This window comes from Schistocerca nitens, chromosome 8 (assembly GCF_023898315.1).
Source record: "Schistocerca nitens isolate TAMUIC-IGC-003100 chromosome 8, iqSchNite1.1, whole genome shotgun sequence".
NCBI classification, from domain to species: Eukaryota; Metazoa; Arthropoda; class Insecta; order Orthoptera; family Acrididae; genus Schistocerca; species Schistocerca nitens.
In genome coordinates this window covers 399,061,086-399,133,174 of record NC_064621.1, presented here as the reverse complement: position 1 = coordinate 399,133,174, position 72,089 = coordinate 399,061,086, and positions in this window count along the sequence as shown.

The following is a 72,089-nucleotide window of genomic DNA, read 5'->3' as shown; positions in this document are numbered from 1 at the left end:
GTGTGTGTGTGTGTGTGTGTGTGTGTGTGTATGTGTGTGTGTGTGTGTGTTTACGTATTGTCTGGTTCACCACGATCAATAAAGTGCAGTGGAAAAAGAAAGAATCTGGAATTTACAAACGAATACGCTTCTGGACGCTACAATTGCAGCAACTAGAAGGAGAGCAAATAAAGAAATTTTACTCACTGTGCGTTTTCAGTATAGTAGTAAGAATGCTTAGTACACATAACTTCCACCTATGGCAGCAAGAATGGCTCTAACCTCGCAGGGTATGGAGTCGCACTGATCTTGGATGAGAAATGTTGTTCATGTTGCTAGAATTTATCACTCGCAGTGGATAGTTAGTCGGGGAGTGACTGTCTCCGGCAAACTACAGTATGTGATCAAAAGTATCCGAACACCCCCAAAAACACAGTTTTTTTCATATTAGGTCCATTGTGCTGCTACCTACTGCCATGTACCCCATATCAGCGACCTCAGTAGTCATTACACATCGTGAGAGAGCAGAATGGGGTGCTCCGCGGAACTCACGGACTTCGAACGTGGTCAGGTGATTGGGTGTCACTTGTGTCATACGTCTGTACGCGAGATTTCCACACTCCTAAAAATTCCTAGGTCCACTGTTTCCGAAGTGATGGTGAAGCGGGAACGTGAAGGGACACATACAGCAGAGTGTCGTAATGAGTAATAGACAGACGTGTATCTAGACCATCACACAGGAGTTTCAAACTGCATCACGATCCACTGCAAGTAATAAGACAGACAGGAGGTGAGAAAACCTGGATTTCATGGTCGAGCGGCTGCTCATAAGCCCCACATCACGCCGGTAAATTCCAAAGGACGCCTCGCATGGTGTAAGGAACGTAAACACTGTACAACTGAAAACTATTGTGTGGAGTGACGAATCACGGTACACAATTTGGCGATCAGATGGCGGGGTGTGGGTGTGGCGAATGCCCGGTGAACGTCATCTGCCAGTGTGTGTAGTGCCAACAGTGAAATTCAGAGGCGGTGGTGTTATAGTGTGGTCGTGCTTTGCGTGGCACTATCACAGCTGAGCCCGCATCCCGTGGTCGTGCGGTAGCGTTCTCGCTTCCCACGCCCGGGTTCCCGGGTTCGATTCCCGGCGGGGTCAGGGATTTCCTCTGCCTCGTGATGGCTGGGTGTTGTGTGCTGTCCTTAGGTTAGTTAGGTTTAAGTAGTTCTAAGTTCTAGGGGACTTATGACCACAGCAGTTGAGTCCCATAGTGCTCAGAGCCATTTGAACTATCACAGCTGAGGCCTACATTGATGCTTTAAGCACCTCCTTGCATCCCACAGTTGAAGAGCAATTCGGGAATGGTGACTGCATCTTTCAACATGATCGAGCACCTGTTCATAATGCACGGCCTGTGGCGGAATGGTTACACGACAACAACATCCCTGTATTGTACTGGCCTGCACACTCCTGACCTGAATGCTGTAGAACACCTTTGGGATGTTTTGGAACGCCGACTTCGTGCCAGGCCTCATCGACCGACATCTATACCTCTCCTTAGTGCAGCAATCCGTGAAGAATGGGTAGCCATTCCCCAAGAATCCTTTCAGCAACTGATTCAACGTATGCGTGCGAGAGTGGAAGCTGTTATCAATACTAAGGGTGGGCCAACACCATATTGAATTCCAGCATTACCGATGGAGGGCGCCACGAACATGTACGTCATTTTCGGCCAGGTGTCCGGATACTTTTGATCACATAGTGTATGACCAAGAGTTTTCAGCTTCCAGTGCAAAAGTAGAACACCCTCTGTACCGAGGTACATCAGCAAGGGCAACATGCGATTTTGTGCTGATCATTGAATGGAACGATTGAATTCAGGATATCCAGAGATTTATACTAAAAATGAAGAAATTCCTCCAGCTGTATTTAAGGTATCGATTTTTTTTTGGCTACTAGTATCAACGTTGTAACAACGTCATCTTCAGGCCCTATAAAATATACCATACATACAACAGCTAATGTGACATCAGTAATCTATGAGGTATTAAGTAAACAAATATATTATAGACCTATTACATAATGGACGAATTCAATAAATTTGATTACGTTTTGGCCGTTTTCATTAAATGCAATTATTCTGGAAATTAACAATTTACATGGTACCAATAAGTACAAATGAAATTATATATACATGATCTTTTATTACAGATCAATGTCAAGCATTAAATGAAATGGGAGTATATATAAAAAAATCTGGATGACAAGCCGTTACGCTCACGGATAATAAACAAAAAATGGTTCAAATGGCTCTGAGCACTATGGGGCTTAACTTCTGAGGTCACCAGTCCCCTAGAACTTAGAACTACTTAAACCTAACTAACCTAAGGACATCACACACATCCATGCCCGAGGCAGGATTCGAACCTGCGACCGTAGTTGTCGCGCGATTCCAGACTGTAGCGCCTAGAACCGCTCGGCCACGATAATAAACAGTGCTAAAAAGAATATGCAGTGCTAATCAGACATGTATAGGGTAAGATCCATTATTAAAGAATAGTTAAGGGTGGGAAAGGTAGAAATAGAGTTATGTTTGCATAACACTGCATTATACTAAAGTGACAGCGAAGCAAGTTACTGAAGCCACGTCAATCATAACGTCGCCAAACGAGTAATAAGAAAACGGAAAACGAGTATGGAACCCAGTTAATGAAAGGTAGTCTGTGGTGTAAAATACATACTAATCCATCTAAAACCTACCCATTCGAATAAAAACGTAAGTTAACATGCCGTTGAAAAATCTTTTTTCAACGTCTTTGTCTCATCTACAGCAGTAACCTTGATCACAAGTAGTGTAATTCTAGTATGGTTACATAGCAATACTCCAAACGAAAAACTAGGTACTGACAGTCGAAACAATTCGTCACACCTGTAAAATATTTGCTGTTCCTCTAATAAACACCAGAACGAAGACATACAGCAAAGTATACAGGGTATAACACTCGTATTGTAAATGTGATCTAGTCAAAGGTTGACTAGGTTAATTACACTCAATGACATGCTTAATCACTACTTATTAGGATGGCAGAAAGTCTAACAACCAATATCACCATTACACCATGGGTACCCATTCGTTTCGCTTATCCATATACATCAGTTCTTGTATAAGATTAATAGTTGAAATATAAGCTGTCCACTGCTTATGGCGCTATACGACAAGTTCGTTTATTTGGATAGATGCGTCTGGGCCCTGAAAATGCCATAGTGAAATGCCCAAACTGGTTGCCTCCACAATAAAATGAAATAATATCTTAAAGTACACAGCTGTTGGTGAATTTTATTGACATTGAAAATTACTTAACCAGCCGATGTCCCCTGGCCGTGGTGGACCAACAGAGATTTTATATTGAAAGTCTGACCTGAATCAAACATGAACGTATTTCTGTTACGTTGCTTTCGCAAGTGTTTTTCGTTATACCACACCAACCCTCTGTTATGTCATCCATAACTGCCTATGATTATCGCTGTCCAGCAATGTCTCTGTTCCTTACCAACTGTCAAGCAGTCTAATTGAACTCCTGAGGACATAAAATGCGTTTGTTAATGTTATCTAAAATGTGATGTCGAGTACATCATTGGACGAAAACGACTCTATAGTGAAGTAGATTTTCAGTTTCGAAGTGATACAGATTGGTGAAATGCGGATCTATTCCATCAGATGGGCTGTTGACTTTAGCTAATAAACTGAGCTTTTTGAGAACATTATGTCCCACCATGAGATGTCCGAGGAAAAGTCCTATGTGCTTCACAATGAATGTTTGCTGCTTGGTAATTATTTTTGACTATGCCTAATCGCATATTAATTTTAAGGTATGTACTATTGCAGAGCAATATAGACGATTTACATTACATGTGTGTTTGTGAATTGGAAATTTGTTGTAATGACTAAGGAACCAAACTGCTGTGGTCATCTAACTTAAACTAACTTACGCTAAAGACAACAAACACACCCATGCCCGACGGGGAAGCCGCGCGAACCGCGACAAGACGCCTTAGACCGCACGGCTACCCCGCGCGGCTGTGTGTTTGCATACATAGCAAAGTGTAGCAATGAGTTGTGTTTCTTTGTTTTCTAGCAGTTGACGATGACATAATGTAGCTCGGAAACAAGGTGTGTCAATTAAATCACACATTTTTCGCCAGCTGGTGTGTAATGATCTCCGCACTGATTCGTGACACAGTTGGACGATGGTTTCGCAACAGATAACCTTGAATCGAGTTGCAGTTTTAATGGCTAGCAGCGTACCGATATAAACTCTGTGTCTTCTATAGACAGTTTACTGTAGCAGCCTAATCTAGGTGACGAGTAATCGGCGATCATTGGGCGCGCCGCCGCTTCCGCCTGGGAGCTAGGCAGCCCCGGAGAGCACGGAAGGTGATGGCATCTCGGCCAGGGAGGCGGCGGACTTGTTGGCGGGGGGCGGCGGAGGCGGCGGATGGGCGGAGGAAGCTCGCCGTGGCGTGTCCTCTCGACGGAGAGGAAGGGCACGCCGCGGCTACGCAAGACGCGCAGCGTTGCGTTGCGTGGCGTGCTCCGAGGGCAACGACCTCGTCAAACAGGCCTCGCCTGTGGTTAGGATCAAACTCTCGGCCGCCCCCCACCCCCCACCACCGCCACCACCGCCGGCGCGGGCAGCCCGGGCGAGGCGCACGCCAACAAAAATAAAATAAACCCCGCCGTGGCCGGCGCGCCGAAAGCTACAGCGTACAGCGCTCCGGAAGAAACAACGCGCAGTGCGCAGTGCACGTCGAACCGGGAAGAGGAGGAGAAAGAGGAGGAGAGAAGGAGAAGCGCGGGGAGACTCGAAAATAGCTAAGCGACACGACACGTCCGCGGCCATGTTGCCACGTCACGGCCCGGGCTGCCCTGGCGATAGGTCGCTTTTCGCGGGAAGCCACTGTGGGGATCGGTTAACTTGCCAGACGCTGTGGAATCACACGCATTTTTAGAGAACGACCCTGGATGACCTTGGAGTGTTGTTCCTTACCAGTAACCACGTGTGAACATAGTAGTATGGCTCGGTGGCGAAGTGCGTGAGAAGCAGACCACAAGTTCAGAGCTCAGAGGTTCAATCCCATCTCGGTCCTACCACTCACACTTTTTGATTGTTTCACTTTTGCAATGGCTCCTGTTGTGAATAATACCAAGTCGCAGCGACGTTCATACTGTTCGTATAATTTCTAGGCTAGTAAACTAACGAATCAACTTCCCAACATACACTGACTAAAAAGTGAAGCACCAGGAGGAAACCTAAATAAACTTTGCGAGTTATGTGGGTATGTGATGTCATTCAAGAGATTAAAAATCGAGTCAAATTTACAAAGAACTTGGTAGTATCAGTACATTTATCGGCATGACGGCGCACCCTTCTGCCCTGGATACAAGCACTGATTCGGTTGTAAAGGGTATCCGATCGGTTTCGAAATGAAAACCACAGTTCAAATCAAAAAGTTTTTATTCGCAACAGTTGGCCACACCTTCCAGCTACCTCTCTAAATAGTCGCCGCTCTGACTTAGGCGTTTGTCGTGGCGTTGTACAAACTTTGCAGTACCCTCCTCACGGAAAGCAGCCGTCTGTGCTTTCTGCCAATTCTCTACGCGGTCTGCCTTTCGTTATTTGTGCCAAAATGTCGTCTCCATAGCTAGTGGTTCATGTGAGCAGAGATGAACAATGGAGGGAGCCAATTAAGGGCTGTACTGTGGGTGATCAGATATTTCCCATCGAAAACGCTGCAGCAGCGTCTTCATTGCCCTGCAGAACGCAGCTGAAAATTATCTTGAAGATAGTAACGCATGCCGGCCGTTGTGGCCGAACGATTCTAGGCGCTTCAGTCTGGAGCCGCGCGACCACTACAGTCGCAGTTTAGAATCCCGCCTCAGGCATGGATGTGTGTGATGTCCTTTGGTTAGTTAAGTTTAAGTACTTCTAAGTTCTAGGGGACTGATGACCTCAGATGTTAAGTCCCTTAGTGCTCAGAGCCATTTGAACCATTTGAAAGAAACGCATGACATTTATGTTATGTGGGTTGCACAGCTTCAGGTGAAATCTCTCACCAGATCCACTTACTTGGCGGGAGGCACTTGGCTCTCTGAACTGAAAAGAGCGATGTGACGCAATGGAAAGCTAAACTAAAGACACTGCCCAACACTTCTGTGCAAAGTTCCATCGGATTTTCACAGTGCTTTCCATTTCGAGCCTAATCTGACCCTACTTTCCGAATACACCTCGTACAAACAGCAATTATTGTTTTCAGCCTTTACAATGGGAGTAATAATAAATTAAAAGTACATGAGAAATTGAAAAAAAACACATAAATATTCAGATTTTTGAGAAGATGTGATGATAGGAAAGACTTGGGTAGTAAGAGAGAGGGAGATAAATGTTAACCCTATCTGAGCCAGCTTAGTCTGAAAGCCTCAGAACTACTTCGAGCCATGCAGTACCAGTTCGCTACAGTTTAATTTACGGATTAATATTTCTAAACACTATTTACGAAAACACTATAACTATTATGGACATTGTGGAAAGCGCAGTGGTGTGTGAGACTAACGTGTGTTATTTGTTGGGGTTATTAATTAACCTTCAGTTCCTATGTTATGTGTCTTGAATTTTACCTTTTGCTTATATACAAAGTGTTAAGTTACAAGTGTTACATCCCAACAGTGGTATAATGACTGCGGGATGAACATGTCTCCTGTTTATACACTATCTGGAACAAGTTTACAGGGTTGACTGCATACACTGTTTATTCCGATACATTTTAATTATTCTAGATGTTGTGTAAGGTTATGTGTGGTACACGTTGGTGAAAGCGTTCGCTATCTGAGTGAACGTATGTTTCGGTCCTGCTGTCTATGTCGGTGTATAAATTGGAACTTCTGTCCTATGCGCTTCGTGAGTGTTGCAGTGTTCTGTTATACGGCCGTGTCTGTCTGTGATCGTCAAGCAATGTCCTTGAGACATCATCAGCGATTTTATTTATCATCTCCCACGCGTCTTTGCCTCTTATTGTCGTTAATATGCCATTGTCGCACTGCGTTGGTGTTTGGTGTGCTGCTCTGTATGTCTTCTGGGGATCCATGTTCTCCACATGGACAAGTGGCACTCTCACATGGACAAGTAGCACTCTGGCTGCGGCCTATGCGATGTAAGTGGGCGGCTCAAGGGCCGTAACCTGTCAGAAAGTGAACCATACCCCGGCTGGGATTGATATGGCTCAGTGTCATACGTTTCCTGGTAGTCGGGAAGAAATGATATACCCTACGGCCCTTATCGCTTGACTCCCATTCCCTTTGCCAGGGATCCACCCGCCTTTTAACGAGGTGGCGTTTCTTGGTGATGTCCTGTCCGGTAATCTCGATTACCTTGTCCTGTCTACCCCTCCTCAGCCAGTACGTTGCGGCCCGATACCGAATGGTTAGGTCCATAAGAAAGGTTCCAAGCACCATGCAGAGTGATTACACTGACGTGGTGTTGAAAGCTTCTGACGCCTCACTTGAGGACACATGATGTGCTGACGTACCACTGTGCAGTCAGAATTCCCTCAAACACAACTAGCCATGACCTCGGGTCATAATCGATGGCTCCCCACACCATGACACCGTAAGTAAAACGCTGTGCCCATCCAAAACGTTGGATGAACTCTCTCCAAGATGTCGACCATGGTCATACGGGGTAGTACGCAACCGAAATTCATCACTGAAAACAATGGGATCTTATTCATCAACAGTCCTTTCTTTCCAGTCGCACCATCACTCCAAACGCAGCCTACGAATGAGATTCTAATTTCCTTATATACCTGTTGCTAGTTTAAGACCAACTACATTGGATAACAGAGAATCTTATCGGATTGTAGGCCTCCGCCTGGGTGAAGGAGTTCACAACACGGTGATCCTTCCTTATGGTGATCAGAACCTCCACGACGAGTGTGCCTGCTCTCACCTTCCCACGTAGTCCAGCATCGCGCTACACTCATAACCGACTGCCCCGCAAATCTCGGCAATGTGCCATTTGAACATCCGGTCAAATGGAGACACACAATGAGGCCCCTTCCAACCATGTCAGGTGATGGCAATTCTGTCTGACATCTCCATGTCCTTCACTGTCATCACGCTACTCACGTACCTTATACTCGTTTCGTTTACGAGACCCAGCAACTACACTAAACACGTTAACATACTCTAACGGCCATTTTGTTTCAGAAAATTGCAATTCTTAACGTGTTGCGAGTACATAGAAAGAAGGATCCTTTATTGTATGATTATATGATAGCGGAACAAACACTGGTAGCAGTTACTTCTGTAAAATATCTGGGAGTATGCGTGCGGAAGATTTGAAGTGGAATGATCATATAAAATTAATTGTTGGTAAGGCGGGTACCAGGTTGAGATTCATTGGGAGAGTGCTTAGAAAATGTAGTCCATCAACAAAGGAGGTGGCTTACAAAACACTCGTTCGACCTATACTTGAGTATTGTTCATCAGTGTGGGATCCGTACCAGATCGGGTTGACGGAGGAGATAGAGAAGATCCAAAGAAGAGCGGCGCGTTTCGTCACAGGGTTATTTGGTAACCGTGATAGCGTTACGGAGATGTTTAATACACTCAAGTGGCAGACTCTGCAAGAGAGGCGCTCTGCATCGCGGTGTAGCTTGCTCGCCAGGTTTCGAGAGGAGATCACGAATGTAAAATTAGAGACATTAGAGCGCGCACGGAGGCTTTCAGACAGTCGTTCTTCCCGCGAACCATACGCGACTGGAACAGGAAAGGGAGGTAATGACAGTGGCACGTAAAGTGCCCTCCGCCACACACCGTTGGGTGGCTTGCGGAGTATAAATGTAGATGTAGATGTAGATTTACATACCCGCCGTTTGTGTGGACACTTACGAAGGCACATTGACATCCTACTACAGGGGATAGGCAACATAATGTGAATAGCTGGTACCTACTTGGGAATGGTTTATTAATAAGGGGTTCGACACCCATTATCCCATAATAAAGTTGCGACACTTCTTGGAATACTGGCATAGAATGATTGTATAGTCTCCAGTGGAATTTTATGCCGCTCTTCGTTCAGAACCTCCTCTAACTCCTGTAGTGACGAGAGAGGTGGAAATTTTCTCCGTAGTCTGTGCTCCAATACCGCCCACAAGGGACTGTGCTGGCCAGGGAAGACGCTGCAGTTCAGTTGCATGCTCCTCATATAACGATTGTACTGTCCTGGCTGTGTGAATGGGTGCATTATCGTCCTGAAATATGGCATCATTGATGCGAATAACATTTAAATAATAGGTTGCACCTGATCAACTAAAATGTTCATATAATCTTTGGTTGTAACACTGTCTTTGAGAGTAACGATGGGACCAGCAGAATACCATAATATGGTTGCCCACACCATCACATTTCCACCTCCATTAACCGTTGGAATCAAGCAGTCAGGATTGTAGGCTTCTTTTGGCGTTCTCCAGACATAGACCCGGCCTGATGTTGGAAATAACGAAAACGTTGACGCAGCGGACCATATGACGTGTTTCCACTGATCAGCCTTCCAGGATTTATGCTGCTGACACCATGTTTTACGCTTCTTGGCGCTGTTTGTCGTCACTAATGGTTTCGGTACAGCAACTCGTCCGTGAATATTCGCTTTAGTGAGTTCTCTGCGGACTGTGGGGATAGATAGGGGTCTCGAAGCCATTTAAGCCACCGTAGTTTTGTGATGTTTCCACACAATTAGAGTTAGCGCACGACGATCTCTGTCATTTAGATTTGATTTGCGCCCACTATTACGGTTACACGACGATATCTTTCCATTTTTTGTGTAGGTTGTCATGACTTGAAGCAATTGCTCTTGAAACATTCAGTAAGTTGACTGTCTTGGTTACTGATGCTCCAGCTAATCGGGCCCCCATAATCTGCCCTCCTTGTAACTCTGTTAGACCTTTCACTGAACGTCGACCTCAGCCTCTGCATGCAAATACGCAGTGTGTACTACTTGCACTAATGCCTAGTCCGTACTGAACACGCACAGTCCAGCACAACACGTGCCTTACCTGCATTGTTGACCGTCAAACACAACCATCCCACTACCACCACTGTTTACATTTTTTGCTTTTTTTAAATAAGCAATATAGATGTTGTTCACCTGTAGCAGTCTTCAGGCACCTCTTTCAAGTAGTTGGCTACTAGGATAAATGATCTTTATTAAATTTAATTAAAGCTACCAATCGATCAGAGAGGATATCAGTATTCATCAACAAAACATTCTGCTCATTTGCACCATAACATCAAATGCCTGACAGGTAGCAACGCAAATTTTAAATCTAATCTAAAATCATTTCTTCCGGGCAACTCCTACCATTTCAGAAAAAAATTTTATTTGAAAAGTAGTAGCCCGATTAAAAAGAAATGAAAAAAGTTACACACACAACCCCAGTTTTAAGTGCGGTTCGGCCTTCACGTCCAGGCCATTATGAAGTGAATCTGAAAATTGTACTGTGTGGACTAGCCTATTATTAGCTAATAAGCATCTCAGTCAAGACTAAGCTATCCAGGCACGACTCTTAATTCGTCCTCAGAATTTCAGTTGTCAGGAACGGAGTTGCTGCTACGGTCAAACGTTCGAATCCTGCCTCGGGCATGGATGTGTATGATGTCCTCAGATTAGTTCAGTTTAATTAGTTCTAAGTCTAGGGGACTGGTGACCTCAGATGTTAAGTCCCATAACCCTTAGAGCCATTTTGAACTTCACTTCTGCCGCCACACGCTTTTAACCTGTCAGGAAATTTCAAAACAGCGCCCACATCGCCGCAGAGTGAAAGATTCGTCTTTAAAGTTATGCAGCGTACACTATCTGGTCAGAAGGATGCGGACACCAGTCGACATTAATGTACCTTTGTGACTGCTTGAACTCTATTGGGAAAACGTTCAATTTCTGTGGAAAAATGGCAGCCCATTTTTCTTAAAGGAACCGAAACGAAAGAAGGCAGTGAGCTGGACACTGAGGTCTGCAGCAGAGTCGACGTTTTATCTCATCCCAAAGCTGCACCATTGGTTTCAGGTCGGAACTCTGGTCAGGCCGGTCCATTTCACTTCACTGTTGGCACCTCCACGACGGCAGGTAACGTTATCCTGGAATTCCCCAAACCCTAAGGCCTCCATCGGGGTGTAGCGTGATTTATCACTCCAAATCACTCGTTTCTAGTCACCCGCTGTCCAGTGATGTGGCTCCTTACATCAGCTCAAGTTTGGAAATTTGTGGTAAGGTCTTATGGAGCCAAACTGCTGAAGTCATCGGTCCCTAAGCCTACACACTACTTTATCTAACTTAAACTAACTTACGCTGTGGACAACACACACACCCATCCCCGAGGGAGGACTCGAAATGACGGGGGAAGCCGCACCGACCGTGACAAGGCGCCTAAGACAGCGCGACTACCCCGCGCGGCATCATCAGCTCAAGTGCGGCTTAGGACGGACTGCAGAAATTGTGGCTTATAAAGAGCTGCTCGACCAGTGTGCCGCCATTATTTTTAACTCCCTACGCATAATAATTGTGCTACTTGGACTGCTGGTAGCACTTTGGAGATCACGAGTGATTCCTTCCATCGATTTCAAGCGGGTATTTACAATCACTCTCGGCAGTGCTCGGTCCCTATCAGTGAATAAATGGTGCCTGCTGGCGCTTAGTCTAGCAGTGGTTGTTCCATAGCATTTCCGCTTCAGTCACATCATAAACAGTCAATTTGGACAGCTTTAGAAAGGTTGAAATGTCCCTGGTGAATTTTCTGCTTAGGCATCTTCCAAAGATCAATTCATGTTCGAAGTCACTGAGCTCTCCTACTGAACCAGTCGGCTGTATCTGATATAATGTAAACTGAAATCAGTTGATAAAATGTAAAGTCGATTAGTTACCAGTAGTTTAAATACACTCTAAGACATAAAACAACAATGTACCAGAAGGAATTATCCGTATCAGACTGAAATCAAAAGACGTGATGTACATGTACAGGCAAACAAATGATTATACAAGTTCACAAACTGAACAGCTCTCCATCTCTGGCCCTTGTTGTTGTTGTTGTGGTCTTCAGTCCAGAGACTGGTTTGATGCAGCTCTCCATGGTAATCTATCCTGTGCAAGCTTCTTCATCTCCCAGTACCTATTGCAACCTACATCCTTCTCAATCTGCTTAGTGTATTCATCTCTTGGTCTCCCTCTACGATTTTTACCCTCCACACTGCCCTCCAATGCTAAATTTGTGATCCCTTGATGCCTCAGAACATGTCCTACCAACCGGTCCCTTCTTCTTGTCAAGTTGTACCACAAACTCCTCTTCTCCCCAATTCTATTCAATACCTCCTCATTAGTTATGTGATCTACCCATCTAATCTTCAGCATTCTTCTGCAGCACATTGTCTAAGCCATTTATCGTCCACGTTTCACTTCCATACGTGGCTACACTCCATAAAAATACATTCAGGAACGACTTCCTGACACTTAAATCTATACTCGATGTTAACAAATTTCTCTTCTTCACAAGCGCTTTCCTTGCCATTGCCAGTCTACATTTTATATCCTCTCTACTTCGACTATCATCAGTTATTTTGTTCCCCAAATAGCAAAACTCCTTTACTACTTTAAGTGTCTCATTTTATAATCTAATTCCCTCAGCATCGCCCGATTTAATTCTACTACATTCCATTCTCCTCGTTTTGCCTTTGTTGATGTTCACCTTACGTCCTCCTTTCAAGACACTGTCCAATTTACGTATTCAACTGCTCTTCCAGGTCTTTTGCTGCCTCTGCCAGAATTACAAAGTCATCGGCGAACCTCAAAATTTTTATTTCTTCTCTATGGATTTTAATTCCTGCTCCAAATTTTGCTTTTGTTTCGTTTACTTTGTGCTCAATATACAGATTGAATAACATCAGGGATAGTCCACAACCCTGTCTCACTCCCTTCTCAACTACTGGTTCCCTTTCATGCCCCTCGAGTCTATAACTGTCATCTGGTATGTGTACAAATTGTAAATAGCCTTTCACTCCCTATCTTTACCCCTGCCACCTTCAGAATTTGAAAGAGAGTATTCCATCGCTGGTTGTCGGGCCATAGGTGGCCGACAGTCACTTGGTATTCTACAGCTGTCCAGAGAGTCATCAGATTATCTTGAGACTGGAATCTCATTGACTGGAGAGCCCCGCTTCGAACTGAGCCCCAGTGACCAGAAAAGACTTTTCCGGAGACGCCAAGGACAGGGTGAGATGCCAACCTTCATGGCATGCCATCCTGGGTTTACATTTCAGCAAGATAATGCCCGCTTTGACACGGTGAGGGTTTCTGCTGCTTGTTTTCGTGCATTCCACGACCAGACTTGGCCAATAAGGTCACCGGATCTCTCGCCAATTGAGATCGTCCGGAGTATTATGAGCAGGGCCCTACAATCAGCTTGGGATTTTGATGGTCTACAGCACCAATTAGGCAGAATTTGGCACAGTATCCCTCAGAAGATATCGAACAACTCTGTCAGCGCCAAGCAGAGTAACTGCTTGCATGAGGGCCAGAGGTGGATCAACGCGTTATTTGTGAAGATGTCTCTCTTGAACACATCTTCCAAGTTTTCTGAAATTGTATTCAGCGTTTGTCTGCACATGTACATCACACCTACCGGTTTCGGTACCATTCGGATAATTCCTTCGTACTACTTCTTTATTTCTTTCTTTCTTTCTTTAAGTGTAAATAAACTTGCCCTTGGTTTCGATACCATTATGAATGTGTTCCTCAGAAGCATGTGCTGTTAAATTACTTTGAAACATGTTACATAATCAGGAGCCAACTATCTCAAGTCGCATGCAGTAACTATAATCAAAATGATCACTATTCCGATGATTGTGTGGCATTGAAGGTCGGGAGGCCCCGTCAGGTTAAGTTCAGCCGGCGGGTGCAAGTCTTATTTCAGGTGACACCACAATGGGCGACTTGCGCGTCGGTGGTGATGAGGTGATGATGAGGACAACATAAGACTAAGTCCAGGGGCAGAGAAAATCTCCAATCCGGCCGGGAATCGAACCCAGTCCTGCTCATGATAGGCAAGCACGTTACCACGCAGCTAAGCAGATGGACATGTCCACGATTAATCTGTCAAAATAGTAATCAAGTAGTATCAATCAATAATATAAAAATGTTTTATCCACACTGTCCTTTCGTACTAATGTGGATATATAATCTTAGGATAGAAACCGACGTGAAGTTTTAAAAGTGAGACTGTTAAAGAGAGCCAGGTTTGCCTGTGTTCAACAGCCATACTTACCTCACTTTTACGGCTCCTCTGTACATTTTAATTACAGTTCCTACATGTGACTTGACCTACTTAGCTCGTGAGTGTATAGTCTGACATGTTTTAATGTAACCAATATAACAGCACATACTTCAGAGGAAGATACTCATAGCAATATTGAGTACAACGTCACATTTAAATAAATAAATTTTTGACAGCTGATTGGTTGTTTATTTTATCAGTTGATTATAAATTTATTAAAGTTACTGTTAACACCCATGTCCAAGATTGGAGACCGAAGTTGGAGAAACTCAGGCTGTTCAGTTTTCTTCTCTGCATCAGTGTTAGCTTTGGCTTCGAATACCGCATTAAGGTCTTTGCAATAACTTGAATACTATTCGATTCTCACTGCCGCTGCATTTTTAGTAACGTCAGTAGCTTGGAAGAAATCCCGTCCGGTCTTATACTTCTTGAAGTATGGGTCCTTATCGAAGTAAACTATGCATGAAATTGAAAATAAAATGCCAGTGGGCGTGACGTAAAATATTTATTCTTGACCATAACTTAAATTTCAATCACCACGATTGTCATGGTCTTTTATGGTCTTTTTAGAGTATAAAATTTGTTAAGTCCAATAGTGCTCAGAGCCATTTGAAACTGTTCCAAATAAAGCATTTTTGATTTTCACTGTGGTTTCCATTTCGCGACCGATCAAACCTTTCTCTCCGAATATCCCTCGTATTAGCCTCCATAAAGTGTTTTTAGCTAGTAATCGCGATTCAAAGTGCATGAGACTTTCTATGATCTTTGAAAAGATAGCGAGCAATCATAATATCGAGAATTTAGATAGATAACATTTCAGGAAAAACTTCCACCCAGTTCTCGTACTCTGGTGAACGTCAACCGCAGGCGAGGGTGGCCGAGCGGTTCTAGGCGCTACAGTCTGGAACCGCACGACTGCTACGGTCGCGGGTTCGAATCCTGCCTCGGGCATGGATGTATGTCCTTAGGTCAGTTAGGTTTAAGTAGTTCTAAGTTCTAGGGGACTGATGACGTCAGCAGTTAAGTCCCATAGTGCTCAGGGCCATTTGAACCATTTTTGAACTTCAACCAGAGAATTTACAAACGATCCCATTGGAATACTTTTGTTAAGACTTTGCAGTGTATGAGAGACGGGACATAAGCGTGAATCAGACATAGGAGTGGAAGGCATTCGTCTACGCTACCATGTCAGTATTTCACATTGCCGGTGCTGATGATAGCGGCAAGACAAGTCGTGTGACTACCATACGCTATGTCTACTTCATTAAGCCTCAGTTTATAGGCACCACAGTACCTCACATTACAGACGTAAGGTCACACCTATTATTCAAGCTGTGTCCACGCATAAAAGGAAGACATTAACCAGCTCCTCTGCTGCTGGAACTAAGAACTCTGACACCACCCACAATTAAATACAGTGTTGCATTTAAGAAAATTTTCTTGCAGTATATTTCTGGTAATGACTAGTCTTCAGGTAAACTCTAAAATTTAATACATGAAATGTATTCGTAATTACAATATGGACAACCATTAGCTGTATAATGGAATGACGACAGTGAAAATTTGTGCTGCATCTGGTCTCGAACCAGAATTTCCCTCTTGTCGCGAGCGGTCGCCTTACCTTAGGCCGTGTCCTGCGTGAGCGACAGAAGCGACCGACAGCGCGTGACAGCTTCAGCGACAAAACACAACCGCAGGTATAGTTACGGAAGTGTCCCACGTGAGCGACATCTGTGTGGCTGCCTGTCTCCCGCTGCAACTGGCGACGTTTGAATTCAAACGTGTTTGAATCTTGTCGCTGCAGCAGGCGCGACAGAGAGCGACAGCCACGTGTCTTTTCGGTAAAGCAGTGGAGCGGACGCGACGGCAACTATGAAATTCTTACCTTCCCACTTTAAGAAAACTATTAGGTGAAAAAATTTGATACTTCCACATCTTATAGCTTGATATCTTTAAGCGATAAAGGTCTGAATTTATTTTCGTTATTCGTCATAGTTACTGTGGTGCACGAAATTGAGTTCATGGCTGCACGAAATTTTTAAGAATTTACAGAGGTAAAATCACATTGCGTAGACTTTCCGTGTAGTGCATTTAAGGCCATACATCATTGTGTGTGAAATGTAACCAGTATATCTAAATTGTATTTAAAGTTGAGAGCGAAATGATATCTCTCTTCATTCTTGAGATATTGGTTGTTATGTCAGCGGACAGGTCGCTCGCGGGGCGTCCGAACCTTTCCTGTGTTTCGGGACGCAAGAGGCGTAAAAATCGTCGTATCTGATAAACGGTCCAAGATATCGAAACAACGATGTTTGCAAATGACAGCACGCAGAAAAATTAGTTTATCGTATGATAAACACTCGATGCATTTTTGTAAACGCGTGAGCAGACCGAAAACAAGACTCGCTATAAATTTCACCATGAGGATTTGTCCGAATTTTCATAGCCAAACAAATGGAGAGAAACAGGTAAACGGGGTATCAAAGTGACCAGCGTGAGGCCTAGTTTTGCATGAAAACATTTAACTGCTTTAAAGTAATCTGTGTAATTCACAATAATTTAATTAATGAGTTGAGAAAAAATTGAAATATTTCACGAAAAGCTGCTGCCATGCTATGTAAATGAAATGTCAAAAATTTCACCTGTTCAAGGCCTAAAGTTTTGCACATAAAAAGATACATTGGTGCGGTATTTAAATGTCAAAAAGGCTTCCTTTGAATCAAGTACGTTAGGATGGCAAACGAGGTGTCAGCAAGATCATGCTTTCTGAACAAAACTTGAAAATAAAACATGAAAGAAAGCAATCAAATATTTTATGAAATGATTTCTGTAAAAGAAATAAGTGGACCAGAGAAACGTTCTACATCCTTTGAATGATGCTCGAAATCATGAACAGAAAATGAAGTGCACCAAACGTTTCCCTAATATTTTTTATTTCATACTTTTAGACAAATCATTACACAAAACGGTTGACTTTCTTTTCAAAAATTTTGAATGCTTTTCCTGTTACAGACTGTTTAGATTAACTGAAAAGCCTGGCCTTAACACTGACTGCTGATGAATTACGTTCGCAACATCAAATATCTGTAAAATTTCAAGGTTCATTGTAATTTATTAGTAATTTAATGTGTGTAATATACTGGGTACGTGTGTATACACTTAAAGATCAAGTTCTTTGGCAAGACCTTAATAATATACTTAGCAATGCAGTGTAAACAGTATACATAAAACTTAGTATACAGAATTGTAACTGAGTCAGTTAAAATGTACGATGAACTTAGAATCGACCCGAGGACGTTTTCGAAAGCCGTTTCCATGAACTGTTACGCTACCGCTACACCACAGCTAACTCTTGCTGTCTACTACCAATTGTTGTGTTTATGAGTGTATTTAGGGTAGTTAGTCATGTAGCCAGTCATTCTTCCGCATTTATTGGCTGTTAAAAGTTATTGGCTTCTTTGATGAGATAGTCGAACGCTCCTCTGCTCATTCACGTGCATTCGAAGAATTTGTCTGGTGCTTTTCGTATTTGATGATATTTATGAAATTCTCCATGGAGATTCCTCCCTTTTTAAACTTCGTGCACAACATTCCTTGTCGCTTTATTTTTTTAAGTAAACCTAATTTTGTAGCCATACTCTCCAGCTACAGTATTCTACAGTTTAGGGGCGCCGTTTTATAGCAACAGCTGGTTGGCTCTTAGCTACCATCTTGTAGCGCAACGTGGTCGCTGGCACGCAGGACTCCCGAGCTTCTCGCTGGAGTGTCGCGTATCCAGAAGTCGCTCGCTGTCGGTCGCTTCTGTCGCTCACGTAGGACACGGCCTTAGACTATCAGCACACGTCTCACGGACAGACCCAAACTTCCATATGTCGTCAACCATGTGGCCACAGCCCCTAATCGTACAGCCATTAGGCCCCTAGGTATATTCCCGTACAGGCGAGACAGTTTATTGAAAGTCGCTTGCCCATAGTCGGTGGATAATTACGTGCGTGCGTGTCCAGAGGAACATCGCATCGTAATTCGGAAGAACATCTTATCTAAAATTTAATGTTACAGGTTGTTTTACAGTTAGAATTATCACTCTGATATAGTAGTCTTCGGTCATTTTATGTCATTTCAGTGTATTGCATTTAAATTGACCTCTTGCCACATCTCAGAGATCATTCTCCATGGGATCCACGAAATGCGACCAGTGTAACGCAGTGTAATGTAATGCTACGTTGAGTGTATCAGATGCGAATTAAGCCCGTAATCGTACAGTCCATCCTATACAAGTGTGCGAACGATTTGATCTCCCTGGTGACTCACGCCTCATTCACAGACTCACCTGCCGCGGCGTCACGAATGCGGCTGGCAGGGCAGGGCAGGGCATGCCCGCCGACAATGGGAGGTTTTCTGCCTCTCCGGCCGCGACAGCACGGCGGGGCATTTAAATTATTTGTCGCATTAATAAGTAATTCCTTCCTGGGCAGAGCCGCAACGCCCTCCATTCAGGGCATTTATTTAGACGCGACCGCCCATTCGCCTTGCTTGGGCATTCAAGCAACTCATTATAAAGTGGGCTCCACAAACCATCCCTGACGAAAGACCTCTCCTAACAAGACACGCCCACGCTCAGAACCCCCGCCCCCGCTGCCTCCCCCGTTGGCCATCTCCTCTACAGCCGCACCAGACAGAGCCAGTGTTACAGGCACTCAGAAGAAATTGATATTTTTCTGCAAATATTGGTCGATTTTTGTCGTCTTGTGACGGGTTTGATGCGGCCCACACCGGCTTCCTAACCTTGGCAACCTCTTGCCCTCACAGTAGGACTTCCACCCAATGTCCTCGATTATCTCTTGGATATACGCCAACCTCTGTCTTCTAACACATTTTCACCGTCTACATGTCCCTCTAGTAGAAAAGAAGTTATTCCCTGATGTCTTAAAACGTGTCCTCTCACCCTGCACTGGCCGAGCGGTTCTAGGCGCTTCAGTCCGGAACCATGCTGCTGCTAGGGTCGCAGGATCGAATCCTGCCTCGGGCATGGATGTGTGTGATGCCCTTAGGTTAGTTAGGTTTAAGTAGTTCTAAGTCTAGGGGTCTGATGAACTGAGATGTTAAGTTCCATAGTCCTTAGAGCCATCTGAACCACTCTGTCCCCTCTTCTTGTAATTGTTTTCCACATATTTCCCTTCTGCCCCGCCCTGTGAACAACGTCACCATTTTTTATGTCCACCTAATTTTCAACATCTATGAATAGGATCACATGTGAAACGCTTCGATTCTCTTATTTTCGGGTTTTCCCACGCAATGCTGCTCTCCAAATGTACATTCTCACAAATTTCTGCTAAAATTTTTGAAGTGGAGTGCTGTGAAAATTTTATATTTCAGCACATACCAAACTTTTAAAATTTCAGACGTTTGTATCTCATTATATTATATTACTCAGCTAATGTTCGAGACTAGTAGACTTATTTCAGCGAAGAATATCCTCTTTGAGTGAATGACGTCAATGGATCATTTCAACTTTTCTTCACAATCCATTTTCCAACATGTACACCTACATCGGCATGTCACCATGCTCTGAACGACGAAGGGGACTGATTGAACCTGTATTATCTTCCTTACTCATAGCCTCTATTACTAACTAGTTCGTGGATAGCATAGTGGCTGGGGCCGCGTGGGATTAGCCGAGCGGTCTAGGGCGTTGCAGTCAGGGACTGTGCGGCTGGTCCCGGCGAAGGTTCGAGTCCTCCCTCAGGCATGGGTGTGTGTTATCCTTAGGATAATTTAGGTTAAGTAGTGTGTAAGCTTAGGGACTGATGACCTTAGCAGTTAAGTCCCATAAGATTTCACACACATTTGAACATTTGAACATAGTGTCTGGGGTTCACAGTCATACAACTTTTTGAGAGACGTCACCTTTGTCTTGGCTGTTAAAACTTATTTATTTACATTATTCGGTACTACAATTTAACCCATTCAGCCATTTTCAAGTGGAATACAGACTAAGTTTTCAAAAAAATGTTCAAATGTGTGTGAAATCTTATGGGAGTTAACTGCTAAGGTCATCAGTCCCTAAGCATACACACTACTTAACCTAAATTATCCTAAGGACACACACACACACCCATGCCCGAGGGAGGACTCGAACCTCCGCCGGGATCAGCCGCACAGAGACTACGTTTTCTGGTTCAGCACATGCTAAAAGTTTAAAATTTCGCACATGTGTATATGCCATCATCACATTCATAGACTGAGTGTGAGTCATGTATGATGAGACGCGCACGTCTAAGATCTTTAAATGTTTGATCGTGCTGAAGAACAATACAGCAATTTATAAACAAACACTTTTTAACAGTCAAAGGTGACGATGACGTCTGTCAAAAAGTTAGAACAAATTGCCTCAGTCTTGCGCTTATTCTAGAATTTCTCCGTCGTGATCAATATGTGTGAGCCATCTGAGGATGAAACACACCAAAACTGGTCACCATGATGCGTTGTATTCCTTCCTACAATATTCTCATGCTTATTTTACTTTGTTTTAGCGCCGTTCCTTTTTTTTTTAGTTGTACAAGAACAACATCTCAAGTTATCAATATTATTTAGGGAATTTTAATAACTAATTTCAAATCAGTTTTTCGCTTTGGGTGAGATATTTTGCCTCGTGAATGGTGTATCTGCGGCTATGATTGTATGTAAAATCGCTTTTGTTAAAATGTAGCAGTACATCATTATCTGGTTCTTGAAATTATCACATAAGAGGGATCTGAATAGAGCTGTTGTTTCGCAGAGTATTAAAAACACGTCCTCTGTCAGGTGCAACACTGTTTTTATTTAATTATGCAACTTAACCAGAAGTTTAAATTGCTTTTACAAAACCTGAAGTGCAGTTTCGTTCGGAAAGAAACTGTGATTAGCAAAAAAGAATGCCAAGAATGCTAGCAACAAACTGACGTAAGCTTTCTACAGTTATGGGAACAATCATTTCATTACTAGGACTGAGTGACAAGTCATTCATCTTTTTACCAACAGCAATGGACGAAAAGTCGAAATGCCGCAGAAGAACGTAAATAGATCTTCACTCATCTTCGAATTTACTATCTGAGAATTTTGTGAAAGAGTTTCCTTTTTGTTGCATCTCCCATGACGTATGTGGCACTCTCGCATAGACGAAACAAAACAAAAACTACCAGAATCACAACACTGCACAGTGAACATTCTTTACGTTCCTTTTGATCTCCGGCGTTTATCCGATGTAACATTTCCAAGTTTCAATTGGGCGCCACTTCGCTAACTTGTATGTCCTTAACCTAACCCGGTAATATATTAAATGTATTCGGAATGACGAACCATCAGCTGTAGAATGGAATGTCGACAATGAAAATCTGTGTCGCACCGGTACTCGATCCCGGATTTCCAGCTTATCACGAGCGGTCGCCTTACCATTTGGCTATCCGTGCACAACTCACGACCAGACACAAAATTCCATATGTCGTAAACCATGCGTGTACGACCTTAGTTTGACAGAGTGTACTTCGTCTGCATGCTGCCATCGTCTACTAATTGCATATTATTTTGTGAGATTGATTTTACCGTCGGTGTAATTCTTTTGTTATCGTGGGGTGTACCAGTGACAAATATATCCTATTTAACAATTGTAATTAGATAAATTACGAGATGTGTTAGGCACTAGATGGTGTCTGTGTGCAGCCAACATGTATGGTGGTTCACACTGTGTAAATGGAAATAACGAAAAGTTAAACTGCTACATTGAGTTTTAAATGCTTTGAAAGGTAAATGATTAGCATTTCAGCACAACCAAAAAACGTTGGTAGGAGTAACGCCGTTTACATTGTTTATAAAAGGAAAGATTATGCAGTGGGCTTCTTATTCAGAAAGTCGTTTGATAGTTCGTTATTTGTGAGTGTGTTACGCCTTGTGTAAGAAGCGTCAATCAACAATTGTCAGAATTAGATAATGACAGCATAGTGGCCTACTGAGGCTGCAGGTTATCATTCCGGCATATTTCTGCTCACTTTGGTCGGGATCCCACGACTGTCATACAAATACAGAAGCTATAGGTTCAGGAGGGCCATCTCAATGATGTCATACAACCAGCGCCCGAGATTACATACGCACTTGCGTACAGTGGGTCACATACCTTAATTCTAGAAATGGGTATGTTTGCTAAAAGTATTCACCCGAACAGTGCGGCAACGTCTGGAGCACTAAGGACAACCAACATGGATATTATTCTGTCAGTTTTCTTTGACGAGGGAACAGAGAGAGGCGTAACGACAGTGGTGTGCACAACGAAAAGGCTGGACACAGGAGTTGTCATCTGTTGAGACACCTGGTTCTGCGTACAGTATCACGATGGATGTATCCGTGTGTGGAGGCATAGCGGAGGACGAATGAAAAATGACTGTATTCGTCATCGTCATACGGGTCCACCATTTGACGTTATAGTATGGAGAATCACTGGACACACAACAGGGTCACTTAGCTCGCATAGTCGGTACTTCGAACGATAGACGTTACATTTTTTCGGAAATTCCGAAATCAATGATGGAAGTAGCACCCTAACGATCAGACTTCAGAAAAAATGTCATCGAAAAAACTTGAGGAAAGCAACGGATGATAGGTGAGAGAACTACCAGGTTAACATTTCACACATCCAAGTTAATAATAAGATTAAGATATTGAATAATGGGAAATAAGACCAGTTCAATAACGAACGGTTTGGCCTTAGGAAATTCAAAGGTAGAAGAGATGTAGTACTCACGTTGCACTTGATAATGGAATCAGTAGTGGAATCCGTTTCAGACATCTGAGATAGAAAATTCTTAGAATGTACGTTTGCAGCACAGCATTGCTTGGGAAAACCAGAACAGAAAAGAATATAAGTATTTCAGATATGGTGCTGTGCGAGGATGTTGGAAATTCGGGGGACTGATAAGAAATAAGAAGGTTCTTCTCACAATCGACAGGGAGAGGAACATATGTAAAACATAGTCAAGAAGAAGGGTCAGGTGATAGAACATGTTAAGACTTTAGGAGATAACTTACAAGGTACTGGAGGGAGCTGTAGAGGGTAGAGGAAGGCAGAGACTGGAATATAGCCAACAAACAATTGAGGACGTTGGTGGCAAGTGCTGCTCTCAGATGAAGAGGTTGGTTGGCAGGCCTCATCAAACCAATCAGAAGAGTGATGATCCAAGAAGAGAAGGAGAGAAAAATCTTCACGACGCTGTCTTTCAGAAAGATAACACAAGAGCATATATGGCCCCTGGTGCCCTCTATTGCCTCTGTACAGTGGGTGTTCGACTGTATCACTGGCCAGTATGCTCTCCAGATCTCTCAGCCATTGAAAATACCTGAGCATGTATTCCGCGAGAGACTGGCACACCACCATTCGTCGCTACGATTTCCGATCCCTGCCATAGTGCAAAAAGTGTCTTGTCTGTATACTAAATTCGCAAGTTGTACTTACTAATGTAATCATGTATTCTTCCCTCTCTACAGTAGGCATACATACGTCGTCGTCGTCATCATCATCATCATTTCAGGGATTAGGCCTTTCTCCCTATTCCGACATAAATCGGCCTTTGCCTGGCTGTTCCTGGGTCTCTTAGGCTAATAGGCCTGTATCGCAGCGTCATTTTAGAAATGCTTGTATTGTCCATTCTTTCTAAAAGCTCTTCCACTTGATTCTACATTCGCCCACGTTATTTCATATTGCAAATACGAAGGCCTGATGAAATGTAATGACTCCGAATTTTTATTCTGTTCTCTATACCGACTGAGGTATTACATGCATGCATATTACTTGGTCATCTTTCCCGCTTCGTTGTAATCCTCTGCCGCTAGAGGACTGTGAATTGTAGCGTATAATATGGCAGTGTAAAACGTAACGGTTTCGGTGAGTGGAAAACCCTCATAAAACTAAAATAATGAATTCAAAGAGTTCGTCTACACATGGAGAACCCCTCCTTCAGCATGACAATACTAGACTACACATGAGCTCTGCGCAAAACCGTCGTCTCTGATTCACCGTCACCCATCATCCTCCGACTTTGCCCCATCCGATTTTCATCTGTTTCCAGAACTTAAAGAATACCTCTGAGGACTTCAGTTTGATAATGATGAAGCGGTGCAAGCAGAGGTGAAGTTGTGCCCCCGTCAACGAAGTCAAACAATCTACAGTGATGGGATCAACAATCTGGTCCCTCCTTGTGGTTTTAGGAAACAGCGGTCATGCGAGACACAGCTGGGCCTCTTCGTTCATGATATACAATACGCTCTAGATACCGGCTCCCAGGTTGATGCCATATTCCTCGACTTTCGAAAGACGTTCGACTCAGTTCCGCACTGTCGCTTGCTCCAAAAAGTGCACGCTTACGGTCTATCTGATGCCATAAGCGGTTGGATAGAAAGTTTCCTAACAGACAGAGAGCAGTATGTCGTCCCGAATGGGGAGACTTCAACAGAAATAAGTGTAACATCAGGTATGCCCCATGGCAGCGTAATAGGTCCGCTGCTTTTTACGATTTACATAAAAGATCTGGTTGATGGTATTGACAGCGCCATTAGACTGTTTGCCGATGATGCTGTAATGTACAGGAAAGTTTCATCACACGAAAGTTGTGAACAAATCAATGAGGATCTGCAGAAAATAAATGCGAGGTGTAATGACTGGCAATTATTTCTCAGTATTAGTAAGTGTAACCTACTGCGTATAACAAAGCGAAAATTCTCATTAATGTACGAGTACAAAATAAATGCCCAGTCTTTGGAAGCGCTAACATCCGTCAAGTATCTGGGTGTAGCCATTCGAAATGATGTCAAATGGAACGATCAGAATACACAAGTAAAGGGTAAGGCGAATTCTATAGTGCGGTTTATTGGTAGAATCCTGAAGCGGTGCAGTTCTTCAACGAAGGAAATGGCTTACAATACTTTAGTTCGTCCAATCATGGAGTACTGTTCGGCTGTGTTGGACCCTTACCAGTTGGGTCTGATTCAAGAAGTTGAGAAGGTCCAAAGAAGAGCGGCAAGATTCGTGACTGGTACATTTAGCCATCGCGAGAGCGTTACGGATCTCATAGCAAGTTTGAAGTGGGGCACACTTGTAGATAGACGACGCACTAAACGGAAGGTGTTCTCACTAAATTCCAAAATCCAATCTTCGCTGAGGATGTAGAGCATATATTATTACCACCAACTTCCAAATCGCGCAATGATCACCATTCAAAGATGGGGAAATAAGAGCTCGTACTGGTGCGTTTAGACAGTCGTTTGTCCCTCACGCGATCCGCGAGTGGAACAAAAGGGGGAGGGGGGGGGGGGAATATGACTTTGGCGCAAATAGTGCCCTCCACCACACATCGTTTGGTGGCTAGTGGAGTATATATGTACATGAAGATGAGAAATGTGTTCGTCGCCAAGGTGACTATGTTGGGAAACAAATATGTAGACATGAATAATAAAGTTGTAGAATGTTAATAAAATTTGTTTTACTTAAAAAGCTTTCAGAATTTTCACAGACAATTTCAGAAGCATTACTTTTCAGCACGCCCTCGTATTTGTGACTTATTCCTTTTACCCTGATTTCTTATTTTATCAAGTCACATGTGTCCCAGTAGTGCAGTAACGAATTTCACTTCTTTGGTTTATATGTGGCTATGGTCTTTCTGTGTTCACGGTTCACTTCTATACAGAATAATTGGCATTGCCACTATCTTATACGGCTTCAGTTAGGTTTCGGTCCGCGCTGTTTTCAGTGTTCTTAGAATAGTACAGCATATTGCCTGGTATCTTCCTAATTTATTACTTATATCTCCACCGAGTCACACGAGATATCACGGCTCAAATATTTAAAATGTTAAACCTGTTCTAAAATTGTGTCATCCAAAACAATCTTCGCTCTCATTGGATGTTTGCCCTGCAATGCTACGATTACTAATTCTGAGGTAGAAATTTATATTCTTTAGAAATCTTATGTAGTAAATAAATAGCTCTTTGATGGGCATCTTCAGTGCTTTCCATAACCAAGTCAGTAGCATATGCTAGCACATTTAAAGTGATCCTTCCTAAGTTAATTCCAAGTGGTGACTGATTCATCCATCTGTGTAGGATATCGTCTGTATAAATGTCAAAAAGCAAGGCGGTAATACGTGCCCTTGTGTAATTGACAACAATATTTCGCGCACTGTAATTACATAAATTCAGTCTGAAGCAATTGCCATTATATAAACTTTTTATGCAAATTATTATGTGTGATTTTTATATCTCTTTATCCATTACATCCCATAGTTCATGCCTGCCTGCCTTATCGAAGGCCATCTCTGAATCTACAAACACCACGTAGGTAGGCAAATTTCCTTCTTTTCTCTGTCAGCTGTACACACACAATCAGTAAAATTGCGTTATTTCCTATCGCAAATGTAAAATAAAAAAAAGTTGTGTCTTGCAGAGTAGTGTGTTGTTCATAAAATTCGTAAACAGTCACATCCACGCAATACGGATAAATGTAGTGATACAGAATGAGCGTGCGTGGCGAGAGTTGGGGAGCGCCTACAGAGCGGCGAGTAGGCCGCTCGCGACGCAGAACGGGGGAAGCGGAACGGCGCGGCTTGGCGCGGCTCGGCGCGGTGCTGCGGGTCGTGGCCCCAAGGCCGCGCACACGCGCACGCGCACAGTGGCAGCGGCGGCGGCGGCGGCAGGGGCAGCGCTATCTCCGCTCACGCCTCCGCGGAATGAAACCTTCCGCTGGCCGCTTCCTGTGCCGCCGCCTCCGCTCGCAGCTGCTCGCTCGCTTCGTCTGCCCTCCGCTACCAAATGACTACAACTGTAAAAAGTCGCCCAGGGACATAAGCACAAATAAACGACACACAGAGCTATTTCCGTGTCGGATTTCTGTGCATTCTTATATTTTCGACGACTTCCTCCGTCGTCATCGTGGGGAGTTATTTGTAAGACAGGGTGAACTTTATTTAAATAGCCAACTTATGTGATGCAAACATCAAGAAGTCGCATCTATATACCACCAGAGATAATACATCTACATCTACATCCATACTCAGCATGTCACCTGACAGTGTGTGGCGGAGGGTACTTTGAGTACCTCTATCGGTTCTCCCCTCTATTCCAGTCTCGTATTGTTCGTGGAAAGAAAGATTGTCAGTATGCCTGTGTGTGGGCTCTGATCTCTCTGATTTTATCCTCATGGTCTATTCGCGAGATATACGTAGGAGGGAGCAACATACTGCTAGACTCCTCGGTGAAGGTATGTTCTCGAAACTTCAACAAAAGCCCGTACCGAGCTACTGAGCGTCTATCTGGCAGAGTCTTCCACTGGAGTTTATCTATTATATCCGTAACGCCTTCGCAATTACTAAATGATCCTGTAATGAAGCGCGCTGCTCTTCTCTATCTCCTCACTCAACGCTATTTGGTACGGATCCCACACTGGTGAGCAGTATTCAAGCAGTGGGCGAACAAATGGTGCAAATGGCTCTGAGCACTATGCGACTTAACGTCTGAGGTCATCAGTGTCCTAGAACTTAGAACTAATTAAACCTAACTAACCTAAGGACATCACACACACCCATGCCCGAGGCAGGATTCGAACCTGCGACCGTAGCGATCGCTCGGTTCCAGACTGTAGCGCCTAGAACCGCATGGCCACTCCGGCCGGCGCAGTGGGCGAACAAGTGTACTGTAACCTACTTCCTTTGTTTTTGGATTGCATTTACTTAGGATTCTTCCAATGAATCTCAGTCTGGCATCTGCTTTACCGACGATTAATTTTATATGGTCATTCCATTTTATATCACTCCTAATGCGTACTCCCAGATAATTTATGGAATTAACTGCTTCCATATGCTGACCTGCTATATTGTAGCTAAATGATAAAGGATCTTTCTTTCTATGTATTCGCAGCACATTAACTTGTCTTCATTGAGATTCAATTGCCATTCCATGCACCATGCGTCAATTCGTTGCAGATACCCCTGCATTTCAGTACAATTTTCCATTGTTAAAACCTCTCGATATACTACAGCATCATCGTCAAAAAGCCGCAGGGAACTTCTGATGTTATCCACAAGGTCATTTATATATATTGTGAATAGCAACGGTCCTACGACACTTCCCTGCGGCATACCTTAAACCACTCTTACTTCGAAAGACTTCTCTCCATTGAGAATGACATGCTGCCTTCTGTTATCTAGAAACTCTTCAATCCAATCACACAATTGGTCTGATAGTCCATATACTCTTACTTTGTTCATTAAACGACTATGGGGAACTGTATCAAACGCCTTGCGGCAGTCAAGAAACACGGCATCTACCTGGGAACCCGTGTCTATGGCCCTCTGAGTCTCGTGGACGAATAGCGCGAGCTGGGTTTCACACGATCGTCTTTTTCGAAACCCATGCTGATTCCTACAGAGTAGATTTCTAGTCTCCAGAAAAGTCATTATACGTGTTCCAAAATTCTACAACTGATCGGCGCTAGAGATATAGGTCTATAGTTCTACACATCTGTTCGACGTCCCTTCTTGAAAACGGGGATGACCTGTGCCCTTTCCTTATCGGTAACTATGACGGAAGAATATTGGCAACAATGTTGATTTCGCTTATTTCTGTGTAAGCTTTCAGCGTCAAGCGCCCAAGCTCCGTTAAGAGTATAGCCACTCTCCTGCTTGTTGTCGGACGGCTTCTTTGATGACAGAATCCCGGTAGGTAGGTGCATGGGATAATATTTACATTTAACCAACCGAAGCCGGTCGCTGTGGCCCAGCGGTTGTAGGCGCTTCTACGGTCGCAGGTTCGAATCCTGCCTCTTGCATGTGTAGTGTCCTTAGGTTAGTGAGGTTTAAGTAGTTCTTAAGTCTACGGGACTGATGACAGATGTTAAGTCCGATAGTTCTTAGAGCCATTTGAACCATAATCAAACGAAATTATATCCCGTCAGTTCAGAAAGTTCCAAGAGTAAATTAATTTAAAGAAATAAATAACAGTTAAGATGGTGGTCTTAATGCTTCAGGCGTTACACATAGTCTTTCTATACTTGTGTACAACGCACAGAACGTTTATACAACCGTGTGAAAACGTCAGAAAAGTCCTTCTTTGCATGTTGTTCAACTCGCATGTCACATTAGTTGAATGTCAGTTACATCGTCAAAGCATTGCCCGTTTATGTGAATTGCTACACTTTCATTTTGTGGTAATTTCGTACTGATAACACGAAGCCTCGTCACCCATCACTGTTTTTTCCAGAAAAGAACTGTCCACATTTTGCATGCCAATCAAGCTGCGGCAGGCGTCCAAGCGTCGTTGTTCTTTTTCGGAAGTCAATGTGTTCGGAATAAACTTACTTCATAATTTTCTCTTCTTCTGAACATTCTGAAGCATGTCTTGAACACTTCATTTAGAGATATAGCTTCATTGAGTTTCTCAACACAAAAATGGCGACTATCAACAGCCGCACGTCCACTACTTAACACTATCTGTTCACAACTGTCTGATCGAATTCGTATCCGTTGTTTACAGCTGCCATTTCAAGCTGTGCTGACGTCCCTTGTACGCGACGTCACTTGTGTGCTAGGAATGAAATCAGTCTAAGAACTTTCTGGACTGATGGCGTGTGCTTATTTATGAGGCTATGTTTGGGAATAGCAGTTGTCGAAATGACGATATTTAATGAGGCGTATGTGCACTGTGCAGGGTTCTGAAATCGTTCGTACTGACAGACCAGTGCAACTGCTACCATATTTGAAAGGAAGTTTAGAAATTCCAGGAACACTGAAACTAAGAATGTCTGTTACTGCGCACTCCATCTGTTTAATTTTTTTTTGTCAAATTGAACTTAATACAATGTCCGCCAAAAATTGCCTTTTTAATTTGTTGTAGCTCCTAAGAAATGAAGGAATCCTATAGGCTGACCATCGTCTGATGATTGACTCCGTGTTTTTCTTTCTTAGAGGCGGCTTACTTAATATCTCGTTCACCATAGCTGTTCTTCCGGAATACGTATCTTGAATGCCTGATCTCGGAATCCAGTGGTCCTTATCACAGATAATCATCACAAGATGAATACACAATTCAAGTTCGTTTATGAGAGGTACAACAATAAATTCAAGTTGCAGTAATATAAACAAACTATGAGCTCTAGCAGGAATGAACTTGAGTATTAGGAGAAGGAAAGAAAGATGAACTTAAAAAAACAAAGGTGATAAGACGGTTGGAAAGAACGTAACGTCAGAAAGAAATAAGAAGAGAGAAAAGTGTAACTGGGAAAACGTAGGAGCATTTGCCTCACTGTTACACAGAGATAAAATTAGACTATACGTTAATTTTGGGGTAAACGTTATAAGTATGACAGATAGTAGTGTTTCCGCTTCGTCTTCAGGTAACTGGGTGTTGAATTGTGCATAGAGTGCATGGCAGCTTGCTCCAGCGGCGGGCGGTACCAACAGGGGAGTATTTTGCAAATATTTTTGTTTTATATGTGGGCACTTCTGGGATGTTCGAAGGGGCAGTCAAATGAAAACGTGACAGGTGGAAGAAAACTGTTTATTATTTCAAAAGCGAACGCCATATCAGCAAATATATATTCGCTGATACGCCGTGACAGTCATCTCTGGAAGTTGTGTGCAGCACTTACTATCTTACCGTGTAAGCCTACTACTTCCATGCCTATGTCATATTCAAATACCGTACCTGTATCATCATTTGGTTTTAAAAGTAGCTTCTGTAATTCATACCCAGCTGCTGTTTAATCTGATTTTCCAAACCTCTGCTGGCTCACTCTCTTTATACATTTTATCCTCAAAACTGCAACAGCACCTCTTATTCCACTAGTGTGTGCTGAACACTCCAACTGACAGAAGGGCTCCATCTGTATACGGTTTATACTTTTGTCAGCAAATAATTTAACTGCAGCGAATTTATACACACACCGATTGGGTAGAACATTATTATCACTGTTTAGTAGCGTGTTGAGATACCCTTGGAACACAATACAGCAGCGACTCTGAGTGGCATGGGCTTTAAAAAGTCCTTGGTAGTTTTCTGGAGGTATCTTTCGGCGGATGTCCCCGCACGAATCACACAATTCACGTAAATTGCGGGCCGATCGTGTGTGAGGGTGATCTGTCGCCCAATAGCGTACCAGGTGTGTTCCATCGGGTTCAGATCAGGTGAATTTTGTGGCCAAGACAGCGACGTGAGGTCAATGTCACGCTTCTTGAACCCCTGTAGCACGACTCTGGCCAAGTGCAAAGTACGGACGTCCAACATTTTATCCCCCATTTCCATAAATGCTCAGGACCGAAGTATTCCCTTACAGTAACGCCCGTCCCCAGGTACCAGGTCATAACAATCTTCCCCTTGTCGAAGTCGCTTATGTCAGTGGATTTCCCAATTTCTGGCCCTTATTGTAGCTAGAATTATTGCCTCAGTTCTGCTCTGTTCTGCTTACACCAGGTGGCATTCCGTCTAGTGGTGGGTAGTGGTCATAACGTTTTGTCTCATATACTGGAAAAGTCAAAGATATGTTCCTACTACTAAATCGTGTACGTGAAAGCCTATGCAGTAATACGAAGAGTGTAACAGATATTACATTATGTACAGACATACTGTAACTAATTTTATAACAATAAGAACGCCAACTCCATTTAACAATTAAGACGCAGGAAGAGTCTGAGATGATGAACACGGTTGGTGCTCATTTTATGCAGTAATGTGGACGAATATAGAGAATTATATTTGCACATACTAATAAATTAAACAGGTTAAGCACAACTTATCAAACATAAATAAGTAACTGAATTATTATTTATAATGTAATTCATGTGAATCTAGGTATTTTCCCTACGTACTGAAACTCAGTGATGATCTGGGGTTGGAGACGATTACCGTTCATTACCAGGCACAATATTTCATGTGGGCATATCTTCAGATGAGACCTTCGAAGACAGTAGATCTCTTCATGATACAGAACGTTTCTCTAGATACATCGCAATACGTTTATTTACATTTATAGTCAGCTTCCAGTTTTTCCACCAGGCACTGATCTGCAGTCTAGCAGCGTTTTGTAAAGCATTTCTACCGATGTACTCCACTTTTACACAAATGCGACATTTTCAGATGCCTTTTATCATATACAACAGCTCCGAGCATCAACTCAGTGCATCACCAATGGAGATACATACTGGACTGAGGATGGTCTATCCAAGATTCAAGCCGGTTACCACAAAAATAAAAACATTTGCAACCTATGAATTGTTTTTTGTTATATTACAAGATGGCTGTTGTTGCAGTTATGACTTCAAAAAAGTTGTGCTACTGTTGCCACATCAACAGTAGACAATATCACTTACTACGACACTGACAATGCAAAAGAAGTGTAGGTGTCACCTGGAAATTATGTGTCAGTCCCCTGACAAGATGTTCAGATATACTCGTATTATCTCTTTATTCTCCATTTTTTCGGAAGTAGTGAACCTTTAGAATTGCTTGTGGCGACGTTTTCCTCCTGATTCTCTACTCTTTTTATTAAGCCCCTGAAATGGCTAGTGGTTCCTACAACCAACTACAGTTTTAATGAGATGTTCGCTTCCTCATATATTTCTTTCAACAAAAATTTAATGGCATTGCATACTATTATGAACACCTGTTTATGAGGAACATTCTCCTTAACCTACGGTACATGAAGACTGCGGTACCATGCTGTGCGCTAACGAAATATGAACGAACGACTTGCGCCATCACAAAGACTAATCCTCTGGAACAAAGGGTGGTGTCGTCCAGCGCTCAGGACAGTAATTCGTTTCTTCACAGATGCCACGACATTTTGACCCCAACAACTCGATTAAATCGGGCTGCTTAGAGGTGAAACGACTCCTCTCCCGAAGCGGGGTGAACCTGCCACGACGAAAAATTCTCCGATCATCGAGGCTATAGATATTATGGTTTTCTGCGGCTAACCGTTCAATCGCTTGATCCTTGAGCATATTCTAAGCAAATTTCAATGTTTCTATCGACAAATCTCTGTGAATTTAGAAAGCTTTGGTATTCCGACACACTCAGATCGCCTTTCCCACATATGAAATTCTACGAACTACGGATGCAGGCCAACAGGCAGATTCATGACTTAATTATTAACTGTGACTGTGACTATGATTCGGTGGCCACTTCTCCCCAAACGTTTAAGTGTGTTGTTTTTACACACTAAGACAAAAAAGCGACCCACTATGAAGAAATTACTCATATGGGGCGGGAACTGGTAGATGTGATACAAATACAGAGAAAAACAAATGATTACAATATTAGGAAAGTTGGATGATTTATTCAAGAGAAAGATCTTTACAAATTGAGCAACTCAGTAACGCCTTGTTCCATCTCTGGCCCTTACGCAAGCAGTTATTCGGCTTGGTATTGAGTAACATAGTTGTTGGATGTCCTCCTGAGGGATATGGTGCCAAATTCTGATCAAGTGGCGCATTAGACCGTCAGACTCCCAAGATGGTTGGAGGGCCCTACCAATAATGCTGCAAACGTTCTCAACTGGGATATATCCGGCGACATTGCTGGTGAAGGTAGGGATTGGCAAGCACGTAGGCAAGCAGTAGAAACTCTCGACATGTGCAAGGGGCATTATCGTAAGTTAAAATCTTCTGCATTGCTGACCGTGTCATATTTTCTTCTAAAATATTTGACGTTTCGACCCCTCTGCTGGGATCTTCTTCAGGATGTCTCGGTGTCCGCTACTGGGCATTATCTTGTTGGAATATAAGCCCAAGATGGCTTACCATGAAGGGCAAGAAAATGAGCTGTAGATTATCATCGACATACCGCTGAGATGTAAGGGTGCAGCGGACCAAAGGGTCCTACAAAGAAATGAAATGGCACCCCAGGCCTCACTCTTGGTGTATGGCGGGTGACAGGTGGGTATTCACTGCTGTCCAAAGCGTCTCTAGACACGTCTTCGGACTGGAATCTCATTGAAGTAGAAATATCTTCAGTGATGAGTCTCACTTCGTACTGACCCCTGATGACCAATGGTGCATCTCTGTAACCAATAAAAATTGAGCAAATGTTATATGGGGTATTTTATTGGAATTAATCTATACTATCACCTCCGAAAAAATAATTAATTGTTCAGTCTGAAACACACTGTATATTTCCAGTTTTCCGTGAAGCTCTCGACGGTTTAAAAAGACCCCTGATTCTCCGAAAATATGCAGAAAGTATGTCGCCTTAAACGTTGAAACGGTGCAGTTATATCTGCTTCTTTTATACGTCATAAAATATACGTTTTTGAATAAAGAGAGTGTAAAAAGCAGGATCTGTTGTTGAGTAATAGGAAAAGGGGATCAAATGGAGAAATTACGTTTATGTTTCAAATTAAAGTATGTTTATGTTATTGAGTCTGCCTCTGGAGCTGAGTGGTCAGCGTGGCTGACTGCCATGCAGGGTCACGGGTTCAATCCCCGACACTACCACGAATTTTTCCTTAATGGGAAAACTGGAACGGGGAGCACTCAGCCCCGTGATGCCAACTCAGGAGCTATCTCTCTCTGTCGCGCGGCGACTCGACGCCGGGTGTAATCTCTTCAGTTGACACCATTTACGCGGCTTGCATGTTGGTGATGATGAAATGATCATGAGGACCACACAACACCCAGTCCCTGACGGAGAAAATTCCCGACCCAGCTCAGACTCGAACCAGAGCTCCTTCGTTCGACATCCACTCACGCTGATCCCGCAGCTAATGAGGCGGACCTTTAGGAGCTACTTGCGACTGCAGGTCACGAAACCGACAACGACCAGGAGAGTGGTATGGTGACCCCACGCTCCTCTATACCGCACCCAATGACACCGTTGGCGGAGGACGACACGGCAGTCTCGGTAGCGATGGGCCCGCCAAGGCCGGTGAAGGAGTTACGTTATGTTCTTACTATTGGGTGGCGAAGTCCATCTAAGCCGTCACCCGGCAATGCTAACGGGGGGAACTGAGTATTCGCAAAACTGATGTGGAAGCGACAGAGGCCAAGAAGACTGGTCACAGAGCACGATGAGGCAACCTCCATAGTCACAAGCTGTTTTTAAAGAATAAAAATTGACTTCACACTGTAATAAAGCCAGTCGTCGATTTGTATTCGAATTGGAGTGAGGTTCTTGGCTGCACCGAGCTAGAACTCTTTAGAATTACTGCTTCATATTCTGGCCACCAAGACCTGTTGCAGGGCGATTTGATTCACGGATCCAGTTATATGGCTATGACGAGTGGGGCCTGAAGATGGCATCAATGTAATGCCGAAACTGGTAGCACTAGAAGTTCATAAAATAAAATAAATTTCTACAATACATACGGCTGTTGGTAAATTATTGCATCAAGAAGTAGTGTAAGTGGTTTTATTCACAATCATCAGGTGTGTTCAGAAGTGTAGCTTTCTGTCCGCTTAGGGCGCCGCTGTCGCATCGTATAACAAAAATGAGCCGGAATATTGTGACTGAATAGGACTGTGCATAGGCGTAGGGCGTGTTGTCGGGTCGCCACACGCCCCAGGGTTTGATACGGGACCGGTTTCAGGAGGCGCTCTCGTAGAGGTGATGTGAGGTGAGCCGAGGTCCGCGGCGCGCAGATAGGCGCTCTCGATTCAAGAGAGGCTTTTAATTCACAGCAGTCGGCTCCGCCCGTATCGGTAGCGTGGCAGAGGAGCAACAAAAAGCCCGCGGAGCCTCCTCGAAACTGGATACGATAATCTAGTGCCGCGGCCTTCCAGAACATTCGCCTCGTAATTTATGAGTCTCTACTACGGAGGTTCTCCTGAATTTCTGATATCTATCGCGCCTCTTTACCATATTTACCAAAACAGAACACGCTGCACTTATACGCCATGTCTTCGATGTATGCGGCGGCGGGTAATGTTAATGTCGCGTTGGCAAAGGTGATAAATATTTCATAGGAAGCTGTGATGCACTTAAAAGACAAATATGAATAACATATCTCGTTGCTGACGTATCGCTGTATGGAAGACACACGGAAAATGTAAGGACGCCACCGCCTAGTATGAGTCTCTATGGTAAAGAGGTGCGATAGATATCAGAAATTCGGGAGAACTTCCCCGGTATTTACCAAAACAGAACACGCTGCACTTATACGCCATGTCTTTGACGTATGCGACGGCGGGTAATGTTAATGTCGCGTTGGCAAAGGCGATAAATATTTCATAGAAAGGAGTGATGCACTTAAAAGACAAATATGAATAACATACCATGTTGCTGACGTATCGCTGTGCGCAGGAGACACGAAAAAAAGCAATTACGCAACCTGACCTATTCGCTGAACCTGGACTCCGCAGACAGGGAAAACCAGGAATACATCAGTACAATTCTAAAATGAAAAAGCTAAATCGGAATGGCTATAGAAAAAATATGAAGAAATCGAAAAGTATATGACCATCGGAAGGACTATTTCACCATATAGAAAAGTGAAAATAGTTATCGGTGAAATTAAAAGAATAGGCGTTTAGAGTGTACTCTAGAAGGGTCAGGTAACATTCTTTCGTAATTTCTAAACTCATTGGGGGGGGGGGGGGGGGGGAATCATGGGGAAAGTGGCAACCAAATGACTATTCATGTTGGTATGTACACTCCATGATTCTGGAGATATGCTATTTCCGAAAAATATCGTTCACACAATGCCAACATAGCAAATGCAGGTACGTGTGAGAAGTATAGCACCATCAGCTTAATAGGTCTTGCTTCCAAGTTTCTGACAACGATAATAATCAGAAGAATGGAAAACAAAATTGAATTTCTGTCACGTGACGATCACTTTGGCTTTAGGAAAGGCAAGGGCTTGAGAGAGCCAGTTCTAATGTTGCGCTTGATAATGAAAGAAAGACCGAAGAAAAGTCAAAACACGTTCACATGATTTGTCGGGCTGCAAAAAGCGCTCCAGAATGTAAAATGCCACAAGAACAAAGAGGAAACAATAAGAATGGGAGATCAATAATGACGTGCTCCGCTTAAACAAGGTTTAAGACAGATGGCAGTCTTTTGTCCCTGCCGTTCAATCTGTACCTCGAAGAGGCAGTGAGGTGCGTTTAAAATTGAAGCTACGAGGATATCAGTGACAAATTTACCTGGTGTCATTGCTCTCATCAATGAAAGTGAGAAACAATTCCAGGACCCGCTCAATGGAATTAAGAGATAATGAGAACACACTATAAATTGAGAGTAAATCAAAGAAACAAACGAAAGTAATGAGGAGTAGCAGAAATAAGATTAACGATGAACGTAATGTCAAAACTGGTGACCACGAAGTAGGTTAAATAAAGAAATTCTGTTACCTTGAAGAAAACCAACATGTGGCAGACGAAACATGGACATAAACAGCAGACTATCACAGGCAAATAGGAGATTACTGTCCCAAAGAAGACTATTGCTGTCAAACATTGGCCTTGAGGAAGAAATTTCTAAGAATTGGGAGCACAGTGTTGCATGGAAGTGAATAAGAGGCTATGTGGAAACTGGAAAAAGGAGAATCGAAGTATTTCGCATGTGGTACTATAAAAAGATCTTGAAAATGAGGTGGACTGCTAAGGAATGTAGAGGTTCTCTGCAGAATTAGCGAAGAAAGGACCATACCAGAAAGAGATTTTCACTCTGCAGCGGAGTGTACGCTGATATGAAACTTCCTGGCAGATTTAAACTGTGTGCCGGACTAAGACTCGAAATCGGGACCTCTGCCTTTAGCAGGCAAGTGCTCTAACGTCTTTTTTTTTTTCATTTTGTTCGGTATTGTTCGTTGCGTTTGATCTGGGCGGACGTCACAAGTAATCCGTTAAAGTTGATCGTTGATTCCTTTTACTCTGTTTTTTTTTTTTTATTACAGAGGGCGAGCAGCCCTCTGACCGAACTGTGCCGGCTACCATCTGAGCTACGCAAGCACGACTCACTGCCTGTCCTCACAGCTTCAGTTCTGCCAGTACCTCGTCTCCTACGTTCCAAACTTCACAGAAGCTCTTCTGCGAACGTTTCAATAACTAGCACTCCTGGAAGAAAGGAACGTACGTAAAACAATGACAAGAGAAATGACGTGGTGACAGAATATGCGTTAAGACATCAGGGAATAACTTCCATGCTACTAGAGGGAACTGTAAAAGTAAAAATAGCAGGAGAAGATAGATCTTGAAGGAAGGAAGACTGGAGTTTAACGTCCGGTTGACAGAGCGGTCACTAGAGGCGGAGCACAAGCTCGCATTACGTAAGGATGGTAAGGTAATCGGCCGTGCTCTTTTCAAAGGAACCGTTCCGGAGTATACCTGGAGCAATTTAGGGAAATCATGGAAAACCTAAATTTAGAAGGCTGGACGGGGATATGAACCATCGTTCTCACGAATGCGAGTCCTATGGGCTAACCACTGAGTCATTTCCCTCGATGATAGTTATTGTAATACTCGTATACCCAACAAACAATTAATGACATAGGGTTGCAAGTGCTGCTCTGAGATGAAGAGGTTGGTGCAAGAGACGATTTTGTGGCAGGCCATTTAACCAGTCAGATGTCTGTTGACTCAAATAACTAATAATTAAAGGATTAGGAACGTTATATACCTCTAGTGGTATCCCAGATATGATGGTTACACCTAATTTGAGCATCTGAGTATGATGCATGAACCGTACATGTGAGGGTATAGTTTACATCGAAGATAGCATGAAGTTGAATTTAATGATGCACACTGTCCTAAATTACTAATCTGTATACATAAAAGGTAATATAAAAGTTAACTCGGTATGGCATCGCGTTTCCATACCCAGAAAACTTTTATGTTAACTCACTCTGGCACCGGAAGCGTACACACCTCGAATTAGTAAAAAAACTGCTACTATATTACTGTTTAGCACCATTAACAGCATATGGAATACTTTTTATGCTTTTATGATGCATATTTAATGGCGCTGCAATTCTTTTGTCCATCAACGCAGTTCATAAGAGCCGGCCGCGGTGGCCGAGCGGTTCTAGGCGCTTCAGTCTGGAACCGCGCGACTACTAAGGTCGCAGGTTCGAATCCTGCCTCGGGCATGGATGTGTGTGATGTACTTAGGCTAGTTAGATTAAAGTAGTTCTAAGTTCTAGTGCTCAGAGCCATTTGAACTATATGAAGTTCAGAAGACAGCTGTATTGACAATAGGCCACAACGTGCTAATTTAAATCTCAGATGATCTTGTTAGGGGAAAAGACTTAATATCCGTTGATATTACAGGCTGCCATTATGGTTGAAGTTGCGCTTCATAATTTAATAACATTGTTGCTGCCATTTATAAAGATGTGATTAACACGCGTTGATCCAACCAGACCTCTTACAACCAGTTATATTTATTTTCAACCATTTATTTCTAATCTCAAAAGAGTAATTTCAGCAGCCTTTGTACAATTTTGATCTCATAATTACACAAAGGCTGCTGAAATTAGTCTTTTGAGGTTAGAAATGAACTAGAAATTGATCTCAATGGTTTTTACAAATTTTATATCACTTCGTTGCGCTAGTGCGAAAGAGCGACGACAGAATGTCAACGTATCGTTTCTAAATTACCCATAAAGATGTCAATCATAACGATAGAATGTCAGCACAGTGATACTTTGACGATATTCTATGCGCCGTTTTCTTACCCTTGATGGCAAGCGACCCTGGGCTTACATGTCAGCAATATAATTCCCGATCGTATACGGCTAGACTTCCTATTGCTTGTCCTCGTGCTAGCAAACCCTACCTTGGCCAGCGACGTCGTCGGGTCTCTCCCCAGTTGAGAACGTTTGGATTATTGTGGGCAGGTCCTAACTCGGGATTTTGACGGTATAACGCGAAAATTGGACAGAATGTGGCGCGAGAGCCCTTGGGAGGACATTCAACAACTCTATCAATCAATGCCAAGGCGAATTACTGCTTGCGTAAGAGCCAGAGATGGATCAACGCGTTAGTGATTTGCTGAGTTTGTGGAGCTCTTTCTGTTGAATAAATCGTCCAGTTTTTCTGCAATTGTAACCCTTTTATTGTCTGCACATAAACATCAGATCTAACGATTCCCTACCCCCCCCCCCCCCCCCGCCCACTCTTCCACCACAATCCAGATAACTACTTCGTGGTGCGTCTTCTTTTTTCTTCTCTCAGAGTGTATTATTAGGCAGGTGGCAGTAATGTCATGGCACATCAGTGTAAGTATGAATCAGAGCCACAATGTAGACTTTGGGGCTCTTTATAGACAATGACAGCAATGTTCTACAGTGCTCCTACTGCCACCAGATCGCTTCGCTAGAGACTTACTATAAGCAGAGGCAGTCAGATGAAAACGAGACCGATCGGAAAAAATAATACCTGTAATTGTTCGCACATTTATCGTACTGTGAGACAAGACGGTCAACCCCTTCATATAAAAACGTTTGCAGTTGCCTACCGAACCATGATTGTAACTAGACGTGAACCTCTTCGTCGGAAGCAAACCTACGGCCACGAATGTCTTCCTTCAGGTCTCCTAAAATATGGAAATCGTATGGGGAGAGTTCAGAACTGTGTGGATGATGTGTAAGGGCTTTACAGGGAAGCTTTTGTAGCGTACTTGAAACATCCTTGGCAACATGTGGGTCCGCACGAAGAGATGCACACCTGGATACAGTCATGGTTGTTTAACCAAGGCAGACTTTTTGTATGAAGGCATTCGCGGTATTGTCTCGCACTGAGATACATTTATTAACTCTTATGCGGCTTACTTTTGAAGTAATGAACAGTTTACTTACTTTTCGCCATCTGCCTAGTTTTCATTTCACTGCCCCTTGTATTACGGCATACGACGGTTGCGAATGGGGTAACCAGTTGTCGGCAAACCGTGATTTTGCGAATCACATGCGACTCCGTTGCCCCTTGAGTGTGGATCTTCCACGAAATACCGCCTGTGGGCGCTAGGAACCTCCACGTGCTGCTGTAACAGAATTAAATATCTCTGTCTTTAATAATAACATTGGCAACTTGAAACAGAGTTGCTGGGTTTAAAAAAAAACTAATAAATTTGAACGTCTTTGTGCTGGTATGGAAATACTAGAGAAAAAATGTGAAATTAGGTCAAAGAGCAAGTGCTCTGCTTTGAAAGACCTACATCAGCAACATATTTAAATCTGAAATAAGATTCCTGACTCATGTAGCCAAATGAAAAAACTGGTTTTTGCTGCCTTGCCTTATTCTGGTCTACTTATTAACGCAAAAAATTGTTTTCAAGTACAAATCTTATTAAGAGCAAACTGAGAAGTCGTCTTATTGATGAGAACCTGGAATGGTGCCTCAAGTTGAAATGAAATGTGCGTGTGGCTAGGGCCTCCCGTCAGGTATACCGGAAACCTGGTGCAAGTGTTTTAAGTCGCCGCCACTTCGACGACTTGCGTGTCGATGAGGAGGAGGACAATACAACCCAGTTCCCGAGTGGAGAACGTCTCCGACCCGACCGGGAATCGAACAGTGCCCCACGCATGGCATCTGACGCACTGAACATTCATCTGATGAGACGGACGTGCCTAAACTTGAAAACAACATACAGACCTGACTTACCCAAACTTTCGAAAAAGCTCCAAGTTCATTGCTCACATTAGTGTTTGTCAGTCATTTTATGGATACGTTACAATTTAATTATCGATAAATAAAACTGTTACTGAGCATGACACCAAGTTTCGATCAACGAACCTATAGCTCAACTAAGATTTAAAATTTTTCTTAAAATTTGTTAATTTAGGGAGTTTTGTGAAGATGACGAAATTACGAATGTTGAGAAAGGTATGCTGAGATGGTTTGGACATATACGGAGGACGAACGAAAGGGGACATACGAAACAGCGATACAAGACGAGTGTGGCTGGGAAAGTTGGACCTCTGGCAACATTCCTCAATCAGATTGAGGACGTTTTTTAGCAAAGACCAGCTTCGGAGTCTCCTAATTAAGCAAATAACAATGTACCCACCTACAAAGTTTCAAAAATTGGGCTCTCAAAAGAAATTTCAGTAGTTGCACTGTTCATATTTGGCTTTGTTGATTAACGAATTTGCCGACTACTGGGGTAGGCTACCTGTAAAGAACCTGCCTTGTATTCTTTTCAAAGCAAGCTCTCCTTGTTTCACTTTCCTTTTGCTGCCCCAATTTAAGATTAAATGAACCGCTTCTTTAGAGACCTTTTGCAGCGGGTGGGCCGGTGCAGAGATGAAATATTTAACTGTCCAGACACTGCGGTGTTAAGCAGAAGGACGATTTCATTTTTAGTTGCATAAACTGTTCATTTGTTCCCTCTTCAGTCCAGCTGGACACCTGATCAGCTGTAGATCAAGGCAGGGGGAGAAGAGATAGTGGTACAAGAAGCACACTCCGCCACACACCGCAAGGTTGTTTGCGGAGTTAAATGTAGATGTAGATAACGTATCCGTGAGCCACAGTCAGAAAGTGATGAACAGGTCACGCGGTTATTGTGAGCACAAGTCGAGTATTACGTTTAGAGAGTAGAAGCTGCGGCGTCGCTGCAGAAAGGAGCGTCTGGGTGCTCAATGCAAATAGGGTGGCGCTGCCGCTCGCATTCGAGAGCGTACAGCTCGATTCTGTATGCAGGCATAAACATACATAGGGCCGCTAAGCCGGCGGCGGCAGCCCTCATGAATAACGCCCTGGTTCGGTTGACTGGCGGGCCGGCCGCGCGACCGGCGAAAGCGCGTGCAGTCTTTATTCCCGCCGAGCACTGCAGGGCTTCCTCGAGAAGGGCTTAACCCTTTGCAGTCACCGGAGTCGTGCTGTTGCCTAACATTTCTTTTTCCGGCACCGCCGCCGGCTAAGCCCGAGAGCTGGTTCCGCACCGCGACCCGTGCGGAAGTTTTGGGAGAGGCCTATTGTGACCTCGAGGGCTGTGCGCTCTCCACGTCTGTGAGAACACACAGCCGTTCGTCTTCTTTATTCCTCCCGCCGTTGTCTATGACATTCACTGCGTCGTAAACGGTTCGAAAAGTATATACTGCGTGTCTCCGAGATCTAGGGATCGAGGGGGTTCATAGGCGTCCGCAAGGGGGGCCATAACCATCTGGAAAGGGGTGAGGGGTAGAAGGGGAAGGAAGGAACAAAAGAAGGCACTTGTCCTCTCCTGGAAACTGTTCAGCAGAAATTTAATATTTAGCACTGTTAACGAAAAAAGAAAACGGTGGCTCCAACGATCCCACGCAACTTACGTTTGTTCGGTTGTCACATTCTTGACGGGAAATTATGCTTCCCTTGGCTGCTTCGGCGATGATGTGTACTCCGTTATGCGAATCTAAAGTGAAATGTTGTGGCTCCAGGTGCTCCGCCTCAAGGTCTGTCTGTCGATCTACAACTGCATATCTACACCGAAAATCACGATACGGTGCAAGGCGGACTGTACATTGTGCCACTGCTAGCGAGGCGTAAACGGCTATCTATATGCTTCTGTACCTGATTTACTTTGTCTTAGATGTCCTTTAGCGAGGTGTATGTTGATGGCACTAGGGTTGTTCGTTTCACTAAATTTTCTCGCCGCGCGGAGTGGCCACGCGGTTACAGGCGCCATGTCACTACTCGTGCCGCCCCTCCCTCCAGGGGTTCGAGTTCTCTCTCGGGCATGGGTGTGAGTGTTGTCCTTAGCGTTAAGTTATTTTAGTAGTGCGTAAGTCTAGGGACCGATGACCTCAGAAGTTTGGTCCCTTAGGGCTTCACACACATTTTCTTTTTTTTTAATTTTCTCAAAAGCGTTTCGCGAAAAGAACGACGACTCACATTTCAGTTCACGGAGCATTCCCGTAATACTTGGGTATTTATCGAACCTATCCGTAAGAAATCCAGCACCACGCCTCTGAATTGCTTCGACGTCTTCCTTTAATCCGACTTCGTGCGGATCCCAAACACTCGAGCCGTACTCCAGCTTGGGTCACACAAATGTCCTATACACGGTCTCCTTTACAAAAAAAAAAATTATATAAATAAAAATCTCTTTAATATAGCATTTTTTTAAACAGGCTAAAAGGTATCTAATATTTTCTCATAGACCCAAACAGAGTCCTAACACCATACAGACAGTCAGGAAAATTTGTGCTTGTAAATTGTTAATAGCCATGAGTACATGTAAAATTTAAAACAAAAACCTTGGGGCGCTTACAATAGATCATTGTTGCACGAAATGTTCTCCTAAGTCGTTAACAGTTTTGTTGCACTGCAAATGATATGAACTGTTAAGTGATTTTTGTCAGTGACAGCTATTCTCCGCGTTCCTTTCTGTTATCCATCGTACGCGCCCCACATTTTTCATTCCAAATTTTGTAAGTATTGTGATAGCTATTAAAAGTTTAGAAGCATAAATTTTGAGGTGCCTCTGTGTGGTTTTAGAAATCTGTATGGCGTCGGAGAAATTATCTTATACCTTTTAGTCCCATTTAAAAAAGGGTTATATTTTTAAAAAAATACGTATATGCCGGCCCGAGTGGCCGAGCGGTTCTAGGCGCTTCAAAAAAATGGTTCCAGGCTGTAGCGCCTAGAACCGCTTTTTTTCCGACCACCCCGGCCGGCCTAGGAGCTTCAGTCTGGAACCGCGCGACCACTACGGTCGCAGGTTCGAATCCTGCCTCGGTCATGGATGTGTGTGATGTCCTTAAGTTAGTTAGGTTTAAGTAGTTCTGTGTTCTAGGGGACTGATGACCTCAGCCGTTAAGTCCCATAGTGCTCAGAGCCATTTGAACCATTCTACGTATATTTCGTGTAAAGGATGCGAAGATAAAAATTAGAGAGAATCGAGCCCACACTGGGGTTACCAGCAATAGTTTCCACCGCGAAACATTCACGACTGTCCCAGGAAAAGGTAGAAACGGAAGTGAGATACAAAGTACAGACAAAGAAGCGAATTAATATTGCATAGTCGTCTAGTTGTGAGCTATTGTGAAAGCTTCATGCCTCTGTTCATCGGGAAGTTAGTTTGCATTCAGCTGCAAAATTTTTAGCGAAAAGACAGAAGAACGAAGTACCGTCCGCCACACGCCAGACCCGTTGTCATCCAGTTGTGAGCTATTTTGAATGTCTCAAGTCTCTAGCTCACCGGGAAATTAGTTTACAATCAATTGCAAAATTTATGCCGACCAGACAAACAGACAAGAAATGACCTACTAAATACGTGTTAAAAAAAAGAGGAAGTAAAATCAGCGTTTAACGTCACGTCGACAATGCGTTCCACAGAGAGAAAGCACGAGTAGGAATATGGAAGGATAGGGAAGGAAATCGGCAATGACCTTTTCAAAGGAACCATCGTGGCAATTCTCTGGAGCAGTTTAGGGAAATAACGGAAAACTAAAGTGTCGATGGCTGAACGGGGATTTGAATCGTCGTCCTCCCGAAGTCTCCTTTATAGATGAGCTAAACTTTCCTAAAATTCATCCACTAAACCGACCATTCGCCTTTCCTACAACCGACGTCATGCGCTCGTTCCATTACATACGCCTTGGAATGTTTCGCCTCGACATTTAATCATCGTGAGTGTCTCAAGCAAAACACCACTGATATTGTATTCCTATATTACAAGATTACTACTCATTTACATTAGCTAATGTTTTCATGCATTTAGATCAACCTGATATTCATCAGTCCGCAGCTCGTAGTCTTGCGGTAGCCTTCTCGCTTCCTGCGCATAGGGTCCCGGGTTCGATTCCCGGTGGGATCAGGGATTATTCCTGCCTCGAGATGACTGTGTGTTATTGAGTCGTTTGCATCATCATCATTCATCCCTATTACGCTCAGAGGAAGGCAACGCCAACCACCTCCACTAGAACCTCGCCTAATACGGCGGTGCGGGTCTCTCGCATCGGCCCCTATGCTCCCCGGAGTATGGGACTTCATCGTCGTCGATATTCATCAGACCAAATAGCAATTCCGTCGAAGTCGTCCCGCATCCTCCTTCAGTCACTCAATGACGGCGCTGTGCCGCACACTACAGCATCATCACCAAACAGGAGAAGACTGCTGCTCACCGCATTCGTCATATCTTTTATGTATCTTACACTTCCCCGAAGCACTCCTGACGATATCTTTGTCTCCGATGAACAATCGACGTTAAATACAACGCTCTGGAACCTATTTCTTGATTACCTATTTCTAGTAATTATTGTCTCCTGTTACACACGAACGGAAAATTTAGCATTGTTGCTACGGGGAAAACTGTAGTTTCAGAGTTGCAACCATATCAGGACTAATACCTCACTTTAATTTTCACGCCACTGAAAAGACGAGTGAAGTAGACATAAGTATCAGCGCTGTCGATAAACGGCTGAAATCGGTAGAGCTGAGCAAAGCACCAGTGCGCGATTGAATCTCTATCAGATTCTATACTGAATGTGTGGCTGAGCTAGACTCTCTTTCAACTATAATAAACCGTAGATACCTCGTACAGAAACGGTGCTCAGTAGTTGGATAAAAAACAAGTGACACCCGTCTAGAAGAAGAGTAGCACAAGTGATTAACAAAACACCTGTCTAACATCTTTGATATCCATTTGTTGTAGAATCTCTGAACATATTCTGAACTCGAATGTAACGAACAGAATGACTTCTCCACGCCAACGATTCCGTAAACATCTATCATGTGAAACCAAATTTATACTTTTCTCACAACACATCCTAAAAACCATAGATCAAGGCCATTAGGCAGACGCAGTACTTCTCGATTTCCGAGAAGCACTTGACTCGAGATCACACCTACGCTTATTATCAAAACCATGACCGCATGGAGTATCAAGCAAAGTTTGTGATTGGATCGACGATATCTTCGTAGGGAGGACGCAGCATCTTATCTTGGATGAAGCGTCATCGACAGAGGTGCTTATTGCTACATTTGAGCCCAGGGAAGTGTGTTGGGATCTTGTATCTTAATGAATTTTCAGGCAATGTAATACCAACCTCAAACTATCTGCAGATAATGCGGTTATCGATAATGAAGTATTGCCTGAAAGAAGCTGCAAAAGTATTCATTCATGTCCTGAGAAGACTTACAACTGTGCAATGATTGGTAATTTGCTTTAAATGTTCAGAAATGTAAAATACGCCCTTCATAAAACGAAAACAGTACAGGCTGATTCAACGAGAAAGAACAGATTTAAATGTTAAACCTATAAAATATAGAAACGTCTTGGGCAAGTCACTGGATAGAGGAAGGTTCCAGATTTTGACACAGCTGGGCTAAGTTCGTTTGTAGCAACGTGGCGACAACATCACAAGAGTATTCTACATCTACATTTACATAAATACTCTGCAAATCACATTTAAGTGCCTGGCAGAGGGTTATTCCAACCTCGTATAGCGCGCAGAAAAAACGAAGACCTATATCTTTCGGTGCTAGCCTTTATTTCCTATATTTTATTATGGCGATCATTTCTCGCTATGTAGGTCGACGTCAAAAAAATATTTTCGCATTTGGAGGAGAAAGTTGGTGATTGGGATTTCGTGAGAAGATTCCTCCGCACCGAAAAACATCTTTGTTTTAATGATGTCCATCCTCAATCCTGTATCATTTCAGTGACACCCCCACTCCTATTTCGGGATAATAAAAAACGTGCTACCCTTCTTTGAACTTTTTCGATGTAGTCCGTCAGTCCTATCTGGTAAGGATCGCATATCGAGCAGCAGTATTCTAAAAGAGGATGGACAAGCGTAGTGCAGGCACAGTCTCCTTGGTAAATCTGTTGCATTTCCTAAGTGTCATGCCAATAAAACGCAGTCTTTGGTTGGCCTTCCCCACAACATTTTGTATGTGTTCCTTCCAATTTAAGTTGTTTGTAATTGTAGTTCCTAGGTATTTAATTGAATTTGCGGCCTTTACATTTGATTGATTTATCGTGTAACAGAAGTTTAACGGATTCGTTTTAGCACTCATGTGGATGACCTCACACTTTTCGTTATTTAGGTTCAATTGCCAATTTTCGCACCACACACATATCTTTTCTAAATCGTTTTCTAGTTTACGTAGATCTTCTGATGACTTTACTAGTCGATAAACGACAGCGTCATCTGCAAACAACATAGGCTACTCAGATTCTCTCCCAAATCGTGTATATAGACAAGGAACAGCAAAGCGCCTATAATGTGTTGGAATTTGCGCGAAATTAATCCACTATTCAAGCACAACATGCATTCCCCATTGATCAAGCAAGAAGCCGCCATTGTACAAGAAGATTTGTGATTGGCATACAAAATTCTTGGAAGCTGGTTGCATACGCAGAGGGAAGAGTATAGGTCGGTCACACAAGTCTGATGAAAATGTGGAGCGTTTTCGAGGTGCGTTCACACGAAGTCCTCATAAGCTCACAAGAGGGGCAGGTCTGGAACTATAGCTTCCTCAAACAACGGTGTGGCGTGTTCCGAAACTAGGCTTGCACATGAAACCTTACAAGTTGAAGTTACTGCAGCAGCTGGGTCCCGGTGACCATTGCGGAAGGGATGAATTTTGCACTTCAGCTCTCCAGGATAAGGCAGAAAACACTTTTTCCAAACGACTCATCTTTTCGGAAGAAACGACGTTTCGTCTAACGGATAAAATAAACCGCCATAAAGTGAGAGTCTGGGGCCATAAAACCCTGGCGTCGTCGTCGTTGAAACTGAATCTCTTTTGTGCCATTTCTGTTCACATTTCTTTTTTGCGGAGCAAACTGTAACATGAACGTCATACCTGGACATGGTTGTTCCATCAACTTCACGAAGATTCCCATTGATTTCATCTTTATGCACGTCGGCACCCCGCTGACTTTCACCTTCAGGTGCGGCATTATCTTAGCAACACCATCCCACAACGTTGGAAGAAGTGGACAACAAGATATTGCCCATTACTTTTGGCCTCCCAGGTCACCCACCTATGGAGCTACTCTTCAAGAGCTGAGAAATCGACTTGTTGAAGCTGTTGATTCAGTAAGCAGGGACTTGCTGATTCGTGTGCAATGAAATGGATTGACATTTCGATGTTTCTCGAGCAACGCATGATGCTCATGTGGTATATATGGTATAGCGTCTATGCGAACATAAAACTTTCAACCTACCTCTATCCTGTGACATGTATTCCTATCTTTCATACTTTGTCTGTAATAAAATATGAAATCTGTTCTTTCTTTCTGAATCACACTGTAGTGTCCTATGACTACAATATCAACGAGTCACAACTGGAATCCACCAACTGATACAAACACCTGGGCGTAAAAATTTGTAGGGATACGAAATTGACGATCACATAGGCTCAATTCTAGGTAACACAGACTTCGAATCATTGCTAGAGTACTAGGATCACGCAATCAGTCTACAAACGACATTGCTTACAAAACAATGGTGCGTCGCGTCCTAGAGCATTACTCAAATTTGTGGGACCCACACGAAACAGGACTGAAGGATATATTGAAGATATACAGAGGAAGACAGCACGAATTGTCACTGCTTTGTTTGACCCATGCGAGAGTCTCACGGAGATGACGAAAAAAACTCAGTTGGCGGCGATTAAAGATAGACGCAAACTGTCCCTAGAAAGCGTACTTACAATGTTTCAAGAACCGTCTTTAAGTACGATAGGCAATTACATCTCTATCAGTAAAACTTTCAAGTCCAGGTACACTAGACACTCCACTACCACCTCTTACTATAGCAACAGTAAACCATCCATTTCCATGTGAGAAGGAATACAGTACAACCCTGTAAGTATCGGTCTCACAGGGATCTGGACGACAAGATTAGATAATTGCAGCGTGCACAGAGGCGTTTAAGCAATCATTCTTCCCGCCGCCCTTACGTGTACGGAACGGGGAAAATGCCTAATAACTGATACAATCTAGCAACCATAGCCGAGCACTGCACAGTGGTTTGGAGAGTATGGTTGTGAACACAACATAGACCTGTTTGGTTGTGACATTCTTGGGTCGAAATCACGTCGATTCCTCTGCCCTCGGTTATCATATGTTCGATATGTCTGCCATCACTGGCCATCATGTGGCGCAGACGAATAGTGAAACTCTGCATATCCGCTGAAGTCTCGGAACATCGATGCTGTCGATGAGCTCCTAAATGGCTGTTTTCAGCTCAGCAATGGTTTTGGTGTTATTGCTGTACACCTTCTCTTAAATACAGCCCCACATGAAGGTCGTATGTGTTCAGATCCGAAGAGTCCGCCCCCGGTAGCTGCGTGGTCAGCGCGACACAATGTCAATCCTAAGGGCCCAGGATTGATTCCCGGCTGGGTCGGAAATTTTCTCCCCTCGGGGACTGGGTGTTGTGTTGTCCTAATTACCATCATTTCATCCCCATCGACACGCAAGTCGCCGAAGTGGCGTCAAATCGAAAGATTTGCACCCGGCGAACGGTCTACCCGACGGGAGGCCCTAGTCACACGACATTTACATGTTTTAGATCCGAATAATATGGCGGCCAATCTAGGCTCATGCCAGTGGCCTCTGGATACCCCAGAGCGAGAATGCAGTCCCAGAAGTGCTCCTCCAGAACATCAAACACTCTCCTGCTTCGATGGGGTCGATCTCCGTCTTGCACGAACCACATCTTGTCGAAATCAGGGTAATGGTGATGAAACAAGCTTCCAAAACCTTCACGTACCGTTCGGTAGTCACCAAGCCATCAAGTAATATCGCACCGATTATTCCGTGACTGGACATTGCACACTACACAGTCATCCAATGAGGGTAAAGAGACTTCTCGACCGCGAAATGCGGATTTTCAGTCCCTCTAATGCTCCAATTTTTCTTATTGACAAACCCATCCAAATAAAAGTGGGCTTCGTCGCTAAAGCAAACCATGCATGCGCATACTAATTACTAATTCCCATCATGCCCCAGGGCCAACCATACAGTTTGAACGTCCTAACGCAAACTGTTCAGTAGTTACAACAATTTTATTTCACATAGTTCAATACTTGTCACCCTATACAGAGTGGTCCATTGATCGTGACCGGGCCAAATATCTCACGAAATAAGAGTCAAACGAAAAAACTACAAGGAACGAAACTTGTCTAGCTTGAAGGGGGAAACCAGATGGCGCAATGATTGGCCCGCTAGATGGCACTGCCATAGGTCAAACGGGTATCAACTGCGTTTTTTAAAATAGGAACCCCAATTTTTTTATTACATATTCGTGTAGTACGCAAAGAAATATGAATGTTTTAGTTGGACCACTGTTTTCGCTTTGTGATAGATGGTGCCATAATAGTCACAAACATATGGCTCACAATTTTAGACGAACAGTCGGAAACAGGTAGGTTTTTTAAATTAAAATTCCAATGTGATACATGTACCTTTGTGAACTTATCATTTCTGAGAACACATGCTGTTACAGCGTGATTACCTGTAAACACCACATCAATGCAATAAATGCTCAAAATGATGTCCGTCAACCTTAATGCATTTGGCAATACGCGAAACAACATTCCTCTCAACAGCGAGTAGTTCGCCTTCCGTAATGTTCGCACATGCATTGACAATGCGCTGACGCATGTTGTCAGGCACTGTCGGTGGATCACTATAGCAAATATCCTTAAACTTTCCCCACAGAAAGAAATCCGGGGACGCCAGATCCGGTGAACGTGCGGGCCATGGTATGGTGCTTCGACGACCAATCCACCTCTAATGAAATATGCTATTCAATACCGCTTCAACCGCACGCAAGCAATGTACCGGACATCCATCATGTTGGAAGTACATGGCCATTCTGTCATGCAATGAAACGTCTTGTAGTAACATCGGTAGAACATTACATAGGGAATCAGCATACACTGCACCATTTAGATTGCTATCGACAAAATAGGGGCCACTAGTGGAAATATGTATTGGCCGTGACAAAACTCAATTTTCAGACAAATTTACAACATTTGTTCTCAGTTTGCCAAAAAACTTGAAATCGACATTCTGGTTGATTTATTGTGTTTTGATGACAGATTCAGAAGAGAAATTAACGAATGCTGTAATGAGAAATCAAGCTTTGATCTTACGCACCATGTATGTGATGCAGATTCCTTCAACAGAAATCAAGAAAGCTTTATTAAATTTGCAAAATCGCTTTTCAAAAGAAGGCCAAGACGAAACAGATTATGGTACATCTGCTTTGAAAACACCACCAGGCCGCATGTCCACATTGTCCACAATTGCAACAGAGCTTACGGAACATGTCGATGCCTCTACGGACGACAATTCGTGACTCAATTGGAAAGACCCAAATTTGTCGCAGTCGCAAAAGGAAGTGACACCGAAAAACAAACCAATTTGTTCCGTTATCTCAGTAATAAACACAAAGCAGAACACGCAGTATATTTGGAAAGAGGAACTAACGAAACCGTTTCACTTCACATTACACCTTCACGATGCGACGGAAATGGCCAAATTGAGCAAACAGAGACAATGGACAGCGAAAATAAGGGACATTCGGATGTATTGCAATCCGAACGACCCGACAGACATCCTGGGCCAAACAATCAAACAAATAGTATCACACTCCCAAACGACATTACAGCATTTGTTAACTACGAACAAAGAGAACGTGGAAGTCGTAGAAAAAGTTTTCAAGAACTGGTACAATTAATTTGTGAAAACTTGTGTTGTCCATTGAACAAAATTCAATTCACTAATATATGGCTGAGTGAACCCACCTTGTGTACCTTGAGTGAACAATTATTATCCAATGTAATTACTCACATACAAATACTAACAATGAAAATGAATGTACAAGAAATTTATAATTTTATTTTAAGAGCTAAAACTGTATATTTTGAAGCTCATTCATGTGACTTTTATGATTTTTATTTTACTAGAAATGAATCTTACAATGTAATGTACGAATTACTAGAATTTCAATTCCACGAAGACTATGATAGAATAGCTGAATTCATTGTAAACTTATTTAATATACTAAATCGTACTAATGGGAAAAAAACTGTCTATCAATTGTTGGACCTCCTAACAGTTTTAAATCTACTTTTGTGCGTGTATGTTCAAGTGCAATGATAAATGCAGGTTGGTGTAACAAAAACAATAAATTTGTAAATTGTGGACTACAAGAATGTGCTTATAGAAGATTGATTGTAATGGACGATCCTAATTTTGATATAGATAGTTATGAAACATTAAAATGTGTATTTACTGGGAACAATACTAACATTCAAGTTAAATATAAATCAGACTTTGTGTTAACAAAAGCTCCTGTACTTTTATGTGCCAATACAGAAATGTTTAAAGGACCTGTTTGGGAAATACAATTGGAAAAAATGGGATAAGAGGATAAAAAAAGAAATGCATCCAATGACTTTGTTTGACATGTTTATTGATTTAGATTTAATTGACAAATAAAAACATTTATATTGTACACTAAACTTCTGTAAAGTCTGGAAGATAGGAGACGAGGTACTGGCAGAAGAAAAGCTGTGATGACGGGACGTGAGTCGTGCTTGGGTAGCTCAGTTGGTAGAGCATTTGCCAGCGAAAGGCAAAGGTCCCGAGCTCGAGCCTCGGTCCGGCACACAGTTTTAATCTGCCAGGAAGTTACATATCAGAGCACACTCCTCTGCAGAGTGAAAATCTCATTAACCTGTTCTCGCGCCCTCAGATTTTCACCTTTCCCGCTCTCTGTCGCACAGTCTTCAAGGAACTTCCTTCCCGGATGAAAATGCGCTACGAACATGGTTCGGCGAGTTCTTCGCCTCAAAACCAAGTGATTTCTGCAGTCGTGGAATCGAAAAATTATCCCAGCGTTGGCAGATTGCTGTAAATAGTAAAGGATATCTTTGATGACTAATGTCTCTGTTTTGTGTATCTGTTGTCTTTATTAAACTTATGGAAAAAACATTACGAACTTGCGTACCCGCCTGACAGTTTGAATGCAGCTCGTAAACAGTAAACGAGCGTTCTTCCTCGATATTGGCGCCAACGATTAGTCTATTCGGCGTCCTGATGGCAGGGGGGAGGTGGAGCGGGGGGGAGGGAGAACTGTGAGATCAAAATGTTTTTTTTACTTTTAACATCAGCCACCAGTTTGACGTGTGGTGTGAAGCTACATTCTCAGTATGCCACCGCTGTTTTCGTAGCGACTCAGGTGTAAGATGACAGCACATAATTTCATAGGCGAAGTGTAGGGACTCACAGGTATGAGCCAGGGAGGCGAGGCTCGTTACAGCTGCGGTCGAGCGGGAGGCAGCCGAGTGGAGGATGCGGCGGGTCGCGTGCCCGCAGCGATGGCCCTCAATGGGAAGAAGATACGATACGTCTCCGGCATTGAGGCGGCGTCGCGTGCGCACTGCGTGTAATTGCAGGTCTGGAAAGAGGCTGGCAGGCGAAGGGGGGAGGGGGGGGATAGAGAGGGGGGAGCCTGAGAAAGAGGGCGACTGAATGGCTGCGGCCCCGCTAACTGCCACCCTGCAGCCTCCCAAGCCAGGGCTTCCGCCACGCGGAGCTTAGATAATGCAGGCGCGTATTAATTTAGTTATTAATCTACTCACTTTCGCGACCTGTTTGTAGCTCCCAAAGTCAGGCTGCTTCTCATAAGCACATCTAACTCCCATCTCTTGTAGCAGGCGATTCTTCACCTATGGAAATTTCGGATAGTATCGAACACTTAAACTTTTACAAAATTGTAATATTTTTTGAAGGTTACACTCGAATATTTTTCGCACTAAAAATATCATGTAACATTACTTAATGGAATTATAAAGCTCCAAAAATGGTTCAAATGGCTCTGAGCACTATGGGACTTAACATCTGTGGTCATCAGTCCCCTAGAACTTAGAACTACTTAAACCTAACTAACCTAAGGACATCACACACATCCATGCCCGAGGCAGGATTCGAACCTGCGACCGTAGTGGTGGCGCGGTTCCGGACTGAGCGCCTAGAACCGCTACACCACCGCGGTCGGCAGCATAAAGCTCCATATTATAAGAATATAAGTTCGTCGATTCTGACGTGAAAACGGCTTTTCGTTCGTCGAACAAACTTTCTTTTTTGATAAAATAGAGTCTGTCCTGAACTTGTAATAAATACGGGACTAATAATACGTAAACAAAGGTTTATCCCACAACGTATGGCGCAGGTGTGTACGAGTTTGTCGAGCAGTAGTTATTTTGCCTGCGACATTATCGTAGCAGTACAGGAGCACGCGCGTAATTGTTAAGAATTAGCTTTGTAAAAAGTTATAATAAATTGGTGTACCGTGGAAACGACTTTAGCTAGGACAGTACTTCTGCTGTGAATTCTAGTGGGTAGCGTTGCTGCCTCTGGATCACGGTTTCCCGGATTCGATTCCGGCGCGGGTTAGGTATTTTCTCTGCCCGGGGACTGGGTGTTTGTGTTGTCATTTCATCATCATCATCATCATTCGTGACAGTGGCTAGATTGGATTGTGTAGAAATTGGACTGTGTAGCAATTGGGACTTTGTACGGGCGCTGATAACCGCGCTGTGGCCGAGCGGTTCCAGGCGCTTCGGTCCGGAACCGCGCTGCTGCTATGGTCGCAGGTTAGAATCCTGCCTCGGGCATGGTTTTGTGTGATGTCCTTAGGTTAGTTTTTATTAGTTCTAAGTCTATGGGACTGATGACCTCAAATGTTAAGTCCCATAGTGCTTAGAGCCACTTGAAACTTTTTTTTTTAAGCGCAATTGAGCGTCACACAAACAAAACATCATCACCATCGTCTGCTATGAAGAGCTTGCAGAACAATACCAGGTCCCAAAGTGAGGCACTAAATATATTTGTTGGGATGTGAATGAAAAACGATAGCAAACTGCCGGCCTGAGTGGCCGAGCGGTTCTAGGCGCTACAGTCTGGAAACGTGCGGCCGCTGCGGTCGCAGGTTCGAATTCTGCCTCGGGCATGGATGTGTGTGATGTCCTTAGGTTAGTTAGGTTTAAGTAGTTCTAAGTTCTAGGGGACTGATGACCTCAGAACGCAAGTCGCGTCGAAAGGAAACCAAAAAGCCTTACACGTATAGTTCCGAGCGAGTGAAAGAGGTACGGCAGTGTCGAAAAAGAAACGAAAAAATGGCGAAAAGAGATTACGTAGCTGCGAAATCGGACGTACACCGGCCAGCGATAGTCCAAACTTATGATTTATGTATTCTTTAATACATTTTATTAAAAAATTGATAATTAAATTAAATTTTAGTACGAAACACTTCTAATGATTTTAATTCGACGTTTTCGCAAAAAATCTATGGCGCGGGCCACAACTACGCATACATAAATCTTTTAAATATTTTTCAGCATTTGCAATTTGATCGTTGAAATTTACAGCACGTGAATGTGCAATGTGCAAAAAGTCACTTTTGTTGCAAAAAAGTTTTAATTAGAACGTAAATTGTCAGAAACTTGAACTTGTTCATCGGTTTACTTTATTTTTTTGAATATTATGTCAAACTTTTCCTTCCTGAAACATGCTGTTTGCTGCAAACTCGTGGATTCGACTGCCCTCAACCTAAGCCTTACGTCTTTTCATAAAACCACGCTTTAATTTCTACGGTTGCGTACCGCAGTCGGTGAAAACGGAACCCTTATAGGATCACACATTGTCCCTCTGTCTGGCAGTCTGTCTGAGTGTCCGACTGTTGAGAGCCCTGTTTCTCAGGAACGAGTAGACGCACAAAGTTGAAATTTATGTCACGTATTAAGGTCTACGGTCCCTTGGAGATGTAAAAATGTGAAGCTCCTAAGTTAATTCAGTCAAAACATATGGTCATTTATGTCACATATTTTTTATACTCCCAAACTCACTCGTTAAAACCTATAGGGTACTTGCCCTTGACGTAGAACTTCAAATTAAAACATTCTCGAAAGTCTTGAAATCCCTGGAACCAATATCTTGCCAGTATTAATGTCGATAACAGGAATGGATGAACCGTCTGCATACATAATTAAATTTGTACGGAACCTTCACTCATACCTGCCCAGTTTTATTTTCAATTTCTCTGTACATTTAATACACAAAATTAAAAAAACTAATATATGTAAGTTGGCTAACTCAAGTTTTTACATGATCGTACAGTACTGTTTGCGGTACATCACCGTATTTTCTCAGAAAACATTATTTTCTAATCACGCTTTCTTCTCGACCTCTTTGTTTTTCGTAACTGTATGAACTAATTTACTTTTTGGAACTAAATATTTTTCACTCTCTTCTCTGTTTGTTATATCAAAGGGTCTGCACTTTCCTACAGCTTCCTTCGTGTTATTTTCATCCCATTTGTGTCCTGACTTCCTCACCCCTGCCTGGTAAGGAAAATGAATAGTGAAAATTTAAGTTATCATGGTATTTATTTTGTCCGGTACAACCTGAATTCTAGGGCCGACATAAACAGAATGTACCACTGTGATACTTTAACCTTCCTATTGTAGCGCAGGATTTCAGTGGAAGGGGATTTAGGCTGGGGATTGCGTATGTGTGAACTCAGTTTAACAATTAATTTATTGAACATAATACTCTGCTTAATAACAGACCAGTAATACAATAACAGCGAAGCAGAACTTACTGTGCAGCCCTGTATAGTTTCTGAAAGCAGGGCTCAAACAAAGAATACATATAAAGAAAATTAAAATCAAACCAGTGCTACAGCACACAGAATCAAGCAACAACAGTAACAACTACTACATAAGGCCTTTGGTCACACATGGGAAATACAATGCACATAACTCCAGCAATTAACCATAAGGCACTAAAAGAACTCTTATACCTAATTATGATAATCTAAATAGCACGTAACTAAATATTGGTCTTCTATTACTACCACTACCAACTAGCTACTATGACAACCCATAAGCAACTCTTTACAGAACTACCCACGCATATACCCCAATAAACTCCTGTACACTAAAATATAGAAACTGAACATTAGTATGCAGGAAATAACAAGGTGACTTTCTTTGCACAAATGGCGTTAGCAACTCAGGCTCACTCACAGCGAAATACAAACAACATCACTTCCTGTATAATACAATCATCATGCTCACAGTGTATAAGTTAGCAAAATTAAAATGGCTCTCTCTTTCAGAACACACACACTTGGATGCACAATGTGCCAGCAACAAGCAGTACGTGTCATAGAATAGCCTTGGACTTCCATGTTCGTTATTCCTTGTTATCCTATACATTCAACAGGCTGCTTGTACTCAACGCTTCACACTGTAGTGAAGCGCTTAACACAGGCGTCCCCTGGGACGCGTTCGCGCTCTGCGAATGCAATCGAGTCTGCTCAACACCCTGAGTTCCACCACCACTGCCCTAATGCAAGTAGGTGTCTGAGTGAGACGCCTATATGCCAAAGGCTGCACACATGGGAAGTTTAGGAAGAGATGTTGGCAACACAGTGCAGCTACTTCTAAGAGAAGAATGATGCAACTTACCTTTATGAGCAGGTGTTTCTCACGTGTATCTATTTTAAATTTTTTATTTTTCTGCCAAAGCAATTACTTCCATTACTTGATTAAATAAGTACATTATATAGTGCTAATATGGTGAACATAACTGCAAAAAATATTATATACAGGCATCTGACATTACATTCTGATGTTTGTAAACTTATGCATGTTTCGATGTTAGAATATGTAATAATTTTGGAACTGTGGTACGTGATACAGCCAAACAGATGGAGTTACACACATTACAATTTGTTAAAATCGAAAGCTGGCGGAACTTCGTCAGTTTGTAAGAGGTCACTTGCTTTATAATTAACATATGTCCAAGTGATGCTAAATGTTATTATCTTTACATATAGAAAAGTATTATCTTCTCTACAATCTTTAAATCGTGAGCTACACCCATAATTTTTATACTTGAAATTAGTGAATTTACTCATGGTGCTTTTGTTGCCTTAGTTTGTGATCACTTTCAGAACTCAATTTAATCATCAAATTAAGTAATTTAGTGCGATTGCATTCTGAATTGTTGGTGTACTGATTAATCACCGCAATAAAATAAAAACGGTGAATGTATGGGGTAGTATGAATGAGAACAGTGGCATATTTAAGTTTGCAAAGATAATGAGAAGTTTTTGTTCATCCTTTTATAACTACATTTCCTTTACTTCACGTACATTTCCTTTACTTCACGTCTATGGTCACAAATTTTTTTTCATTAAACTACCGGTTCCCGTCTATGTTTTATAAAAAGATATCATAATATACTGTAGCCATGGAAGCATTGTCAAATGCTATGGATCCAGTATATTAGGACATGATTTTATAAAACAGATGTGAGGATGGTCATTAGAAATCGAGAGCAGTAGTTTGATCACAACAAATCTGTGACCATAGTCTTGAAGTAAAGGAAATTTATTCTATATTTTGGTCACTGTTCAATTCGTGACCATGTCACAGTTTGTGAAAGGGGGTAGTTTTAGACTACGGTGGCGTCATTCTCACGGTAAGCATAGCCATATTTCAGCAAAAAACGTCTACCTACATGAGTTCTCGTTTACGAAGAGATTTAATCTTTCCAGGCCAACCATTTCCAATTTCTGAAAGAAGGCTATTAAGCTTCCCAGACAGTCACGCATATATATATATATATATATATATATATATATATATATATATATATATATATATATATATATATAACCTGCAAGGATCGACTGAAGCCACTTCCCTATGAGGATCGACTGAAGACACCTTCCTCCGAGGATTAACCTAGAGACTTTACTGGCAAGAGCCACAGCGGAGAATCTGGTGGTTAGATTTTTCAAAGTGTTGCTTTCGCCACAAGGACTGTGTGAAGTCGTTTTCCTGTGACCAGTTAGTTATTCTGTTTACTAGAGTGACGATACATTACCTCTCTGTGGCGTCAGACGCACACTGAAGTGCTTCTTTACGGAAGAATACTTTAGATGAATTTCTGTTCCTGGCCAGTGAGCATACAGACATCTTGACTCGTGTTCTGTCTCGTATGGAGGCAATTTCAACCCTAGCAGTTTGCAGGCGGCGTATTGCGTCAGTTATGTAAGCAGACAACTGCAAGCACGCCACATGTATCATCTGCACAGAGGCCAACGCCCCAAAGAGCAGATCACTGGTGCAGTACAACTGCTATCAATGCTTCAAAAGGTGATATGAGCACTCTCGCCCAGCGGATAGCGGAATACTCACAGTAAATGTGTTGAGATCCATTTGCTTGTCCACTGAGTTTTTTCTGAAAGAGCCTGTCAGGATGTAGGTCTTCTGTTGCTCACCGCTAGTCATTAACGGGCGGCGCGGCATTAAGAAAGTCAAAAATATGGCCTGCCAATCTCGAATTTACATTTACGATAGAACCCTACTTTGTGTAACTCATATTTATACAATTTGCACTTTACATGTATTTTGATAATAAATAATTTACTTTATCCAGGTTGTGATTCGTTCTGGTAATCATCCCGCTAGGAATAATTGGTTTGATGCGCTAAACTGAAGTGCACTAGAACCAAAGATGTTACTTCACTTTATGGAAATCCCTCGCTGTAGGTTGTCAGTGGCAGGATCATTTTTGTCATTTTTAGGCGTGAGAATTCCATTGCGCAGACAACATTAGGCAACCACATGCACACACATTATATGTTACAAACACCACGTGAGTTTCCACCGTCACTCTTCGTTCCTTCTCATGTGCCGGGCAGCCCGAGACTCCCATGGCGCTGCCCACCTCCAAGAGCAGCGCGCGTCCCAACACGGCTGCCCTCTCCAGTGCAAAGCATACTGCTCTGACTGCCGATGACGCGTCGCAGCCTCTCCGACGGTGGTCAAGGATCTGGCTTTTGGGAGACGTACGAAGTTCGGGACGGATAAGGTAACCGGCCAGTCTCGTCTCACGCTGTTCCACCGAGGCTCGGACTGGCACCAGGAGCGCTGCAGACGCCACCGCCCGCGCTGCTAACCTAGCGCTAGCGCTACGACAGTGCTAACGTGGCAGGTTGGGCGGGGCAGGGGACTAGACGGGCTGCAAATTGCAAACATACGGCACGCCATTGTTATTTGTTTGGCTGGACATTGTCAAAACCAATATAAATAACACACAACACAACACTCCAGATTTACGTTTGTGCATCTAAAAACTCACTAGGAACAGGTAAATTGTTACCAATCCAAAATGCAACATTGTTTTGATTCATAATTGTCTTTGTTCCTTCATAGTTCACAAACTAATGACGTGACAAGTGCTTCCGCTGTCGCTTGATCTTAGAAACAGCTGTAGCATGATACAGTACAGTGTCCAATACTACTCTAACTTTCCCTGTCTATTTCAGCGAACAGGATTCGGTTTATACCTCCCTTCAGGAAGTTTTCATTAGCTTACAATTCATTAGCTTACAATTTCAAACTGATCAAAAAATGTTTTGCGCCATGTGCATGCGTGTGAATGGGCTGAAATTCAAGGGGTGTTAGAAATGAAAGTATAAGTCTTTTGCAACTAAAAGGGTACTTTGCTGTGGAATGAACATAAAATAAAACCAAAACAGAGGCAGCCACTCCGAAAGTGCCACATTTTTTAAATAATGGTGTACTGTTGGATGACATTCAGGACCGTGTTGCGCCAACCCATGGTGTGTAAAAATATTGGATCCTCCTGGACATGATGTCCATGATGTGGTAGAGACATTGTTGTTCAAGCCCTGTTCCAACCTTTCAAGGATGTCCAGTGAGGTACAAGGTTCAACTGGTTCTTCTGAGCAGATATTGCAGAACATTTCATCTAGTTGTTTTCTGCCTCTTGAAGGATGGTTTTCACGAGATGGGCGAACTGAGATCGTGCATTATCGTCTTGAAAAATGAACCAATGACCGGTAGATTGACCATAGGGAAGGTCAATTGATTGAAGGATCCTGTCCGCAAATTACCCTCGATAGTGATGAAAGACGTCCCATGTTTACACATGATAGTGGCCCAAAACATGACGAAACCACATCACTGTTGAACCTGTGGACACCGTGCCTGTCATAGCACCTGGCCACTTCCACGCTCTTCTACGACGATCAGACAAACGCTTCACTCGTCAATGAAAGAAACCTACGTCAAAGATCCTTGTTCCACTCCACGTCTGCCATTAATCGCATTCGCCGTGGACCAAGCTGCTACATGGTTTGTATTGTTGTTATACTGGGCGCCTAGAGGTCAAATTGGTCACGCAGAGACACAAGTCACCCAGTTGCCTCCAAAACGTCAGTGACTACTATGCCTCATAAGACGTCACTCAGTCGCAGGAGTTTGAAAAACCACGCGAAAAGAGTTGTGGGCTGCTACAGGGCGACTGCATTAGGTTGCTCTCAGCGAAGGCATCTCGACACCAACATTGGCACGAGTCGACGTGCAAGACCATACGGACACATCGGGCAGAAGTGGGTGTACAACCGAGCGAGTAACATGAGAAGGAACCGTGGAGTACCACCGAGCAACCGAATAGGTCGGATTTGACCAGACGCCTCGGCAGCTGTCGTATAGTCGATAGCCGACAAGAAGAGTGTGCTGGCCGAACAGTGAAAGTACGGCACACCCAGTGCTGTTTGCTACAGAGCAGTTTGTGCCTGGAGATTCCTGGAAGGCACGAATTGGGACAGCGTCTTGAGCCTGGGAATGTGATGTCATACAGTGCAAAATTCTCTTCCTGTGTGACTTGTTCAAATTTAAAATTAAGCACCTAGCCGTTCATTTATTGCGCGCACCATTACTTCCATTTTCCTTTCTATTTATTTGCTCATATAAGCCATGAGACAACATTTGATTCATTTCGTTATGCATCCGAGTCAGTTACTGTTCACTTTGTCAGTAAACTGTATAACGATGATCTTCTGCCCGTGACAAACAACTCCAATGTCGTTATAGTCCTTTGCTTTACTCATTGCCACCATAGTATACCAATTAAGTATCAGTGGTTACAATGAGATACCCTGCCTTACATTGTTTCTTGTTCTGTATGCTTCGCACGAATAGAAAAGATTACCATTCTGCTCATGTAGTAGGTACCACACTGTATAAGAATGGAAAACATTTTATTCCCTTCCAGATTATCAAAACCCTTCTCTAAAACTACGAATGTGTTGCATGATTCTCTTTGTTTCCTTAATATCACATCTATTGTTAAATAAAGTTCGAAAATTATTCCTAGAGTTCCCCCCGTCCTCACCTAATTTGCAATCAATTTTCCGTTCCATTCATCTATGAAGTAACATCGCGACTGTCTGTCATTCAAGCGATGCTGGTCTGCCTGTGTAATTGATTCAATAAAATCTGAAAACAGTTCTCTGTCTATCTACAAAAGCTATTCAGATACTCAGCACGGTATGGTCAAAAGCTAACGCAATCTTATGAGATATTGACTAAAGTATAAAAATCGTTCAAAGATGCCTCCATTATGCAATTCACGTAATTTAATACGGTGTTACATGGTCTGAAGCACATACTGTAACGTAAAATGTTGTAAGGTAAACAAATTAAAGCTAACAGCGCCATTATTGGGTCTTCGTTGTACTACGAAACTAGCAGCGCCATCAGTTGATACTTTAGTGTACTACGCTGTCACGAAGGTAAACATCCGAGCTACTAAGCTAAGCAGACTCCTAAAATTTAACCCTAAATCATTAAACCCTCGTCAAATTTACGATTCGAGTTGGTACCAATTTGCAGTTCTCTCCAATCTGGTATTGTCAGTACAGGGTGTAAAACAAACATTTTGAACTTATTTTGTATGTGACGTACCACTGGAGACCTTATACTTCGTAATTAACTGGTGCATAAACTTTAAATTATGACTTACTTTGAATAAAATATGGAATAGTAAAATTTATAATGGTTTAGTAACAATGTAACATCCCCCCTTTAATCTTCTTGGGTTAAATTGCGATATCTCTTTTTTTTTTCGTGGTCTGATTTTGATGAAATAAAGCCTAATGTTTCCCCAAGGTACGCTCAAGCTACCTGTGGAAACCCCACGAAAATTCTTTTAGCGGGTTTGGAAACTATTGCGTTCAAACAGACAGACACGATTGGTTTATATAAAACTTGAACTTACGATATCTTTTTTATTTCGTGATCTCGTTTTGATGAATCAAAGCCTGTACGTTGTCCCAAGCTACGTTCAAATCACCTGAGAAAATCCCATGAAAATTCGTTCAGCAGATTTGGAAATTATCACGTTCAAATTGATAAACAAGCGCGACGGTTTTGCATTTTTATTATTAGCTCCGATATTAATAAACTTACTACAATACAGAAACATCGTATAAATAATGAAACTGGAAAATAAATAGCAGCAGACTGTTATACCTCAAATCCTAGATTCTTACCTTTGTGTGCTGCCACAGTTCTAAACAATTTTTACTCAGCTTCGGCTGTACTAAGCCAACCTCATGCTTATCCAGAGCACGTCCTCCTCCTGTCAGATCGCAGCCGAGGATGGAGTCGGGCTGGGGTAATCATTGCGCTTAACTGTACCATTTTGATGTGAGTCAGTTGGCGGTCACCAGATTCCGTACCACCAGGATAGCCACCTACCCTTGTTGCAAATACTGACTTGTTATGTAAAAGATAGTCTATGGCTCTTAACCTGTGAAACAAGGAAAAGTCCTCACTTCTACACAAGATCAAACGGAGTTTCCAGATCTGGAGTCTCTCTACCTGGCAGCCCACACAGCCGACTTATTGTGTAATATTCATAAAGTACAGTGTGTTAGCAGAATAAGTGCAGATACTGTGGTCATTGGTGCGTTAATAAGTACCCACTTCAGCGTGTTAGTTGTTTTCTCTCTGTATCTAACGGTCTTCCCTCTAACATGTCCCATAAATAACGACCTGTTGTTTTCTGCACAGTCGTAACTGCACCCTAAGTGGACTACGCCTGTCAGTATAGACTAACCGTTTCGCAGCCATACATGCACACTTCAACACCTAACCTGCTGCCCAGGGGAAAATAAGCATTAATGGCTTATTCTTGCCACAGGTGCTTGGAGTTACTTACCAACCTAGAAACATACTGCTTCTAATAGCTGCAATTATTAATCTGCAAATACTGAAGTAATGTTCAGTGCATTGTCCTCAGTCATCAATAGAAATATCTATACTCATACCCCCTACATGGTGTACAAAACTGACTTTAATAGGAGTCTTTTTATTTTTGACTTCTTTTTACTTCAGATCGCTAACTGCGAAAATAATTGGTAATTTAAGATTCGATGTTTCGTGTCATAGTGTCTTTCCACAGTTTCTCTCTTGATTCATAATCTCCACCACTCTTGGACGCAGAGAGAGGGGAGGGGGAGGATGGAGGTTAGGTACTCCCATTATGTAATGGGTCCTTCGAGTAAATAATGGACCTCATCCTTGCTGAAATGTGCCTGCTTTCTCTGACCGGATACACCTCACGCAGCACCAGGTGTCACACCGGCATTTTCCGCTCAATGAAGAGCCTCAGACTGCAGCATTCTTGTAAAATGTTGCCATCTCGATACCCTACACCTCGAAGGACAATGATGAAGCTTCAGTTACGTGATATTTACATGAAATAAGAACTTCTCATGCGTGCAGCTGCTGTCGAGCAGTCAATTTTCCATATCTCAAGTGCATGAATTTTGTTATTTACATATCCATCAAGTTGGAATCATGACTCACAAGAATAAAACTAATTATAGAGCTCTTCACTGTTTGGCATTAAAGATGACATGGACTACTGAAAAAAGTTAGATGTTTTCCTTGTTCAAAAATGGCTCTGAGCACTATGGGACTTAACATCTGAGGTCATCAGTCCCCTAGAACTACTTAAACCTAACTAACCTAAGGACAGCACACACATCCATGCCAGAGGCAGGATTCGAACCTGCGACCGTAGCGGTTGCGCGGTTCCAGACTGAAGCGCCTAGAACCGCTCGGCCATACCGGCTGGCTTTTCCATTGTCTTCAGATAACTTACGAATGGCGCCGGGATGCCTCATTACATCTACCTCGATGCTCAGCAGGCCACCGTGTGGCGCATGGCGGGGGCTATCTTGGACCATTAATAGTTATTTCCTTTCCTGTTCCAGTCCAAATAGCGCGAGGGAAAAACGACTGTTTATATGCCTCAGTACGAGCCCTAATTTCTCTTCTCTTCGAGTTACTTAGTCGAAACGTACGTTGGAAGGGGGGGGGGCAGTAGAATTGTTCTGTAGACAGCTTCTTAACACTGTTTCTCGAAATAACGTCGTATTCCCTCCAGGAATTTCCATTGGAGTTTACGAGACATCGCTGTAATACTTGCGTGTTGATCGAACCTACCTGTAACAAATCTAATATCCCACCTCTGAATTGATTCTATGACCTATGTCTTCCTTTAATCCGAAATCGAGAATCGAGCAATACTCAAAAATGTGTAGCAGTAGTGATCTATAGGCGGTCTTCTTTGCAGATGAACCACACTTTTTTTAAAGTCTCTCAGTAAACCAAAGTCGATCATTCGCCTTCCCACTACAGTCCTTACGTGCTAGTTCCATTTCATATTGCTTTGCAACGTTATGCCCTCATATTTAATCGACGTATCTGTGCCAAGCAGCGCACTACTAATGCTGTATCCGAACACCACGGGATTGTTTCTCCTACTCATCTGTATTAAATTACATTTTTCTAGATTTAGAGCAAGCCTCCATTCACACCAACTAGAAATTTTGTCTAAATCATCTTGTACCCTCCTACAGTCACTCAACAACGACACTTTCCCGTACATCACAGCGCCGTCAGCAGACAGTCACAGATTGCTGCTCACCCTGTCCGCCAGATCATCTACTTGTATAGAGAATAAGAGCACTCCTGATGATACCCTTGTCTCTGATGAACACTCGCTGTCGAGGACGACATACTGTGTCCTGTAAGTTAAGAAGCCTTTGAGCTACTCACATATCTGAAATCTGTTCCGTATGCCCTCACCTTCGTTAACAGTCTGCAGTGAGGCACTCTGTCAAACGTTTTCCGGAAATCTAGTAATATGGAATTTGTCTCGCAGTATATCGTATTAGAAAAGCGCAAGCTGAGCATCGCACGAGCGATGCTTGTTAAATCTATGCTGATATGTGGACAGAAGCTTTTCGACCTCAAGGAAATTTATTACGAGGGCTGTCCAGAAAGTAAGTTACGATTGATCGCTAAATGAAAATCACAGTGAAAACCAGAAATGTTTCATTTGTAACAGTTAGCTACACCCTCGAGCTGCGTAGTCGCCGTTCTGACTCAGACATTCGTCGAACCGTTGTACCAACTTTCCAATACCCTCATCATAGAAGGCAGCCGCCAGTGCTTTCCACCAATTCTCTACGCTGGCCTAAAGCTCGTTGTCTGTGCCAAATGTTGTCTTCATAGCCAGCGGTTCGTTTGAGCAGAGATGAAACTCAGTGGGAGACAATTACGGGCTGTATTGTGGGTAACCAAACATTCCCAATTGAAACGATGGAGGAACATCTTCATTGCCCCTGCAGAATGAGGCTGAGAGTTGTCTTGAATAAGAAACCGCACGACAGTTATGTAATGTTGGTTGCATAGCCTCAGGGGAAAATTCTCACCAGGCCCTCGTACTTGGCGGGAGACACTATTTTTTATAACTTCTTTACGCGCTCACTGAGAGCTCAGGAATGAAAAGAGCGACACAATTCTACCTAGAGTCATACTAGAGACACTGCCCAACACATCCTTGCAAAGCTTTATCGGATTTTCATAGTCGCTTCCATTTCGCGACCGATCGTAACTTACTTTCTGGACAGCCCTCGTATATACGAACTGCGAATACATTCAAGAATTCTGCAAAAACCTGTGTAAAAATATAGGTCTGTGATTTTGCGGGTCAGTTCTTTTACCCTTCTTATATACAGGAGTCACCTGCGTTTCTTCCAGTCGCTTCGGACTTTGCTAGATTCAGAGTTACCTGCGCAGAAGGAACAGAGAGATAGACTGGTTATATAGACGTCGCACAGACTTCGTGACATTGAATGAAACGATGCTTGTTTCTCCATAAACCTGTCTGGTGTAAGCGATTTAGGTCGACCACTTTTGGCTGCAACTCGCTTTTTCAACACCCTGTACTACGATACCGTACCGTACAGCACATTACATGACTTTCTCCTGCCATTGAAGAAAGATGTAGCGAGTGGCCACTCGGAGCCTGGGTGAGATGAATTCGAGACGCTGCTGCTAAGATTGTGTGTCTGGAGAGAACCTCAGGGGCGGCACGCAAGGAAGAGGAGGGGCAGCGGTGCGCTTTCTCCGCTAATGTGGGGTCTCGTATGCATGGCCTGCGTGAATGGGAGAGCAGCACACGCGCACACGAGCACGTGGGGTGGGGTGCCGTCCCCCTATCCTGGTGGGCAGAGGCGGGGAACCGGCGGCGGACAAATTGTCCTGCAAACACACGCGAGAATGGCCGTTGTTTGCCCAGCCACTTAAAGGGATCTGTAGCAAGTCACCGTGGGAGGCCTGGGGGGAAGGACGAACGACACGCTACTGTCCGGACCCCGGACTACCGTGCCGGTAGAACCTGGAGCGAGATTGCAAGCCTGCAAACACCAACGACTATCTCTCTCTCTCCCTCGTATCTGCGACTTCATAACAATACGCCGACATAAATGGAAAGCGTTACAACATGAAACGCCAGTCCTATATTTATCAACCCTTTTGAAAATATTCATCACATAAGCATGTATAGATTGATTTAACTTTCATAAAAAAAATGGCTCTGAGCACTATGGGACTTAACATCTGAGGTCATCAGTCTCCTAGAACTTAGAACTACTTAAACCTAACTAACCTAAGGACATGACACACATCCATGCCCGAGGCAGGATTCGAACCTGCGAACGTAGCGGTCGCGCGGTTCCAGATTGTAGCGCCTAGAACCGCTCGGCCAAACCGGCCGGCTAACTTTCATCCATTTGGAACGGATGTCCACCATCAGTGCGGTATGAGATGTGACTCCTACAGCCACAAATACATTTTTATTCGTTGTGGAATGGAGTTAAACGGATTTCAAATGTCATGTTAAGTTAATTAAGACATAAGGTTGCAGGCTGGTATGACTTTGTACGTCTTTACATCACATACTCGATATGCTTTATGAGTGATAAATCAGGGACCGCATAGATCAGCGGTGAATCCGTACATTCCTCGACGCGTTTGAGATATGAACTACAGAGTGGCAGCTCGCGTTATTCTGCTGAAATATAGCATTTCGTGCTCTGTCATGAAGGGTATGACAAGACGATTTACCATTGTTGTCACACACTGGCACGCATTCATCGTACGTTCAACAATCATAAAATCAGTAATATCTAATAGTTTCTCACACCATGATTCCAGGACTCAGGTTCTAACCAGGTACCTAGGACGTTTTGATTACTGATCAAAGACGCTACCCGTAGACCAGGGGTTGATAACCTGTACACTGTAACAACCACAAAACCACTAGGCTGCAATCGTCAGCCTGGAAATCCGTCTGGTAGTGCACGTCTTAACATGCAGAAGCCACTCTCTCCAACTCCGCTGGGTCTGCTATCCATCCGGCCAGGAAAGGACACATACTGCTCCTCCGAGCTGACTGTAGTAACGTCTGGCTGACCATCTATAATGCTCCAGCTTCTCGAGGGCCTCCCTTTTAGCTCCACTCAGAACTCGGTTTTTCGTCTCCGTACAGCTGATGACTATTCCAACACCTTCAGGCCGCACGAACACTTGCCCAGTTGCGACAATCTGGCCCTCCTGGTGACGTGCTGCAGGCTTCTGGATGATGTTGCTGATTCTCCTCTTGTGACGATGAAAACAAAACTCGAAACGGCACAATCTTCCTTCTCGAATCTCTTGCCTCCATCCACGGCAACACTCGAAGCATCTCAGCTGCAGTATAACAAAAGAGTAACTGACAAGCGACGATAACCAAGGCCACAAATACACAATAACAACCCACTGGTCATTATTTGAGTTGGGAAATGCGCGTTCTGGATTCCTTAGCTGTCGACAGTTCTTTAATTAACACAGAGAATAGAGTCACAATATAATAATCTCGAAAGGGCCCTAAAGTGTATCAGGAGCTTTTCTGTCAACCTGACACCTGCTCAAGTTACCGAAATTTCTAAGGTGTACCTGATCCCCTACCCTCAATGGATTTGGATATCTTAACTTATTGTAGGTTTGAGCCCCTTGTTCCTGGGCAGCCAAAATATTTTCCTGGCCGCTTATTTGAGGTTCACACTCTCTACCTTGATCCTTGAAAGGTCTCTGTTGGATTCCTTTCATGTTTAATTTCTTAAATCTGATGTCATTTATGGAGTAAATTCCTCTCCTAAATTTACTGTGGCGTTTCTGACTATCTGGGAGGAGACTGAGTAGAGGAACGTGTTACTTTTACACATAAACAAGAACGATCTGTCACACTACTACACTTTAAAGCACAGTTTATATGTAATTCTTATATGTAATTCATGTCACACAGTCTCATACGGAACCTACATCCGCTTTCTGTTATATACTGTATATGATAACATACTGTCATCCCCCTTCCCTTCTGTGTCAGAGGATGAATGATCAAATGTGTTTGTAGTTGCATGCTTGAGGGTAGCAGACAAGGCTGTCTGCTAGAGAACAGTAGGACCAACGTCGGAACAGGTAGCTACGGTTCCTAAAAGCAAAGAGGTTTCTATTCTTAGTATGGTCCGGTCCGTCCCTTGTCATGTTGGTATAGGAAGCTGTCCCTCTGGTCCCTTCCGTTTGTCTTTGTGAGCGACCCTCAGGAAGCACGCTCGGTGGTAGGCAGTGGCAGTTGGAGAGTTGCAGTCCAGTAGTAGCGCAGGGCAGTTGCAGTCTGGCGGTAGCGAGCGTCTGAGATGGTAAGATCTCCGGCTAAGCGCGTGTCTGCTAAGTCCGTAGGACAATGGATTTGTTAAGTTCAGCCTAACTGAAAATTTAATCACCGTGATTTCGGGTTAGCTCTAAAATATCTAAGGTTATCTTTAATTGTAGCAGAGTGTAATTCTCGTGTCCAGTTCAGATTATTATTATGAGTAAAGTGGAACCACGTGTTGGTCAGTAACTCTAACTAAGATCAATCTTAAATGCGAATGCTTGTGTGATTACAACGTCTCGTCTTGATAATATTTTCAATATAGCAACTTTTCTTTATGTTCAACCCACGTGGTATGTACTTTGCGAGACCAGTACCACGTGCTTATATAACTGTTTGACCCATCAGGTTAACAGTAAGACGTTAGTAACCAGTTCGAGGTTTTTCTTTTGTAATTTGCTTTTCGATCTAATTTATTTTTATTATCTAAATTATTGTGGAGTTATACGCTTTCTGTAAACCAAGTTGACCACGTGAAGCATGTGGTGTAATCATCAAAGTAGCCCTCAGCTATTCTTCTTGGGAAGATTTCACAAAGAGTTAATATGAATTTAGTATACCAGTGTGTGGTAATTACATGACGGACAGGATTGTGCTACGAACGTAATTTCTTTGACTGAAAATTTGAATCTGTTGGTTGTGGTTAACTTTCTCTTGCATGTGTTTCAATGTTCTTTGTGTGTTGTTTTATGAATCCAGTGTTGTATCCAGTCTCCCAATCTTGGCTCCATATTTTATGTGTTCTGTAAGATTCCAATCTCACATTTTCACAATCGTAAATAAGGCACCAGCTCAGTATAACTCAAGTGTAATATGCTGAAATTTCAATGAACAATCTTAAAAT